Source organism: Rhea pennata, chromosome 16 (assembly GCF_028389875.1).
Source record: "Rhea pennata isolate bPtePen1 chromosome 16, bPtePen1.pri, whole genome shotgun sequence".
Lineage (NCBI taxonomy): Eukaryota > Metazoa > Chordata > Aves > Rheiformes > Rheidae > Rhea > Rhea pennata.
The window spans coordinates 12,952,005-13,012,952 of record NC_084678.1 but is presented as its reverse complement, the minus strand read 5'-3'; the positions used below and the strand labels follow the sequence as shown (position 1 = coordinate 13,012,952).

At 41.9% G+C, this 60,948-nt stretch overlaps 2 protein-coding genes across 8 annotated transcripts; both read right to left on the bottom strand.

Annotated features, from left to right (window-relative positions):
- Positions 1 to 310: 310 nt before the first annotated feature.
- NPEPL1 (aminopeptidase like 1) lies at positions 311 to 16,371 on the bottom strand. Of its 4 annotated transcripts, none has more exons than XM_062588973.1 (12): positions 16,166 to 16,371; positions 14,796 to 14,981; positions 13,398 to 13,568; positions 10,846 to 10,935; positions 10,022 to 10,103; positions 9,682 to 9,824; positions 9,051 to 9,128; positions 5,325 to 5,425; positions 4,522 to 4,645; positions 2,796 to 2,972; positions 2,040 to 2,150; positions 311 to 1,203 (listed from the first exon to the last, which is right to left on the bottom strand). In XM_062588973.1, exons 1-12 carry the CDS (start codon positions 16,313 to 16,315, stop codon positions 1,045 to 1,047), a joined length of 1,572 nt encoding a protein of 523 aa, XP_062444957.1. In that variant the 5' UTR covers positions 16,316 to 16,371; the 3' UTR covers positions 311 to 1,044. The 4 variants fall into 4 exon arrangements, with proteins under 4 accessions (XP_062444957.1, XP_062444959.1, XP_062444960.1 ...); XM_062588975.1 differs by having other exon boundaries at positions 16,178 to 16,371; XM_062588976.1 differs by having other exon boundaries at positions 13,398 to 13,494; positions 16,166 to 16,253.
- A 3,388-nt stretch (positions 16,372 to 19,759) lies between these two features.
- Positions 19,760 to 35,631, bottom strand: STX16 (syntaxin 16). 4 transcript variants are annotated; one of them, XM_062589400.1, is made up of 9 exons: positions 35,470 to 35,630; positions 32,550 to 32,561; positions 29,014 to 29,121; positions 27,855 to 27,995; positions 27,138 to 27,300; positions 26,017 to 26,108; positions 24,680 to 24,823; positions 24,058 to 24,138; positions 19,760 to 21,793 (listed from the first exon to the last, which is right to left on the bottom strand). In XM_062589400.1, the coding sequence occupies exons 1-9, from the start codon at positions 35,602 to 35,604 to the stop codon at positions 21,689 to 21,691; spliced, it is 981 nt and encodes a 326-aa protein (XP_062445384.1). In that variant the 5' UTR covers positions 35,605 to 35,630; the 3' UTR covers positions 19,760 to 21,688. The 4 variants fall into 4 exon arrangements, 3 of the variants coding, with proteins under 3 accessions (XP_062445384.1, XP_062445385.1, XP_062445386.1); XR_009960086.1 differs by lacking the exon at positions 32,550 to 32,561 and adding an exon at positions 22,352 to 22,549 and having other exon boundaries at positions 21,708 to 21,793; positions 35,470 to 35,631; XM_062589401.1 differs by lacking the exon at positions 32,550 to 32,561.
- Positions 35,632 to 60,948: the final 25,317 nt, after the last annotated feature.

Genomic DNA, 60,948 nt, shown 5'->3' with positions numbered 1-60,948 from the left:
AACCGAAGCAAGTCATTTCCCGTGGGTGTCTAAGCCAAGCTATTACTCGTAAGCGATTTGTGACTAGCTTGCATAGAAAATAATGATACATCCCATCCCTGATTCCTGCTGAATCAATCAAATGAAGTGAATCAGCCTAAGTTCCTCAGCCCTCCAACAAGTCATTCAGTATAAACCATTACTGTGTTAGGTCTATTTTCAGATGTTTGAATGCTTGGAAGACAAAACTGAACAGAGTAATGAAGTTGCATGCAAACTTCTGGAGCACTTGGTGTACTGAGAAATGTAAATAACACTACCAGACATCACATGGGATGCATAAGCTGCTTTAATAATAAATTTATTAAGTGGCAAGAAGCCACTCTGCTTTGTAAACTGATTTTACTCAATCACAGTCCCCCCTTTTTTTCTCTTTTCCTCAGTTAGCATGAATTATTCTGTAATTTGCATGTAAAAGATTTACAGAGAGATATGTTCTGGCCCACTCTCTTGTTGATTTTACTGGTCAGCAAAACATTAAACATGCAGAAACAGCACTTTATTAAAACTAAATGCGTTTCATCGTTACATCTCTCTTGCTGCTAAGCTAAATTGTCACTGTATAAGCCAAACCTACAGTGGTTTTTCCCTCATCCTATGTTCCAAGATGTAGTGGGGCCTGCAAAAATGTCTGATAAAACCTCACATAAAATAAGTAATTCAGAAGGCTGTGTAAGCAAGAGCTGCAGTTGCTTCTTCAGACTAGAGAGAAGCTTCTCATGCATTAAATGCACTTAGTTAAGTTTTGTGAGGTGCTCCAAAGAGGACCTGCCATCCCCCTGATAGTTAGTAGAGCCTGGAGTCTGCACCACTGGTATTGTTCAGCCACTGTGTGCACCAATAATTTAAAAAAAAATTAAATTGTTTTTATCAGAAACAAGTAATAAATCATATCATGATAGTAAAAAATGGCAATTTCTGATGTATGACTTTTTCATTGCTTGAGAATGAATCAGTGCAAAGTGAGGTAACACATGCACCCTGTCACTTTGGGATAGGGGTGCATTAAACCAAGCGACGCCTTTTGGAATCCCTCTCCATATCTTCAGTGGGAGAGTCTCCATTGCATCCTAGTGGGGATACCATGTTTAGCAGAGGGTCTTCAGATGCCCCTCCAAATAGGGACAGCAACAAAGCCACACCATAGCCTGTAGCTCGTTCACCCTAGGAAAAAAACAGAAACAAAAACACATTTTAGATTGTATAACCTGGGCTAGTTTTAATTTACCTACTCACTCAACAGGAGCAGTGAATGTGCAAGGCCACAGTGAATACTCAGGGTCCTTAGCAGGCCTCCTCAGCTAGTGGTTCTGCACTCATGTTGCTGGAATCTAGCCAGGAATTGGTCCTGGTTAGATTAAACCAGCACATCAGTGAGTCAATTCACACAAGAACAGAGCTCACAATTACTTCAGGTTGGATTTGTGCTGACAATATTCAGGGTAAAGAACGTTCCATCCAACACAAGCATGGATTTTGAATGTGAGTTGAAGAAACTGGATTTAAATAAATAAATAAATAATAATAATAAAAAATCCGAGACATATATAGGAGTTCCAGGCAAAGGACTAGGAGGAACACTTGAGCAAACATTTTTCTTCCCTGCTGACAGTCAGCAGAAGAAAAGTGAAGTCTTGGTCAATCACCTTAAAGATAATATGGGAAAAAACTTTGGAAGGCTATAATTACTTCCATGAAGAGCAAGCAACTGAGTTAAGAAACAGAAGAGTTTGAAGAGTTAAAGAAGCTGCTGCTTAAAGTGACTTTTTGAACATTTTAAAAAGAAAATAAAAAATACGTCCAGATGAAGCTACCAAAACAAAGGAATTCAGTTTCCCAAATACATATGAAAAGTCAATGCATTCCAAAAGACTCTCCTCTCTCTATTTCTCTCCTTATATTTAAAGGGACAGAATTCAGGGTCTCTGCAGGAACAGGCAGTTTTCTTCCCTACGGTAGTAAGCAAGGTAAAATGTCAGAAGTCAGACAAACACACTCACCGCATGAACAGGTGCGGCAATGTCTATATGGACCCAGACTCCAGGCCAGTCAAAGCCAATGTGAGAAGCAATGAACAGCCCAGCACAGGAGCTTGGAGTATTGTCTCGGTCCTGTAGAAGCAAAATACAGTTTTCTTGCATGAAAACAAAATATTAGCATTTTATTCTTGCCTACGAAGAAGATAGCATGCGAATCTATCAAAGCTCAATGCATGGCCCTAAAACCTAGACTTGCTAACAAAGTATACCGTAAATCCCTTGATTTAAATCCCTGGTAGCAGTCTGGTCTCACTCTTCCACGCAAACACCTTTCTGCCATGTTTTTGGAACCTACTGCATATTCTAACTCTCAAACATGGTGTCCGCAGCTTCAGCAGTCCCCAAGGTCTCTGTCCTCAACTTCCTGGTTGCTGCTCTCTCTCTGCAGGTTATAAATGATCTGAGGAATATTCATCTTTACTTCTTAGGAGGTTTCCACCCAGAAGTTTAGTACACATCTTAAAAGGCAAGGTGCAAAATTATCTTTGGACTGCAAGTTACAGTGTATGATACAAAATTGACCTTAAATATCAATGCAGAGACATTTGGTCTATAAAATACCCAAGTAAATAATGGTTTTCAAAGACCTTATGTGGCCCATTTCTTAAGAAAGAAAAAGCTTTCGTTATGCAGACCAGTGCATTATCCAGGATATGCAAAGGAAGATGGATCAGAATACGTCTTTATGCAGTATATGGAATTTAAAGAAAAACTTACTGCCACAGAGTTCTTCATATCAGCTACAGCAGAGGTAAATTCACTGAAGTGGAGCTCAGGGCAATACACAAGAGGATGGACCAAGTCTCCACAGTTCCTACCAGCTTTAACACAAGCCTTTTCCCACTCTTCGTTGTTGGTAAGGACAGCAGCATGATACTTTCCTGTTGCAATTCCCTAGTGAAATACAGGACATCATCAGGAAAGATGCGCCTTTATTGTGCTGGGTAGGACAATTCTCTACTCTCTCCTCTGCATTAACAGTTGTTTGTCATCCAATAAGACCACCAATAAAAAAAATCTCAAAGCTATTTGACAAGAGGGTGATGGTGTTACAAATGTAGACGTAGGCATAGTACCTACTATTGAAGCTTTTAAAATGTTTGGAAATCCATTCTGCAGTGAAACAGTCCACATTTATTTAGCCTATTCAAACCACACCCCCAGAAAAAAATTTCTTTGTATTTGCAGAGTAAGCAAACTATACGGTTGATAGTTACTTATTCTTAGGAATAAAATCAAATCAGCAATGAATTACAAATAAAATAGCTAGCACACATGATATTCCAGCAGTATGTGTCAACAAACATTTTGAATTCAACATCTTGAATGGTCAGAAAGATTACTTCCTTCTAGATCTACAAAATCCAGAAGCCATCCTTGCCTCAAGTTTCCAGCAGGATACTGTAAACAGGAAACTCTTTAAGGATTAATGTTTACACCAAAGCATACAACATACATGCTTTCAAACATTTGCCACCATTTCTCCTCCTGATATGAAGACCATTTTTTCTCTAGATTACACCAAAGGAATCACTGCAAACCAATATAACCTGCTATAAAAAGGTAATAGATTTCAAAAAAACGAGTATTAAAGTGGCATCCATGTATCATTCTGTGTATGACTTACAATGTAAGACATTTCATGGACAAGAAAATTCCTCAGATCCTCAGTTGGTGGAAATCAGCAAAGCCTCAAAGGAGCTAATCTGATTAACTCCAGTAGAAAACCTGATCCATAATTTCTGTCTAGTATCTTGCAACTGCTAAACAGCATTCAACTAACTGCAGTATCCATGGAATGCAGGAGCACAACCATGATGCTCTCTTATCTGACCTTATGGTAGGGAAAGCCTAATAGCATCTTACTCAGTCATATCATAATCTCTTGTGCCAAATAAAGAAGTCAAGCTGAAGTTGCCAACAATCACATTTAAATCACACCCTTATTTTCAGTGTTAAGAATGGCTACTACTTCCCTGTTTATTAACCCAACTCTGAGGATGTTATTAAATACAGAAACTAACTCATAACAAATTGAAAATAGCATATGAATATGAGTGGAAGTTCTGCAAATTATAAAGCTACTGAATTGCAAACACTGGATCACTTACATTATCTAACATCATCAGAAAAATACCATTTTTCCCCTAAACTTGCATGAAGCATAAGTCACGTAAAAAAACAGAAAACCTGCTAGTTTCTAGAAAGCATTGATGGCACATGTCATCTTCTCCAAATACGTAGCACACACAAAGAGTTACAGCTTACTGGTGTTACTGTTGATAGTTTTTTTTTTCTTATGCAAGTTTTCGAAGCCATCAACAGGTACCAGTTCATGATTCCCAGTTTCCCCCAACAACCAGCAGGACTGAGGCAAAGATGCAGGCAATGCGCAGACACTAACATGATGTCTCCCTGTCCGCTAGCAGCTTTATACTAGTACCTGAGCTCCAGTAAGAGTGGCCATATCAAGAATGATATCAGCTCCAAGATCTTTGCATGCATAAGCTACTCCATCAGCCAGTATCAGCCTGCCTTCTGCATCAGTGTTATTGATTTCCACAGTCCTGGAAAGAAGACAACACATTTAACATAATACTGGTTCAGGACAGAAGTTAAAACCACACCTATCTTGTCTAGAATACTGGGTAAGAAAGCAGGTTCAAATCTAATGTACTTTTTAACTTGACTCTGCAATACAGACAAACAAGTCTGTATTACTGCTTATTCCCTGCTTACAAGCATCCAGGCAGAGCAAGCCCCAATAAGTGTTTTGACAGAATGTGTTGTCTTCATGGTAAGGTCTACCTGCTGGATCCGTACAGTAACCAGCATGCCAGGCTAGGATCTCACAAACTGCTGCCATACAAAAAAGTATCATACTCTACTTAAAACTATATAAGATACTTGAGCAGTGCTAGTCCATTTCTGGGACTGAGACAATACAGACTACAGATGGACACAAAACAGTTGTACAGGAACAATGCACATGCGTGAGAGTTCTTTAAGGTAACTTCAGCTCAGAACATAACGTACACATTATATGTATTTTGATGTGCACTTAAATATCCAACAAGAAACTCAGAGCTAACAGGAAACTTACTCCTACGGCTGTCAAACACTTATCAATACTATGGGAGGTTGCTGAGGGGCAGGTTCACAATCTGTATGGTACTCAGATGAACAGAATGAAAGATCATGTTTTTTTCTCAAAGTATCTGTTAAAAGGGATAGATATAATCTTACTTTCCAGAGTAAAGAACATGAATATCATCAGGTCTTGTTGCGCGTGGCCCAACTGCATTCTCAGCCAAACAAAAAACAGCATGAAGATTGTCTTTAAAACCCTGTAGTAACAATAAGAGAGAAATGGGTTTCAATTCATACCATCAGGTTAATTTATTGAGGTGAAATCAATAAAGGATTACAACTTGACAGAAATGCTACTAATTATATGGGAAATCTATGATAAATGTCTTGTAGTTTGAACCTGATGCCAAGAGCTATAGAATGGGAATAAGATGACTATCTAATACTACCTTCAGAGTCCTCACTGGAGAGGAAATAGGAGCCTACAAGCAAGTGAGACAGACAAGCAGAGTAGGGATCTAGAAAGCCTTTGCCAACCGAGCAAGTGACCCATACAAACTTCCCTCAGTGGTAAGGTATGTGAATTAAAATGTCTATTACATGCAGTGTGCAGATGCAACAGGAGGGTGGTTATGTTTAGTTACTATGATTCTCTGGGAAGAACACTTTTTGTACTTTACAGCCAGCTTTAGTTCCATCACCACAAGCATAATTCCAAAGCCCACTAAACTCACCCGGAGATTGCTGGGCTTATTGAAAACAAACTCTAAGTCACTAAACTACAGTATCCCTATGTGAAAACCAGCAGAACACATCTCCAAAGATGTGCCACTTCATTCATCTAACTTAGTATCACCCTAACATAGGCTCACAACAGAGGTTACAAACACTAGGGACTATAGTCTTGTCTTTTTTTTTGTAGCCACAAAGGAAAGATCCAAGTAACAGACGCTTTCAAAATGACAATTACGACTTTTGACAGTACATTACACAGCCAGTCAGGATGCCTGGGATTATTTTCCAATCCCTGTATTTTCCATTGCTTTTATTTAGTCTCCAATAACAACAAAGATACAATTTGGGGCCATTTGAGAAACTGAGCTCCTCCCTATCATTTCTGCAATACTGGGGGAAAGCCTATAGTAATAACGGAAAAGGATAGAAATAAAAAAACACTAACATGCAGCCATTTGTGAACTGTGTGCTTTCTCTGTAAAATCAGCCCCTGATGAACTGATTCCACCTCTGAGAAATTTGTTGGAAAGCAACTGTGATCATGGTGATCCTGGAACATGGTACTCCCCCATGTCTCAGCGCATCTCCCAGCCACCAGCCTTCTGTGACACAGCTCGTGATCCCACAGAATCCAACACTCAAACCACAAGTCAGATAGAGGCTAGCAGTATCTTTCCATACGCAAAAAAAACCCCAAACTCTTCTTAAGTGTGGTTGTTTTGTTTTCCTATCACATACGCGTGTATTGGGAGGCACACATTTCAAAATCTTCTTCCTCTTAACCTCCTCTCTTTCTTCTGCCAGATTTCTTTCTGGTTTACTCTGGTTCAAAATTAAGTGTTTATCTGGTTATGAGTGGTATTTTAAAATACATGATGATTTTGTTTATATAATGACTGTATCGTGTGGAGGGATCCTATGAACAGAAAGGCAAACAGCAGCATTTAATAAAGAAAGGCATCATTTCTCTCCAACTGGGATAGCTAGCCTTAAAAACATCAAATTCCTAGGAAAACCAAGGTTAGTTTTACTAGGAATCTCTTGATGAAAGTCCATAGCTGAAGAAAAATGGACATGCTGAATAAGCTCATTTTATGAAATCCAACGTACAAACCTATCAACTGAAAGCTTTCAGAATAACGTGCAGCATCTGGAAGCAATAAAGTAATTTTGCAGTTTCTAGTCCAGTCAGTGGGCACACAGCATTGCAGATGAGATAACCTTCCATCTAGCACCCACTGCTCTGCCAAAATGGTCTGTGCAGCAAAATCCCAATCTATTCACAGTATCTCACCAAATTTCACCAAATTCTTCCTCTTCCAAATGGGACAGGTAGTTAATCTACTGCTGCCAAAAAAAAAAACCACAAAAAACAGAAACTTGCTACTAGTGTTGACTGCCTTTTCACTTTCACTGAATCTCATTCCCTTTGTAGCTGCCTAAAAGCAGCATTCCCTATGTTGACATGCAAGAGACAAGAATTGAAAAAAAATAAGTGAATGCTTTTCTCTTCACACTTTTGTTGGAAGGCTCAGAATGAATGTAATGCATCTTTCTAGGAAAAAAAAATCACTGCTTAGCTTGATTTTTCTCTCCAAATTCTCATTAAATCATGTTAAAAATTGTAGAATACCATGTAGGCAGAAGATTTTTTCTGAAGATGAATAATTGCCTCTTTCCCTTCCCACTGAGCTTCCTAATTCAATGCAAGTTTCAACTTCAGTCTTTGTGACAAAGCATAGCTAAGCTAAACTCCCACCAGCTTTATATTTTTAATGCTTTAAAAAAAGCATTAAAAAGGTAGTCTTGAAACAGTAACAAGGATAAATTCTTTCCACTACCCAACTGAATTAATTTTCTACAGAGTTCTTTAACAGTTCTTTTTACATGAGGTTTTAAAATGAAGTAGTGAGATCATTCTTTTGTTTCTGCATAAGAGGGCGCAGATTTCATGCAGATATGACAACTTTTGCAGGCTCAGTTTGTCCAAACATATTACTGAGTTTTGTCATGGCCCATTAATTGCATGGGAAATAACAAATCACTTACCATTCAACTCCTATTGTAACTGTGAATGCAATTTCAGCCAGCGGAGATAACTATATAGAAGCATACTTCTGAAGCAAGGAATGAATCACCAAGAGTGTACCACATATGTGCCTTTCCCTGACTCTCTCAAAGCACTGGAGAAGTTTTTACCTTTTGTCCTTGTTAAATGTGTGACTGAACTTCCTGAAGGACTGAGTTACAGAAAGCTAGCTGTTTTGTCCAAGATGCTCCTCACAAATCTGTTTTCAATTGTAAATCTCTGCAGATAACTATAAAGTTTGCAATCCTTTCACATCAAACATGCTGCTAGGGCCAAGGCACAGAGTTGAACTGTTAAGAAATGGGTATTCGGCAGTGATCCTCCCCTGGACAAAGCTTCCATCAGACCTATGCATTAATCTGCAGCAGTAAATGTTCTTTGAACTTTGGATACTCCTTGGAGGCAATAGCTGCTCTGTCAGCAAGACTTAGTGACTGGATTTGTGGAGAGGGCAGCTTTATTGGCAGTGGCCATGTATCTTCCCCAGTTAAAATGTTGTTAAAATGTTACTGGTATTTCTTTTTACATCTTCCTATTTCAATGCTTGGTTTCTTCTCCAGTCCCCTGCTAATTTCTGAGCACATGAGCCAACCAACAAACAGCTCCTGATCAGACTAGAACTGTAACTTCCCCACTAGATATTAGAATTGGCACAGCATTCAGGATATGGACAGACTTAGTACCTCCGAGTAACTCATGTCCCGCGCCTTTTCTTTTTGCTAAGGGAATAACAGCTGCCCCAAATCCCATACCTTAAATACAAACAGCACTGGATAACTCAGGTGTAACAAGGAACCTGAATTAACACTAATTCACGAAACTCTTAAAAAAAAAAAAAAAAAAAAAAAAAAAAAAAAAAAAAAAAAAAAAAATCTCACATTTCCCAAGATCCCAAAGATTTTAAATATTTTCCTAAAATAGCAGAAAGAGCTAAGTGACCCAAGATCACTAAAGGCAGTCACAGGAGACTGGCCCCAATATCTGGGAATACATCCAAAAGTCAGACTGCTCCTTTGCAATACTGGTCTACATGGTATCAATTAACATGTTTTACTTACTTGCTTTACAGTGGCTTTGAAGGCACCCAAAATAGCAGCTGCTCCACCACAGTCTCGTTTCATGCCAGGCATAGTAGTCTGTTTAAACAGCAACATAGAGAGATACATGTATTTTTTGCTTTAAAGAACAGTTTCACAGTTCTGCCTACTAAAATTAGTATTTCTGATGTATCTGTAACTCTACTCTTGACAGTGCTCCGCCATAATAGATACACAGAATACATGTACATCTACTTTTCTGTGATCTTGCCTTAGAGCTGGAAAATACTAAATCACTGCTGCTAATTTACTAGAAAAGAAAAAGGGAAAAGGTTGATAAGATTTGCACTGAGATCAACTCAAATGGGCTTTGGATCTGTCTCCAAAATCAGAAATTAAATACCTTTGTTTTAGCTTTCTACTAACAGTATGCAGTACCTAAAGAGCAAAATACCAGGTAGTTACTAACTGCTCTGTAAAACATTCCTTGAATTCTATTCGGTCTTTTCACCCTGGTAGTTTACATCCATATGGGTGAGGCCAGATCCACCTCTAACAAAAATGTTTTTATATCTACAGACATTAAATGAATTATTTCCATCTGGAAACATGACTGTAGGCAAAGACAACAGAATAACAAGTATTTACGTACCTTTCCCTTAATGCTGAGTCCTCCAGTATCATACACAATACCTTTGCCCACCCATGCAATGGTCTGTGTAGCACCATCTGGAGTGTGACTGAGAACTGCTAGGGCAGGAGGATGCAGAGCTGCCTTGCCAACTCCATAGATACCTGGAAAATAGAGAATTAAACCACTTGTGGGGAAGAAGCACTGGAGGGAGAAATCTCTGGTTATTATGTGTGAATCACCTTGAGATTCTGCAGGTAATAAAACTTTCAAAAATACATAAATAAAACATTATAATTTAGATGGCATAATAGTCCAAAGAACTGCTGGAAAAAAAGGTTGAATTTTGAACAAGATATACCTCCAAATCCTTTCTCTTTCAGCTCCTCATCCCGAATAATGGTTGGAGTAATCCCAAGATCCTTGCCAACTTTTTTGATTTCCTTCATCATTAAGAGAAAAAAGACAGCCAGTCAATGATCAGAAAGACACATTTGTGCCTTCCCACAGTAAAGAGAGATGTATCCACGTATGGGTTTTGTGCGATTTTGGTACATACACACACACAGACATTCATTATTTTAGGCTTGGCACTTGTTTACCAATGGCGTAATTCCACTGAAACATCCTTGATTTACAACTACATGAAGTGCAAATCTGATGTTTAAGCTCCACTAATAAAAGAAATCTTCAGAGGTAGAGGCCAGCTGTACTCTCTGTTGGACCATGATGAAACAGAACATTTTCACTCTCAGCAGCTTTCCAGATCTTTATAATAAACCCATTTGCAAACATGTCAGCTTCTCTCCCTTAATTTCAGAAACACTCGACACCATGCGGCTTCCCATTTCACAGATCCATGACAATCGCACATCCTTGAAATAGCCAGCATTTGGCTGCTTATCCAGAGTCACAGAGGAACCCGTATCACGACCAAATCAAGAACTCGTTTCTTGACTCCTGTTGGTTACCCCAGCTTTACACTCTGCATCCTTTCAACTTATCAAAGCTCTTTGAGCTGTTAAAGCCTAAGGAAATAACCCAAGCCTCCTTGGACTGCTTTTTGATATGCCTTCTACTGCCAACATAGAAGAAAGTTTTGCTATGAAATACCAACACTGGTTCTTGATCACTATAGTCAACACTTCCAATAAGCAATTCTTACTCATAAGGTGCATTACCAACCTCCAGGAAGTTATCTGTGTTCATTTCATTGCATGGGGTGTCCACAATTCGAGCAGCCAGCCTGACTCCTTCTGTAGCACTTGCCAGACACTGGGAAAAGAAGGGAGGACACTTGAGAGCTGGCTTTGGTTTGGATGTTTTTCCACATAACTTTGCACCTAGTGCTGCGTAGCCTACACTAGATGTGTGGCTTCTCTGGAGAATATTAATGCTTAAATGCAACAGACTCCAGACAGTTCTACAATACTAAACAATGAACACAACTATTATTTTTCGTATTTGTTAAACTTACTTTTTCCTGTGCTCCAATTCCTAGGGAACTTCATTCCTTCCCACAGTGAATTGATATTTCAAAATTAGCAGCCTTTTTCCACTCAAAATGTGACCAAGAATGTAATGGGAGGTTTAGGGAGAAACATAAGACTAAGCAAGTTCAAGATATTAGGACAAGCTTGCAGGCTGCCTGGGCTGGAAACCTGCAGAGACTATGCAATCTACAACATGGGAAGCAGTAGAGTTTAGAATGGTTCAGCACAATCATTTACTACCATAAGACATTATATATGGGGGGCAGGGAGAGCATGGAGAATGTGGAATATTTCATATTTGCGTGAAACATACGTAACTGTTTCTTCATTTCTGTGGTGGAATGAACTGACCTTCACCCGGACTGAGTAAAACTGACTGAATCAAGAGTGGATTAAACCAGAATGGTCTGCAGTGAGCAAGCTCAGACCATTTCTTTAAAAAAGGATCCTCTCAACAAGGAGAACAATGAAGGCACTAGAGAACAGACATTAAATTTTAACACTATGGAATCAACAACTTGAAGAAAAAAGATCAGGCGGAAGGAAACTTTGTTAAAGTTTTCCAGCAGCCACAGGACACGGAAGACCACACACAGCAGGAGGGTGAGTCAAGATGGGTTTCAAAGGAATCTGATGTGTTGGCTAGTTATTCGTGTTGATGTATCTCAAGTTTGGTTTGGCCAGGCTGCCCCAAGGACTCTACATTCTGTATCCCCTCAGACTCATAAACTTGGCTTGTTTTGGAATGGTGCCTGATTCCCTACAACTACTTCTGGTTGTTTTACTTCCCCTAAAGGGATAAGGACCTCCTCAAGAGCCAAACTAGGTTTGCAGTGATTCACTGTTAGGGTCACAGAGGTAAAAGGAGGTGTTCTAATCAAAGGCCAAGTCTGAGGGAAACAATATAACCTATCCACAGAAATAAGCTATGCCTGGGATTGGCTTCTGAGAAGCTGGATAATGGGAATCTTGAGCAAATCTTTAACCTTGTAAAACTGTGACAATCCCTCCTAGTCCTCACCATAAAATAGCTTGGACAATGCAGTAGGAGCAGAATGTGGCAGCATGCCTAGGGAGAGGTTTAGCCAAAAAACTGCTACCACATGCCTATTCCAAGCTCTGCATTAGCTGTCCAGTGCTGGATGAATTTAAGTGGTCAAAACTCAGCTTGGAAGAAGCCAGTAGTTCTTTTGGCATTCACACTGGGAGAAAAAACATAAGATTTCAGCTTTTTCAGTTGTAAATATCCAAGTGGCTTCAGATCTACCTATCTGAAGGATTTTGTTTTAAACACTATTTACTTGTTCTCTGTTTTGAGATATGCAGAAATATAACGATCTGCTGCTGTATTCTTAGCACATCTCTCCTTGCTACTTTCCTACAAACTGGACTAGTATCATTTGCTGTAGCCAATTCACCCAATCAAAACAGCAGGGCAAAAGTACGAAGGCAAAGATGCTAAAGGGGAAAAAAAAAGAAAACCTAAAGCTGCAATTATGAATTTGGAGCACTGAACAGTGTAATAGCTTAAGTGCAGGACTTAGAAAAGCTTTTAAATTATGAACTTGATGAGGAATATTAAAAGTTACCTGATGTGGGGTATGCACCCTGTAACAGTCAGGTATAAAGAAAACAATCTTTGATTTTCAGCTGTTGAAACATGACTTAGAAAAAATGCAAGTGTTGTGCTCAGCTCATTTCCAAGATAGACTTGGAGACTTCTTAAGGGTCTTGTTTCTGGCTACAGTTTTGCTAGAGGAATACAGCCAGAGAGTGCATCAGACAGAAATATCAGATGCCATACGTAACCCCAGAATACACAGCACTTAAGTGACTTCAGTGACATTCACCTGCATAACCATGGACAAAACTTGCCCCCAAGTAAAAGAAATAGGGAAGTCCACACACCAAAGGTAATGTAATATTAAAGGCTAAAAATCTACTATTTGCATCCATGGTTTTCTTTGTGCTAATTGTTTGGTATCTTCCACTCCTGAAATTTAAATTCTGAACAACAGCTTCAGCCTTCACTGCAATAATATCATGTTCAATATTTCTACAAAGGTACGCTGCAAACTCATCACTATCAAAGAACTTTGATATGGGATCATTTCTTACTTTAGATACAACACCTACTGCACACGTAGCCTGAAAGACATGCATTTGTGTATGTCACTATTTAAAAAATAAATGATTTTATGGAACAGTAGAAACAACTCACCACATAACAAATCAAAAGCTTACTTTAAGGGTTGCCACTTCTATTGGTCCATTGTTCTGTCCAACCAGGAAAAATTCTACTGTTACAGTTTTCTTCTCTGTGCGTCTCGATGCACTGGACCTATGTGTGAACAACGGGAAAGCCCTGGCTAACGCACAAGCAGAGGCGAAAACTTCAGATCGCTCACAGACCATCTGAAACACCAGCCAGAAGACAAACAAGTCAGACATCTTTCAGGGGTGTGGACAGCTACACTTAAAAGGATCTATCATCTGTGACAATATTGGTGGGGGGTGGAGGCACAAACGGGAAAAGAACTGATGTCTGAATCAGGACGTACTCATATATCATGCTTTGCATGGATGGAAAAGCACTACAAGCAGAGCACACAACTCAGCCAGTTCTGTTTACTTCCCAAATGGAAATGAATTATAGTGCTGCATCTGATGGCATGGGAACAAACACGTCCTTATAAGGGAGCTGAACCACTTTAATTAAGCTAGTGCAATTAACAGAATTTTGCATATAGACCAAGACAAAAAGACATGGGAACCACCCATGTGTGTTCAAAAAAAACGACATGTAGAGGGCAAAGATAAGAACGTGGTTAATGTTAACATTTTTTTTTAATGTGATGGATATTTTTCTGAAGTTCACTGCTGAAATTACCAATGAAAAGCAGTTTTAGTTAAATATTTCCAAAGTTAACTATAAGGGGAAAAAAGTATGTAGAGTTATTACTCCTGTAAATGACTTTTCCAAGTGAAAACTATAATTAGATTTTGTTACTGAAACAGACTGTATGAGTTTTCTCTAACAACCTGGAAATCTGAATTAACCTGGAGAAACATTAGAAAAAAAATTAATTATCAAATTGAACTTTCATCATTTAGTTACAAATTCATCAAGCTCACACAGCAGATGACCAGAGCTGTGCAAGACCTTGATCAGTATAAGATTCACAGCGGAACATTAGGTTGCATTAAGATTTTTAAAATTCATTGACTAACATACATAAGGCTTACTGCTTTCAATGCACCCTAAACAGGTTATGCAATGCAGACTGCATGCAGGGTGCTATGCCTAAGTTAATCATCTAAAGCATGATACGTAGCACATGCTAATATCATAAACCCTAGTCTGAAAAAAAGCCAGTACTCATTTCCTTTGCATGGACATTCCTGAATGAAAACATTCCACACACATCCATCTTGACCTCCCTCCAACTGCTTGAGCATGCATAAGCTGTTATACTTAGGTTTCGTTAATGCTTCAGTGCAAAACAGCTTACAAATACTAATATAGTTATACTGGTATAACTTGCCCACCTTCAGTCTCCTTGGATACAGCTAAAATCCTGAAAAGTCAAGAAAATACTTCACCAGACATTTCACCAAAAGCATTTTCAAACAGCCACTTACAACAATACATCTGTTGACACCTCCTGGAAGACAATTTCTAACCAGACGGGTGATGAACTGAGCTGCAGATGGACTATTGTGTCGGCTGACCCTGGAAGGCAAAGCGGCCACAGTGGCATAATTCAGGTAGAGAGGACAGCTGTCGGTCGGGTTTGGATTCAGGGTGCTTAAAGCAGATTGCCATATCTGAGGAAAAAAAGAAGAATTAAAAAAAAAAAAAAAGGCCTCATCAGTCTTCTCTTTCCTTCTCATCCTGACTATACTTAGTCACTCTTAAATACAGCATTTTAGGGGTTGAAAACAAAGAAAAAATGATGCAGCCATTTTTAAATGCAGTATGTGCTAGAATCTAAACGAACAAGAAGTATGATTAAGCTCTTTAGTAATCAGAGCACACGAACTTTCTTTCCATCACAAGTATAGCTCTCTTTTAAGCCGCATGAATTATGTTTTAAAACACAACGTTTGGTGCAAGGCTGCTTCAGAGCCCTTTTAAGTTGTTTTTACTAGTGACAAATAGATTAGTCTCAAATTATTGTTTCACGTAGCAATTTAACTAAAACCCCCCCAAAAAGGCTAAACCTTGTACTAAGAGGCTCAGAAGTCCGACACAAGGCTGCCAAACCTCCAGCAACCTAAAAACTGTAACGCGGAACACTTATCGTTCAGCAGAAGCCGTCACCACCGCGTAGACGGTGCAGACACCCCACAACGAGAGCTGGTGGTGGTGGAGGGGGGGAGATGTGGCCTCGCGCCCGCCGCCCGAGACCCCCCTCTCAGTGACTGCCCTCCTTGCAGCCGCCCCCCTCCCCCGAGGCGCTTCTCTCCCACGCACGGCACGGGCTGACAGGCAGCCGCGCTTTCAGCCGCGGTGGTTTATTCGCCGATGCGCGGACTCTCCGGGCAGAGCAACAGGCTGCTGCGGGCAGGGGCCCCGCGGGGGAAGCCCTGCCGGCCGCCCGCTCCCCTGCTGCGGGGAAGCGCCACTGCGACGCGGTTTCACGGCCCTGCTCGAGGCGGGTAACAAGCCTCTCCGCCCGGGGAAGAGGATCGAAAGCGGCTCTCCCCCGAGCAGGCCCGGCCCGGCCCGCTGCGCTCCGGGCGGCCCCGACCCCCTCGGGACGCCGCGAAAGGCGGGCGGGGGGAGGGGGAGGCGCGCCCGTCCCCGCGGCGGCGAGGCGAGGCGAGGCGAGGCGAGCTCCCGCCTTACCCGCGCCACGAGGCCGCTCGGGGCCGGGGCGGGGAGACGCGGCCTCAGGAGGGGCCGCGGGCGCCCGGCGGAGGCGGTGCCGCGCTCCCGCTCCGGCTCGCGGCGGCCGGGCGCGCCGCGCTCAGCCCGCGGGGGGTGTCGCGCCGCCGCCCGCCCTCACCTCCTCGCTGACCCGCGGCTGCAGCTTGCCCCGCAGCTGGGCCCAGGGCAGGCGGTGCAGGTTGTGCAGCTGGCCCAGCACGAGCAGCGGCCGGCTCTGCGGGTCCGCCTCCCCGGCGCTCGCCTGGAACTCCAGCTGCACGTTCGCCATCTTCCCTTCCCTTCCCGGCCCGGCTCGGCCCGGCCCGGCCCGGCCCGGCTCCGCCCCGCCCCGCGCCGGCTCGGCGGGGCGGGCAGCGCAGCGCAGCGCGGAGCGGCTCGGCGGGGCGGGCGGCCCCCGGCGGCCGCGCCGGGCACAGCAGGCGGCGGCCGGATGCGAGATGGCGGGCGGCGGCGTCGCCCCGCGGCCTCGCCGTCACATGGCGCCCGCTGCCCCCCGCCGCGGCCGTATCCCCCCGGCGGCGGCGGCCCGGAGGGACGCGGGCCCCAGCGTGCCCGGCCGCGGGGGAAGGAGGAGGAAGATGGGGAGGAGGAGGAGGAGGGCGGCGCGCGTGGAAAACTAGGCCTCGGCCTGGGAATCTGCAAAAACGGCTGGAGAAAAATACACGTTTTTAGCGTCGCACAGAAAGAAGCGCGGCGATCCAATTGTCTTGAGTTAGGGCACGGGTATATATAAAAACATACAGGAAAAATAGAGGCTACATATCTAAATTATACTAACGACAGCATCAACCTTTCAGAGGGAAAAACTTTGGCCTACAGGACAATCCAAGCGGCAGAGGCTTTGCAGGGAGAAAGCCTGGAGCAAACAGCTTCCCGAGCGGAGCCGCGCTAGCGCTCAGTCACGTTTTGCAGCTCCTTCACGTTTGGGTCCCCCTCGTTACTGGAAGCCACTGAACGACGCGTGTGTGTAACATCGGCGTCCGCCTCGCATCTGCTGTAAACGCTGGGCTAAAAAACCCCTGTGCTAGGTAATACTGGAATAGCTTTCCAAAAAACACACAGGTAGATCACTTCTACAGTTTACTCACAAACAGTTCAGAGAGGAAAATGGAAAAATATACTGTGCTGCTGCTGTGCAAAATGTGAGATGCGCTGTGTGCTACATGCATCAGTTGCTATAGCATATTTTCAAAAAATTAAAGCAGTAATTATAGCTACCTTCAGGTACAATTAAAAATGCATGCAGTTTTAACAATGGTCCAGGTTTCCCATTTGTCATACAGTTTAAGGATGTAAATCATTTTGAAAGTGTAAAATTATGTAGGGATAAATACAGAAAATGCTCTGCTTCAGAAAGTTAAGTATCACCCAAAATGTACTTCTAAAAGCATTCCAGAAATGGGAAATGGCCAAAATAGTGAACCCCATGCTATACCTTGGAGTCTAAGATAAAACATTGTTTCAAATATTACAATTAACTATGACAGTTGGAGTTTGCGAAACAAATATAATAGGGTATTTATCCTCATCTTTTTATATTTGCCAAGGATATCCTATTAATGCTAGGTCAGTAGAGAATGAATACACATTAATTTGCAGTTATGTGGAAAGACTAAACATGAAAAAGGGAGTGCATTTCCACTTAAATTGGAGAAATGAATGCTGGTGGAAATAATGGAAATACATCTAAAAAGAAAAAAAAAATAGGCTGTATTCCAGAAAAGGCTTCCTTAACATAAGCTCCTGAGTCCAGAGACTCAGTCTCTGAAAGGAAGCTGTGGAAACTTTACTGCCCAATAGATTTAAAATTAGCCTGGATAAAAGATTTAGCAAAATCTGTGGAGGTCAGCAAAGCATCATCACAGAATGGACAAGATAACCCAATAAACAAGTTCCAACTCCACCTTTTATGAGTCTCGTATTGAGCCAAAGAGCACAATCTGTTTAGTGGTTCAATATCATTCGAATACACACGGACAGTGTTGGAGATACGAAAAATAAGAACAGCAATTATTTCATGATTGAGACATAAAGACTCTACCAGATGGAAAACTTGTAGTCATTTAGCCCAAATCCTGCTATTGCAGAATTATTAATGTGGATTTTGGGACAGTACTGCTTTATCCAAAATGTGAACAAAGCAACAGGAAATACTCATCTAGCCCTTTGATCCTTATTTCATCAACTTTAATGACACCAGGGGAGGAGCCTAATCAAGGCAGTAAACTAAGTCATTTCTATCTACAGTATAAATGTTTTCTACATATTTTCCTCTAACAGTAGTTGCAAAGATTTCTACTAATGCAAGCCACAGTGAAAGTTGTGGCAATAGTTACTACAATTTTTAGTCCTCTACCTACTACAAGTATTTATGGAATTAAGCCCCCCCCCAGTACAATTAATACTTGAGAAACAAAACTAATCAAAAATAGGGAATCTATTATAACTAATTAAATCTGGGAACTTTTCTAGAGATAGCAAAAAAGATACATTTTCCTTGTCAAAATCAATTCCACAAGTCTATCACGCATGCAAAAACATGGCAAAAACATGGCTTTGCCAAAAACAAGGTTTCTAAGGATTTAGGCAAAGATGATTAAAATATTTCATAAAAGCATATCCGAAATTAATGCAATCTAGGAAGCCTCAGTGGCCATTGCATCATTTATATTCATTCACATTTTTATCACAATCCAAAACTTACCGGAAAAAAAAAATTCTTCCATTTTACTTCTCATAGTCTCTAACGTTGGAATGAATTCACCACAACAGTGTTTATAATCCTGTCAAATATCACTAGAATGTATTTTTTTTAAAAAAAATGCTAATCCTTGATTTTATTTTTGTATGTTTGTGTGCATTTTAGCAGACATTTTGTACAAGCCAATAGATTCAGCAGTTCACAAAAGGTGGAGAAAAACCTTAGATTCTTGGGAGATAGTCTAGCAATCAGTCTCAGGACAGGCCAAGAAGAATCCAGCAACCTCAGAGAGGCTAGAGGCCCCGGAGCTCAGCGTACTAGCTTCCTCTGCAGCGCACAGACACGGCTACCGCACTGGGCAAAAGTGCGGTCAGTAGGTTCAGGCAGCTGCTGTAGCACTGGAGCAGGCACCAGCTGCTGCTAAAACTCCTTGCTTGCTTGCTGTGGCTTTGGGGGGCTTTCACAGCTTAATGGCACTGATGGTATCCCTCTGTAACACTATGTAGAGATCCTTTTACAAAGCCTTGCATGAGGGTTTATGATTTAGCTGCCAAGTATTATTTACACTGAATTATAACAAACTCTGGACGTCTGAGATTATTTAGAAAACCTAGGAATTGTTTTTTTCTAGATACAGTCTGCTTCAATCACTTCCAGCTCAAGTTACACAGGACAACTCCCATCTCAGTTCAATCTCGTGTGCAGTGTATATTAAAAAGTGCACTTCCCTTTACAGTATTTGGATAGAAAATATGTAGCCAATTACCTTACTAGAGTTAAAATCCCATTGTGATTTCATACCACCTACACAGAAAAAAATCCATCCCTGTCCCACTTTTGACAATGCAAAATTACATTGTGCTAAAGAACAGATAAAAAAGAGTCTTTTAAAGATACGTCACTGCTACTTTCATTTAATTTTAGAGAATTATATATATATAGACACATTAACATCAATGCGAGTATTTGTGTCAGTTTATACTACTTAAAAAAAAAAGAGCAATTGACCAATTAGGTTGGAAATGTTTTATTACTTCTTTGAATTCATTAGGCATGATAAAATGTCAAAAGCACCAGTCAAGACAGAAATAAATAACACAATCTCATGTTAGAGAGAACGTTGCAAGTACAGTATATTAAATTATAGCAATATGCTGCTTCATACCAAATGATGTAGACAGCACACTAGGGATACAGTAGTTTTACTCACGATCATTGAAGAGATCTATACCAAAACAGGGGAGCTGCACACCCAACTAAAAGCATCATTCTTTCTTTTGCCAATTTACTCTGTAAATTCAACCAGGGTTTGAACTGGCAGTTTTGGAAGTTCAAAATCCCCTTTGTCCAGAGGTAACAAGAGAGGTACAAAGCTTTTCACAACAAGCCACAAAAAAAACCCAAGGCTTTCATGTCTCTGTAGTCTCTTTCATCAGGTCTGTTCCTGCATTAAGCTTAGAATCATACTTAAGGTCCTACTTAGTACATACACAGTAAAGACAAGCTCAGGGCAGGTAGAGAACTCCTGTTTCCCATAGGCAAGATCAGAATCATTAATATTATGAATTTGTACTTCAGGGGCCTTGAGCAGATCATCTCTGCAAGTTTATGGGGATCACTGTATCAGTCAGAAAAGGAGATAAACATTACAGTCCCGTAGCAAAAACAACCCACACAGAAAAGCTGTATTAAAAATATTAAGGCAAGGCCTCTAAAATTGCACATCACTTCAGGCCTGAATTTAATCATGAATAATCTATTACTAAATGTTTCCCTATTTTCTTTCATGGCCCACGGCAAAATTTTAAGCTGCAAAAAAAAAGTAGAAAATCCCCCAAATCCTATAATGAAGGCCTAATACCTGTCAGTCGCACATTTGTCATGATCAGCAGAAGACCAATAACCTGTCCTCTTCCAGGTAGGTGTTTGAAAAAATAATCTTATCACAGAGAATGGGTGCAATATATACTGTAGTGAATTCACATTTTTATATAAAAGCTTACCAACTTCTATGGACAGATGGACTGTAATATAAACAGCTTATGCAACAACAGTAGAATGAAATATCCCAGATCCGCGATAGCAGGCCAGATGATATAGAAGGCCAAAAGGATAATCTCTGTATTTTTTGGCTTTAACTTTATCACTGTTTCAATGTAATGGTTGTACTTTAAACTATATAAAAAAACTGTATATGGAAACACATATGCAATCTTTCTGAAGAGGAAAAAACATTCCCATGATTACTCAAGCTTATAAAGTTTTTTAATTAACTAAACAGGTTAAATTATGTCAGTGATTAAATCTTGTTATTTACAAGACTAAGTACTGCTCTGATTCTTAGCAATGGTGCAATATCTAAATTAAGATCACAGGGATGGATTAGGTTCTGGTTGTTAAAAGCTCTCCTTTTTAGCAGTCTATCCAGTTCTTTGTGGGGAGGATTGAATCTGGAGGAAAAGAGACGAAGTCAAACATTTTTGTGCTTCTTCTAATGCATCTTGAATCTAGATCTGTTTGTTATTGAGCCCCGTGACTCAGTAACATTGTTTAAATTTGAAGCCCATGATAACTATGACAAAAAGACAGAAAACATTTTTGTTTACAATAACACACTACTTACTGTAGTCATTAATATATACATATTTTTTAATGTACTGTGTTTCCAAATACCTCTGGATAAAGAGCCAGATAATTTGTTCCAGAGCATCATCAAATTTCCAACACTTTCCATATAATCTTTACGAACACCTCACAGATGACCAAACTTGTACTTCAAAGAGTTCTGAAACATTGCACAGACTTTGTACCACAAGGGTTTATACATTCAAAGGCAGCTTTCTGGAGTGCAGGTCCATCCATTCACACTGGGAAAAAAGTTCACAAACTCCCCCCCCCGCCAAAAAAAAAAAAAAAAAAAGAAAGAAAATTAAGTGAAACCTAGTGTGACTTTACACCAATGAGAACAACAATAAGGACAATTACTACAACAAACAAAATTAAAATAACAAGCATCTTCCGATTCTTCTTTTGATATTGCTCTGCCTATAGAAACAGAAAAGAGACAATTAATACTTACATTTCTGCAAAACTCTGAAGTATGAACTGTTACTTAGTATAGTCAAGTCCATGTATTTTAGTATTTTTTTCTTTGGTAAATTGACATTTAATACAATGTATATTGCAAGCAACTCTCACAAAATAACTCCAGTCTCACTATCAACTTCAGTGAAGATAAATGTACACTGAAGTCACATTTATCCATACTGAATAGGAGAGGCTCTTCACAGAAGAATGCACCTCATATTTGTTAAGCAACCTGGCTGTGACTTATTTTCAGCAGTCCTTGAGAAGGTCCTAAGCTCCCGTAAGATACTGCATGTAATATTAGTTATACAGAAGTGATACTTCATTTCTAAGAACACTTAGCTATGAAGACTGTGGAAACAAAACTGAGGCAACTGGGCATGTCAAAGTTTGAACAGTAAGATCTGGTAAAATGCTTTAACTCATTTTGTTGGTATAAGATTCCTGTATTATACTCAAAGGACATCAAAAATGCCTATTAAAACAATGAAGTTTTTGTTATGAATTTTATTGTACCTGATTCAGCTGTGCATTTTCATTTAAATTCAAATAGAACTGAAAGTTTTCATTTTGATTTGTTCTCAGTTTCCTGCTTCATTCCTTCTTTCTTCTAACCACATTTTCTCATCCCTTTTCTCTTTTTCCCAGGGGAATTAAAAGGAGGCAACGTGGAGAAAACTCTCCAAAAGCCAAATGAAAGTCTGCTAATAGAAGCTAAACAAAACAAAACTTGCATTTAATTCGTTTTAAATTAATAAACCTTGAAAATTTAAAAGGGAAAAAGAATTAATTCTGCTCCTTTACAGTCCCTGGAAAATAATTATTTGTTATCAGATCTACTAAAAAGGAGTTTTGACCTGCAACTATCTTACGTGCAACCACTGTGACTATTTAATTAGGCTTAAAGTATCACAAAGCAGTAACTTTGATTCCAATTTTCATGTGAAGGATGACTTGGTAACTAGTAATTCATATCAAGATTTCTGGAGTGAATGAATGAAATTTCTGTGAAAGTGCTTTCCAGGTAGTTTGTGATAATTATGCTAATTAAAACAGAAAAAAATATGACATTACACATATTAAATTAGAATAAAGTTACCAACACTTTAAAAAACAGACAGGATCTGTGTTTTATATTACTATTCAGATGTGTGCGTACATCTCACATCATAGGTGAGAAAATTTCTATGCTGAACTGCAAATATCTGATCTAAACTGCACATTGCATCAAAAATCCATACTCTAATCAGCAGGCAGAAAAGGGGTTTGCTGACAATTCATTAACTACTACTAGATTAGAAGTAGTCTTCATTACAATTGATTCATCTATTTCCAGTTCAGTTTGTGCAAATTGCTTGCAATTACTTTAAGACTTGTTTCCCAGTGGTTAATGCCTTAATGATCTCAGTTTACCACTATGCACAACAAAAACCTATAATGAAATTTATTTCACTCTTCTCAAATGGTGCTTTTTTGCTGACAGTATATTAGAAGTCTGCCATAGCATGAGCAAGTTGAGTGTGCATCAACAAGATGCAAACATTTGCAAAACTGAATGTTCTACTCATATAGATGTTTTGCATAAATCTCTAATTCCATTTTATTTCTAGCAATGAAAGAACTGAACTGACAAGTCAGAACTTTGCTTAAAATCAAAAGAAAACAAAATAAGTCAAGAAAACAAAACAATCACAAAATCTGTGTTCTGCTGCCAATTCACAACTGTCAAGTGTTCACAGTAAAAGCTCTGTATTAAAAGCTTAAAGTTAGATCTAACTTCTAACAAATGTACTGTAAAAGAAAATATTTAAAGCTATCCTTGCTACTCTCTGAGATAACACTTTCAAACTAGGCTATATTAACTGATTGACTGAAATCTGTAGTGATGTATCCAATAACCAGTCCTATTTCAGAAATGCATGGCTCTCAAAACAAACACTGAAGACAAAAGGAATTACAGAGAGGTCCCAACAGGTCTGCAACATAAGGATGAGAGCACACTGCTTGGATGCCCCAGATCATTCAGGAAATTAATGCTAGGCATTCAGCATGCTGTTAAACAAATTATCTGGGAAGATCCTACTACAGTTGGACATTTTATACTGTACAGCAACCATATCCAACACAGAAGATGTCCAAATGAAAAAGTGTAAGAACTTAATGGCTAATTAAATTATAAAAGATTAGGTATGTAAAGCATCTTAAGTATTCTTTGAGCTTACCTTATGCAACTGTTTTAGGCCCTCTTCAGTTTTGATACATGACTGTTCAACATTGTAGTCAATTCTATCTAGAACTGTTCCCTAAACAAAATGGAGAGAATGAATACCAACTGGAATCTAAATATGCTCCATGAAGCAATTGCCAGTATAACCAGCAGGGTAATAAATAAAGTTTACAGCAAAGAGCTAATGAACTGTGTAAGCTGTGAACTTTTACAGAAGAACTAGTTAAGACTTTTTTAAAAGGATATTCTTGTTCAGTGCCTTACTGGCAACCCTGTCACCACCTAACATCACATCCCTTAATAACCCCTTACTCTCAATTCAGGTGCTCTTGGCTGACATGTTCAATCCAAACAAAATCTTTGGGAGAAACAACCAACCAAGCTCTAGCATTCTATGTTTTGCTAGTCTAATCCTCATGAATAACTAATTATTTTTCCTGATTTTTTTTTAATTCATCTTCCAACAAATATCGAACATAGGAAAACTCAGACTGAACAAATGAAGTCTGAAAAAGTGATAAACGCATGAAAATGGGACATTAAAACAGGAAGCGTCCGGAAGCCTTGTTGCTACATGGAATCTCCTACTTCTTACTAACACTGTGGTGTCAATATACCTGTTCTACTATCATTGCTCCCAGGTCCCTAAATATTTCATTCAGATCAGAGATTGACTGTACAATCTGACGGATTTCTCTTTCTCGCTCTTCCACCATTAACGTGTTTTGCTCCACCAATGCTAGTTGGTCATCTGTAAAACCCTGTTGAAATAAAAGATTTAAATGTTGAATTAACATTAACAACATGTTAACACTAGAAATAATTATAGCAATTGTAAGATTTCATAACATAACAGTGTTCTTGGAACTTCCAGAGTATAAAATTATCTAAAAAATCTTGCTGTATTTTAAAAACAGAGTTTCAGAGTTGCTGAGATAATTTGAACAGGTATTTATAGTTTTAGTAGAGAAAATTTAAATCTTACATCCTGCTTAAACACACAAAGAACTTTTTAAATAAGGTCTGTCCTAAAATAATGTTTTTATTGATGTACAAAATCAATATGTGTGATTGATCAGCATTACAGAAAGTCTCATAATGTCAATGGTCATTAAAATGCGTAAAGACAAAACAACAATTCTGTTTTTTTTTTAATTATGGAGACTATTTACTATTTTTATCTTCCAATGTCATTTATAACAGAATACATTTTTTTTTTTCTCTCCCCCCAGCACTCCTATTTAGAGATCAAGCAAAACACCTCTTACATACTAGTTACGGAAAAAGCAAAGGCTGCTTTACAGCTAAATTTTCAATTCAACATTAAGCATTATAGAATATTCTGCTGCACCATTACCTAAGACATATTCAAACAAATTCTAGTATTGCTTAGATATGCAGTATCTCCAAACTACAATACTCCAAGTATTCTCTCCCTCCCAAAAAAGTAAAACCAGGAAATATGTCTGGTCTTATGGTACAACAAAGCCAACCTAACTACCCAGAAGCAAATCATTACATTGCTATTTATATCAAATTTTAACCTTGAAAATCTTGAGTTACAAAAAAGGGTCACCTTCCACACAAGCTCAACATCATACACACACAGCTTTCTAATTACTCTTGTATATGCCCAGGGAGGTGAGGTGACCAAGAATAGCACTGTATTTTCAGACCTCCTAGTCCCTGTCAGTCATGTAAGAAGAATTATTAGTCAAACCAAGTTCCCTCACACTGCAACACGGAAGCTGATGGCACAATCCTCTTAACATCTCAACAGCAATACAACCATAATCAGATAAATATATCATGCAAAGTTGCAAAAATATTTTTATATGTAATTTGGTGCTTAGCGCACATCAGATTTTCATCCTTTTTGATATTTTCATATTAAAACTACAGGTATACTAAAAAAATCTCTGCATTGAATTCATGTAATAATACCTTTACTTACCCTATCATAAAGTGTATTGTCCTCTCCATCATCCATAAGTGGGACTGACGTGTCAAAGAAGTGTTTGGATCTTTCTTCTCTGTTTTTCATGCCTGTAAAAGACAAACTACATTCAGCGTTATGTTTAGACATACTAAATAGAAAGTCACTCAGTTTCCTATCAACTTTCAAACGTGTGTACAAGTAGAAGAATATTTTCCAATAGCTTTTGCAGGAACAAGATATAAGAGTAAGAGCAAGATCTGAAGCACAAGGTAGAAAAGCACAAGAAAACCTGGCTAATAAGTGACATAACTAGCAGGTTCTGAACTGTAACTGTCATATAAGTTTGCTATTTAACAAAGCACAATGAATTTCACCAGACAGACAAGACTCTGATTAAACCAAAGAATCCAAGTCATTATGTTCCATGGAGTTAAAAAGTTAGATCCCAAGGGTAATAAGAGCCTTAACATGTCTGTGTAATGACTCTGGCCTATTTTCTAACAAATGCTCTCAGAAACATCCTTCTTCTGAATTGTGATCCTAAGTTCTATCTGTGCCATTTGCAGCATGAGAGGAAGAAATATTAGACCAGCATTAAGTTTAAAGATCAAACTTTTTACAAGATCAAAATAAGCTTGCATTACTATGCTAAAAATATGAGCTGTACTCAATTTTGGATTTTAAATAGAGGATACTCCATTTTCAATTCATTTATGGTACAGAATTTTAATTTATCACAAACCACCTTTTAAAATTTAATTAGACTACTAATCAACAGCAGGTATCACGTCTGAAGGCCAACGGCTGTTTCACCAGTGTTACAGAAGCAGTTTTGCAGACCCCAATTTGAGAAGCAATGTGACATTAAAAATTTGTAAGGATGAAATACATGTTCCATTTCACTGATGTTTAACCACGAAATTTCTGCTTTATCAATATGAGGGAGAGAGGCAGAATCAAGCAGGTTGAGCATGGGCTGTAAACCAGAATCTCCCAAATTCTAATCTCCATCCTTGGTAGTCTTAGGAGTATGACTTAACTTTTCCGTGCTTCATTCTCAATCAAGAAAACAGGCACCCCTTAGTTACCGTTTTCCACAGAAAGTGCCCATGCATTACTGTATCTCTTATGCTTACGTTTGAGATAGTCAGACTGTGCATGCCTAAAGTTGGTGGATAGGTCCTGAAGGGACTGTGCTAAGGAAGACACTACATTCCTGAGAACACGTTCTTCTTGTTCTGTACAAATCCGTGACCTGCTTTGCAAGACCTGGACTGCTCTCTGACACCTGTGAAATAACTGAGAAAATACTTCCGTTAGTAAGACGTACAGCAACACAAATTTTAAATGACATTGCTAAAGTTTCAAATGGAAGACTAAGATTTTAACTTATAGATTTTTAAAATCTTTGTTGCACAGTCCAATGTTTAGAAGAGTACACAGTGTTCACAGAATGAACACACAGAATATAGATAAATGAACAATTCAAAGCTAACATGGTAACACATGTAGTTTTGACCAAAGACATTTGCTTCATTATAATTGTTTAGACTGGAAGTCACAGGATACACTTTTGTATTTCTGTTAATAAATCACTCTTACAGGTATCTAAGCACCCTAATCCTACTCCAAGGTAGGAAAGCAAATAGGTATATAAACAGAGAGGTTAACTGACTTGTTGAGAAGTTCACTGAGATAATAGCAGTACCAAGGGCAGAAACCAGGAGTCTGGCTCACTGAAAATACTGATTATATAAGATACATTTTATTCCTAGGAAACTACTGCCTCACATCAGACAATATGCTTTATAGATATGCCATACTGTAGCTTCAGAATTGAAAGCAATCTGCACCTGTGTGATCTCTTGGGTGGTTATTTCTATTGCATGTTCTTCTTCACTGCTGTCATCCAATGTTGGTCTGTTTAGGTGTTTATCATGAAGACTAGCTAATTCTTTCATCTTCTGTTTAACCCTGGCGATATCATACTGAATCTAAAAAACAAAACCCAACAATGGAGAAAGGGAAGTGACTAATGTTTCAGAGGAAAATGTTCTGACAAATGATGTAAAAAACATTTAAAGAAATCTCTGTAACATAAAAGAGCAGACTAAAGATCAATAAAAAACACACACAAAAAGCCAATTTCTTAGGGACTGAAAACTTCCATAGGCTTTGTGAGCTTGCTGCTTTTTAAACCTGGTATAAACTCTTCTCTAATTGATCTTAGGCAAGACTGTGCTGTTTTCAAATATGCATCATTAAGCTGGAATAATATTTTTATTATTATATAAACAATGTCATAATAAGAAAGATTTATCCAAAAATATAAATGAAAATTCAAGTCACACCATCTCTGTCAAATGCACTATAGATAAAGTTCAACAGTGTGAGTTAGACATACTTTCAAACTACTTTTTACTAGAAATAGTTACTAGAAATTAATTAGTTACTAGAAAACTAGAAAATAATAGTTACTAGAAATAAATCCATAAGGAGTTGGGGTCTATTCAGCTGGATCCCTCAAAAGGCTCAAACAGCTAAGTGGAAGCACTAAATTTTTTATATTGTCGTTTCTAGGCTTTGGATCTTTAGACTTTACATCCTACTTTCTAAGCTAAAGACTTTGCTTTGTTGAGAGCTTTAGGACCTTCCTGCAGTCTCAAGTCTTTCCGTGCTTAGCTACAATGTGTCCTACTCTAACAGTCCAAATTAAATGTTACTCACATTGATCATGGAAATCCAACCCTATAGAATTTCTGGCCCTAGATGATTTCCCTTTGTTTCACTTGTGATACAGCCTTCAAGATAATAAAATACAACTGCCCAAAATCTTCCCCTAACAGCAGGTGATCCAGCAATATCAGAATGTAAGAAAAAAAATTGTTTTAATCTTTTTTCTAATACTACTTCTATAATAAAGCTTCAGAAACATACATGTTGTCACAGTTACTTTCCTAAGAAATTCTTTCATGAAATCCCACTCAGTGTTGGATTTAACACACAACTTACTTCATCTGCTCCATCAACCCATTTGGGAGGTAATCGTTTTGTTACACCAATTGCTGCTTCAGGATCTAAACTTATTCCTGATACCAGTGCCATACGATCATCAGCAAGCTGCAGAAGATAAGAAAAACATCCTTAAAACCAGAAAATTAACTTCACTCAAATTAGATGCATATCCTTAAGCATTAGGGAACCGTGCACGTAGGCCTTCCTTTTACATAAAAATAGCCTCAAAAATGCGTTTGCATGAAGCAGTTACAACCATGCTCCACATTTTCTCATTAGTCCGCCATATACTAATGATCTATGTTCTCCCACTTCCTATAGGATCTGAAAGATGGAACCTACTCTTCAAGTGGATTCTTAAAAGATTTTTAAGGGACACGTGGCATTGCAGTGAAAATTCAAGTAATTCTTACATAGGAGTAAGAGGTGCATTTCATTTTAGGCAATAATTCATGGCCAGTGCTTCCTTAATCTATAACATAATATGGCTTATACCAGGCCAGACGAGTTTAACAAACTCATTCGGGGAAAACTCCAAATAAACCACAATGTTTACTATTTCTTTATGAAATGAAAGTTATATATATATATGTCTCATCAAACAATATTGTATTTAGTCAGATGCTCATCTATATGCTGCACAGCAAGCATTCTTGCAAACTGACATGCAACTAAACTTCGTATTTTATTTATTTAGTGGAAATTAGAAGGTGCTAAACAAAAACTATCACTTCAGTCACTGAATGATCCACACTTCTCCGTTGCAATGATATGAGCTTGCTGCTTCAGCTATACGGTCTGAAGTAAATAAACTCTTGTTTGAAAATAGGTAGAATAATTCTTCAGAAACTTCCACACATTGTCAGAGAAAGTAAAACAAGACAACGTGCCAACCAGCCTTAAACACGGCTCTCCCCAGATCCAGAGTAGGGCTGGAGTTGTGGGGTGGGGGAAAAGGTGGGGCAGTACTCTTACCTGCAGAACTGCAGTAGGTCCCTTACCCTCCCCACTTTCATTACATGTTTTCCAAGTGGAAAAACAGCTTCAAGCATTAGACTTTGCCACTACAGGAGTTCTGAAAGACTCCTAATTGACAGCTTCTGGGCCTCTGAAGGCCACGACATTAGAGCATTTGTTTGTATCTGAACAGATGTTCTAAGCAGAAAAGGGTATGTTCTAAGCAGAAAAAGATCTGTTTTGTATGGGAACCTCATCATTTGTGTCCACTGGGAAATCACTTCTAGTTTAATAACAAAACCAAAGAAAACATCCAAGAATAGAAAGGGGCTAAAATGGAAAGATCAAAATGATATACAAGTAAGCCGAGGCACTTAACTGAGGATCGAGAAGTATTTTATGCATTCTGGACGGCTACATTTCATAGGCGTATTTAAATTATCAAAACTACCAAATGTGATTTTCTCTGTGCAACTAGCAGCTTATGAAAGACCACATTTATCTTCATCTCTTCTCTTCCCCAGTAGCCTTTTCTGCTTTATTAAATATTACTTTTCTCTGCTCAAATTGTGTAGAGCTCTGCAGCATCACATTCCTGAAATTAAGCAAAGCCCCACTGATTTCAGGAATAATGGACCAGAATGGAGATCACCAATACATCAGTGACTTGAATTCTGCACACACCTCTCTTTGTGCAATGCATAATACAAGGCCCTGATCCTAAGTAAGGCCTCTGGGAACAGTGATAACACAAGTAGATAACATCAGCAACCTGGAAAGAAAATAAAAGGCATGCATTCTTAGCAGCAATGCACCCGACATGGATTTATAGGAATTTAATACACAAATCATTTTGGAAATAGCATACTGCATTAGTCCTCCTTAGAGGAGATGACACATTATTGCATCTTGCTTTGCAGACCTGTAATAATACAGAAAGAAACCCTTTATCACAATTAATAGTAGTCACATAATTTGAATAACTGAAGTGTGACAAATCAGGGTTTTATACTATTAGAGACTGAGCCACACTGATCTACAGCAGCACTGCAGCAGTTATTGAAGGGTATGATACAGTTTTTAGGGACAGTGTATTTCTGGAAATAGACTCCTGATATGCAGGGTTGAAAAATCAGAAGATTTTGAGCAAAACACGTAACTCACTAAGTTCTTTTTACAAAGGCACAAAATGCTGGTGATAAATGTGCCAATCCTACTTTTCTAATCATACCTAGAAATGGATTTCTAAGTGGCGGTTCAGGTTTAGTAACTTTACTTCAAGGTACAAAAACTTAAATATAACAAATAAGAAGGGAAACAAACATAATGCCTTTTTTGATTAGTTTGGCAGAAACTAAAAGCCTTGGTCTGATTTTGGATATACTGGTAGAGATGTATTTATCTGCTTCGATATCATTACTAGTAAAACATGCTGTTCACCTTCAATGACGATTCTTTCATTAAGGTCAGCATCAATACTACAGATCTTTAAACAAATAAAAAGATTTTTCTCTGTAGGGTTTAGGAACATACATAAATAGAAACAGTACTATAGAGCAGGTACAAAGAAATCCATTTCTGAAGTGGTGCAATGTAAGAGCAGGCTGTCCAGAGAAGATGTGATATCTCCACTCTTGGACGTTTTTTACAACTTGGCTGGACAAAGTCACGGATGACACAATACAGGTTGGCAATACTCCTGTTTAGAGCAGGAGGCTGAACCAGATCTCCAGAAGTCCCTTCCAACCAGCATGTCTATGATTCTTTGACTTAAAATTGAGTAAGACATTCTCATAATTGACTGAGTGCAGGACCAGGAAGCAACATTTAGCACTGGGCTATGTATACTTCCCAGTAACCTTTCTGCTTTGAGGGGAAGGCGGGGGGGGGGGGGGGGGGGGGGTGGAACCAGTAGACAGTACAGTTTTTTTTTTTTTTTTTTTTTTATGTCTGCAAGACTGTGCAACTTAAAACATCTTCATTTAAAATATTTACTGTAGATAGAAAGCAGTGGTATCACCAATGATACCATTTTAAACATACATAGTTATTTCACTGTTCATTCTCAGGGAAAATATTTCATTAAAACAAAACAAACAAACAACCCTCACTTCCTATTTTCCTCACAGATTTTTAAATTTTCCCATATCGGGTCTGGAAATCTTTGTGGTTCCCTCCCCCACACCTTTCTAAAACCAATCCCTCTTCCTCCCTTGGCAATTCTTTTCTGAAAGCCTGTATTTCCTTCGGATCTTTGTATTTCCTGATCAGTGAAGTTTGTGGAGCCAGATGTGGCATAGCACAAAAAATAGTTAAGAGCTTCATTGTTTAAAGTTACTATATCCTTTGTGTGTACAATAAATTAAGCTAGTTTTACACACTTATATATGGTAACACTGTAACTTTATTTCATAAAATGCTTGTCTTCCTTAGGTAGTCTTGTCCTTTAACTGTAAAAGGAGACACCTCACTTTATATAATGAAATTTCATAAATTAGCAGAATAAAAAGTGAACTTTTTAACTCAATGATGCACATTTCATGCACCATTACAGAATAAATATGAAAAAACAATACCTCATCCAGCTCCTGAAGTGATTTGTGGATCCCATCAGTCCCATCCAGTTAGAGACAGCAAAAGATAAAAGGGAAAAAGAGAAACATAGGACAGAGACAGGGTATGATCAGTTGAGAAAATATTAGAATTTTGTTTCTAAACATGACAGTTTACCAAGAACAAAACAAACTAACTTTTAAAACAATACTAGCCAATAAAAAGTACAATATCATGAGGTATTTAAGACAGCATTTTGCTTGATCATGACATTTTAAAAAATATTTCAGTTGCTTGGTAAACAGAAAAAAATGTAAGAGATCAAGTTAAGATTTTTTTTAAGTAACTGCACAATACTGTTTCTAGTTACTAAAATTTCAGATGAAAAAGTGCAAGGCAGTATCAGAATATACTGAAATGTAACAGCAAGGGTAATTTGATTGCAGTATTCAACATCTAATGCAGTCAGAAGCCTTTGATTACGACTGGAGGATCCATATGCAAACTTGGGTAAAATATTTTTGGTAAGCACTGCAGTTATTACAGAATAAAACAGAGACAGTAAAAGACAGAGAGCAAAAGCAGACATACTATATGCTCACTAATGTATAAATTTCAATTATGTTTTAGTTTCAGAGAACATTAATTTTACATGCATCTCAAAAACACAAAAGGCTAGCATCCCCAACGCATCACTCCGTACTGTAGGGGGTATATATAAGGAATAGGAGGTTTCACTGAAAGATTAACAAAGCAAACATGACAGATCTAAAATGAGGACAAAATACTTGTGGTTTAACAAAGCAGCAGGCTTCACTTAATGATCTCTTTTATGCTATACCAAGCTTTTGACATAAAACTATTCAATTACCTGGGTTTAAGGAGTGGTTAACGATCAGCATGAGAATGCATATTCTAGGGCAGAATGCAATTTCTGACAGATAACTCTCACAATAAGGGAATTCTCCAGCAGAAGCCTAGAGAGTGAACTAAGATAACCCAAACTACTAAGGACTACAGTTTGCAGTACCACCCTGTTAGTATGCTGCAGCCTCACTCTGGGGATACTATGCAAAAGAAAAGAAGTTAGCTGTAACTGTTACAGTAATAGGTACCTTTTAAAGGAGAGGTGTACTGCTCCCACTATGCCACCTTTACACTTAGTGCTAAAACAGCATGTTTGCAGTAAATAATAACTATCAAGAGGATGAGGCCAGAGTCTTTTCAGTGGTGCCCAGTGACAGGACAAGAGGAAATGGGCACAAATTGAAACACAGGAAATTCTGCCTGCATATAAGGAAAAACTTCTTTCCTGTGAGAGTGAAAGAGCACTGGAACAGGTTGCCCAGAGAAGTTGTGGAGTCTCCTTCTCTGGAGATATTCAAAACCTGCCTGAACGCAATCCTGTGCAACGTGCTCTAGGTGACCCTGCTTGAGCAGGGGGGGGAGAGGGGGGTTGGACTAGCTGATCTCCAGAGGCCCCTTCCAACCTCAACCATTCTGTGATTCTGTGAACAGAAAACTGTCCACCAAGAGCAAAGTTCAGGCATTAACTAAACTTCATACACAGCACAGAAGGGTAACAATTTCCAATCCCTGTCAGCTTTGGTTGCATTTGAACCAGCATCCTAGAAAATAACTTTAATTAATGTTTACAAATACCGTAAACAAACATTTTATGCAACTACTAAGCTATTGCACTTCTTGTTGAATGGAAGTATAGTTTCACTGGTCAGTAGTCTGAAATCTGCATTTTAACTTTTACTAACTTTCCAAGTGATACTAAAAATTATGAACATCAAGGATCAAAAAAATGATATTATTCTTGGCAAAAAACATGTTAAGAAGAAAGTGGTACAATAAAATGTATATAATACAAATTAATTGTTGCTACTTCTATTCTGCAAGTGCAGTTCAATATGCAGCTAGTAGACAGGCAGTTTTAATAAAGTTAACAATTAACAAATATTATTCCATAGCGACTCATCAGTTTAAACAAAATTTGCAGCACAAAGCACTGCTTTTCCTGACAACAACAAAAATCATTAATGCAAAACAACTGAGAAAAATGAGTAGGCCAGCAGACATTTACTCGAGGTTGTTGTAAATAAATGAGAGGTCTTAACAGAAAGTGCAAATGGACTAGTAGCTCTGGACTGACGTGGACAATTATCAACCAGAAAAATCAGCTAAGCTTGGCTGCCAAGGGCAATGTTTCATTACTGAAATCAAACTCTTAGCATCCTTCAAATTGCCCCTTTTATAAAAGCCTCCTTGCACATACTTTTGGGAGAATGATTTTGAAAATGGTTTCAAAGTAATCTTCAATTCTTAAGTTTTCCATCACAGTCTGACCAGCTCAAAATTTAGAAAAAGCCACATATCATCAACTGCCACTGAACAAGCAGCTTTTTGAAATTTCTGCAATGAAGAACCATATTAGAATCTACGGAGCTCTCCCTCTCACAGATGACTTTCAATATTACTTTTATTGGGGGGGGGGGGAGGAGAAGAGAGGGAAGAAAGATGGGAATCAGAACAAACTAAGGAAAGCACCAGGATTAATCCACTCTATTGCATTTAACAGTGCCCACACCACTCCAACAGTGAATAGAAGAGTTCTGCCCTCCAAAATGACTCATTTTTTTCTTTCATTTGGGAAGAGAGATCTAACAGCAGAGGACAACAACCCGATGCCCAACACTAGAAGGAAGCTATAGGATTAATAACTGCTTTTCGCTTGCAAAGTGAATGGAGACGAGCGTGAAGGCAGATCTCTTCTATTCTCTTTATGGGGAGTAGTAGGAAAAAAGGTATCGTCAAGGTGGGTGGGGAAGGGGCGAAGACGGGACGGGAAGGGGAGGAAGGGAGGGGGGCAGGCGGGGGCGCGGGGCGCCGGCGGCCCCGAGCGGAGGCACGGTAGGATGAAGGGAGGAGACTCACCGCAGCAGCCATGCTACGTGAACTCAGAGGGCTGGAGGAGCCGTAACTACTCACTTGCTCGGCCAGCAGCTGCCGGCTCTGCACCGCGTTGTTCCGCAACAACAAGAACGCGTCCGTTAGACGCCGGGTGGCCATGGCCCCCCGCCGCCGCGGGCCCCCGCGCCGGGCGGCGGCGGCGGCAGCGGCAGGGGCGGCGGCAGCGGCAGGGGCGGCGGCAGCGGCGGCGGCCGCTCACAGCGCCGCGGGCCCCCGCGCCGGCCCCCGCCGCCCGCCGGCTCCTGCCATCGCCCCGCCGGATCTGGCGGCGGCGGCGCGGCTCACTTCCGCGTTGTGCACCGCTCGCTGCCTTCCGCCGCGCCTTCCGCCCGCGCCGCGCCTTCCGCCCGCGCCCGCGCCCGCGCCACCGCCGTTCCGCCTCCTCGCCGGCCCGGCAGCGCCGCCAGCGGCCCGCCCGCCGCCCCGGCGGCTCGGAGCTCTGGCCGGCGCCGGCCCGCAGCGGCTCCCTGCCTCGCCTGGCTCCCGCGGGGGACACCCGCGCCTCCAGGCGGCCGCCCGTAGTGAAAACCGAGCCCGGGCCTACACGAAATGGCCGCCTCGCCTCAGGGCGGCCGCGGCGGGAGCCTCGGCGAAAAGGCGCCGCGCGGAGGAGCCGCGACGCTGCCGCTAGGTTTGCACGGTTTCGGCTTCCCGCGGCTGCGCTTTCGCACAGCGCGGAGGTGCCTTAGGGCTCGGTTTTGCCACCCAGCGCGGTGCTGCGGTACGACCGCGCTGCCCCGCTTGGCCCGCCGTCCCCCCGCCTCGGCCTCCCCCCGGCCCGAGCCGCTCTGCCTTCGAGGCGCATTGGTCTTTTGCCAACTCTGACGGCTCAAAAATCCTGAAATTCCCTGAAAAAAGCCCCTGGAAATGACAAACGTTGGCCATTTGTAAGAGGTTTTTTAATAAAAATTGAAATGCTCATTGAAATGATTTTTTCCCCCTGAAAATGCTGGCTGTAATGATTTCTTGCGTCGTACTGGACCGCCTGGAAGCCGATGCGATGGGCAGCAGGACTGGGGCTGCTGCTGTCCGCTGGCTACCCGGGACTACGGTCTGCAGCTCGCCTCTTGCCCTCACGTGTCCAAAACGTCCTTTGTGCAAACAGCAACTGCAGTTCCGGAGCAGCTGCTGTACCCTTGTCACCAGGAGAACCTTAATTACCCCCCAAAAAAGAAAAAAAAAAGAGAAAAAAAATAGTATTTACACATATGGTAGGAACAGTTACTGTAATCGCAACCACATTTTCTGGAAATGTTACTTCATTTTATCTAACCACTTGGGCAGACTTGTGCAGTGAGAAATAGAAAGAAGTATTCTTTTGCTGTTATAAGACATTGTAGGAGTTTTCTTGAACAGCCCTTCTGCCTCAGTAGGAGAAACTAGAAACTTGGAATTTCGCAAGGAAATAAGCCCCAGTCTTATAATGACTAATGCATGCACTTCATTTTTCGTGGTCTGGTGAAATCTGTTTTCATTTTGGCTGCCTTACAGAGGCTTTAAAAAATATATATATAAACTTCATTTCTTCATGCTAATTTTTAATCTACTGTATCAATTTTTTATTCTATGAGAACGGTTGTAGCTAATGATCTTCCAGCCTTCCCCTGGCACGGCGTAGGCGGCTGTAAGTCGAGTGGAATTTCTCATGCGAGCAGCAGTCTCTGAGTGCTCTTTCAGTTCTGGATGTGTGCACAGAGAAAACCAGTTGCAATTGCTGTTTTGGTGGGACAGTGAACATGAACGCAGGGAAAAGCTTTATTCCCTCATGTGCCCAAAGCTGGTACGCACTGCCAGCTTGCATCTGACCATTCCTGGTCTTTGACAACTTCAAGGCCTTGAATGTTGGGCAGGCTTGGGATTTAAGCAAAGGGTATAAAAAGTGTCTGGATCTGGTATACAGAGGGATTAAACTCTGTAAGGAAGAGGTCCAGACCTAACTCAGTGAATAGCCACTTCAAAGTGGGTATTAGGAATAAGCAAAGGAACTAGGAGGAATGGAAAAAAAGGATTAATCAAAGAAAACTACATCTTAGAAGTTAGGAAGTGTAGGCATAAAGGGAAATTTGCCAGAAGCAAAGCTGAACTACACCTTGCAAAGGAAACTAAAACAAATAGCAAAATGTTCTTCAGGCACACATGCAAGGAGATGAAGAGAAGAAGTAGGAGTGATGAGAGGGGGAGAGATAGGACATAAATGAAAATATGGTATATAGTGGACATGTACATAAAGGAAATGAATGCGTGGAGATAGAAATTGTCCATTTACCCAAGTAGAACAAAACAAAAAGATTGAAAGGAGACAGGCCTATGAAATATGTGTTTGGCTGTATAAGTTTAAATAATAGAATCAATGCAGGAACAACACAACACAATTTCAGAACAGGAAAAATTGTTCTGAAATTTAAAAGGAGGAAAAGCGACTGAAGTAAGACAGATCCCACTACAGTACAAGACTTTTGGATAAAGTTAGCAGGAAAGACTCATAGAAGATACACTGGTAAATACAGATGAGCCAAAATACATCATGCATATGACATGATAGTGCTAGACTAACCTGATGACTTTGTGAAGTACCTAGTTTTCTAAACAGAGAAAAGCTAGTAGATCTAATCTATCTGGTAATGAATAAGTGCAGACTGGAAAATAGAAGAAAATGTTCTACCATCAAAGGAATGAGGTGCTGGTATATCTTTCCCACAGGCACAGCAAGGCCAAACAAATGCATTTTAAGACATCATTCCATCGGTTCATAAAAGGAATCATATTTTTGCCTCCTGTGCAGCACATATCCATCCCTAAATATCTTTCTAAGCATAAACTGCAAAAAAGTGGAGCACTGTTACTACTTGGTACTAGAGCTCACTGCCATATGTTTTGCTGCAGTTTGGAGTGCTGTGTCTTCCTTTGCCCTCTTATCTGCTTTTTAATGTCTGTTGCTTGCTGCTGTTCTTAATGAGCAATATGATAGCAATGCTGTACACGCTCGCACATTCCTACACCCACTGTCTCCCACAGCCAGGGCCTCGTCCAAAATGGTGGGAACTTTCCAGTTACTGCAGTGGCATTTGGCTGAAGCTTCTGAAGAAAGACAAAAATACTCTGTATTTCAGAGGAATATTCTATTTTGAGGCAAAAAAGCTAAGCGTATTTTTTTTAAATGGAAGATAATTAAAGCCACATTTCAAAAGCCAGTTTTTTAAGCTTTTTAAACTGTGCTCTTGAGTTCTGGCTCTAGTAGAGGGCTCTCTGCCTCATCGCAGTCTCTAGCTGTTGAGGCTAAATCAAGGGCAAACAGGCCTCATGCTTCAGTGATCAGATGAAGGTCAATCACCATGCTATTGGTATCTCGTGTAATTGGGTAGATACAGAGAAGAGGTGAAATATTGCAATCTTTTGAAGCCTGAAAAAATGGCTTATGCCAAAGGTATGATTCAGAGCTTAATGGACCATTATATGTATTTTGCCACAGCAAATTCCACTATCCTTTTGCAGCTGGGACACTTGGCTGCCAGAAAAGTTCTTCTGCAAGAAAGTTAAAAGAAGAAACTGGCAAAAGGAACTGGATTGACTCTGTCATTGCTAGAGAGGCACCTTCTGCATGTGAATCGAGGAGCTTTTGGTGAAACAGACTCTGTTCTTGCATTTATTCTGTAGTAGAGGATTTCGAGGCTTCAGGGCTGTCAGACTAGCAGTTCATAGATTTGTTTGGCCAGTGGACAGGGAGTTTCCCCGAGTTTTGGCAATGGATGTGATTTTGTCACTCTCTCTGTAGGTGGTGCTACGAGGCAGTGAGATGAGACCAAGACTAACGTGCAATTTTTAAACTTCAGTCCCTAGTTATCTTACTAGCTCTGGGTATTCAACTTTCTTAAAAGAGTATTAGACATAGTTACCATAATTCCTTTATGTTGCTGAGCTATGATCTAAATGCACGCACTGGAAATTACATGAACAGAGGAGAGCTCTTACTTCCACGAGGTTCAGACTGTGTTCATATTATGCACTGTTCCTGGAAATTTGCAACTGAGCAAACTATCTTTTCATATTGATCTAACTTTACTGGAATTTTAGCAGCAGACTGTAGAATCCAATGAACAAGAGAAGAACATCTGAAAAAGAGTGATAAGATGACCGTGCAGAGACCCTGAGTAATGAACATTTAAATTATAAAAAAGAAAGAAATTCCAGTCTCTAAGTGGGATCTGTCTTGTCTTGCTCTACACTCAAATATTCCCTTGAGTTCAGCAGCTCTTCTTCTCCTAGAAAAACAGTAACACGAAAAACAGTAACATGGATCCTTGAAGTGGATTAGTGCTCTTTCCCCTGCCACCGAACCACAGTCAAGCCCAGGTGGGATCAAATCTTACAGCTGGGCAGGCAGTGAAGAACACTGTCTGCTGGGAAGTGCGGGAGGAAATTTTCAGTCAACATTTATCTGCAAAAACTGGTATTTACAGCCAGCCCGGAGCTGCTTCATATACTTAAGTAAACAGGCAACCTTGTTCAAAGGCAGATGTGGGAGTTACAGGCTATGAGCTCCTGTCCCAGTCTTGTGACAATCTAACAATGCCGATGGTACTTGTACAATGGAACAACTTCATCATTTAATACTGTGCAAAATTCCTTTCCTCAGTTGGGCACTATATTAAATCTTCTGTGTCATATCAAACCATGGTGTCAGGTCACCTTTATAGCAAAGATGATAAAAGATTGCTCAGTATAGGCATTTACAGATTTGTGTATCCTAATTACCTCTCTAGTAGTCCTGTGAAGCTACTCTGAGTTTAAATTGATGTATGAAATGTCAAAATTTGTCACTGGTTACTTTATTACATATTAAAATACATACATACATATATATATATATATATATATATGTATGGAGATATAGAGATATAGAGAGATATATATATACCAAAGATTTCAGATCAAGATGGGATGTGTACCCATCCTGGAAGACAGGGTTTTGCTGAGTAAAAGTTTTGGGGCTGGATGAACAGCAGTGGTTAGACGTTAATCTGCAGAAATAGCTGTGTGAACTTAAAGTGTTTTTGTCTCCTGGCTGTTTGCTATTGTACATCATTTAAAGGATGTCACCCTGCAATTTAGCTAGTACAAAATGTATAGGGTAAGAAAAGAGGGAACTTTATTATCTGCATCCTTGTGACAGAGCCCCAAAATACTCTGAATAACACATACATGAAGATATTATAATCAGAATGAGTATACAAGGGTTGTATTATTATTCATATTTCAGAGGCAAGGAACCAAGCCACAAAGAGATTGAGTGAGCACTTCACATGCATAATGTAAGACTTGGCAACAGAACATGGGATTCATCATTACTGCCATTTTACAGATGGAAAAAACAAGTCACAGAACAATACAGACTTGCCCAAGGTCACACAGGGTATTTATAGTAAAGCCAGGACTTGAGTCTGGAGCTGCTGAGTGCTGGTCAGCTTTGTTCCCAAGGGAATCACTGATGAGGAGACTAAGGTCAATGATTTGCCCAAGGGCTGCAGAATTTCAGAAAGAGAAGGAAAACTGTTCTAGAATGAGATGCTTGTGCTTGTGTTAGAAAAAGAAATCTGGACTCCAGTATCCCCAGCAACTCAGACCTGTGTTCTTGTCATCTTAATTAGTGCCGATGTTCCACTTCCAGAAGATTTTACCTCTTTAAATTAGAAGTTTGCTTCAACTAATAATATTAGAGAAGGCAATTCAGAAGGACTTATTACAGTAGACCATGATCAGACATTTATTCCAGCAATAACAACTGTTATCAGAGAAGGATTTCTTTCATAACCATAGGAAACAAGTCAGGCTAATGAAGACATGAATATGAATAGTATTTGCACATTAAAATATAAAAATAACCTGTGAAGTAATGAACATTTTTTTTCTGGTCGGAAGGTCTGCCTAATGAGTATTATCTTGCACAGGAATAGTCCGACTCTGCTTTATCCTGAATACCGGTTAGCCATAAATTGTCCTGGAACAAGAAGGAAAGAAGCAATGACCCTGATAATTTCAGTGCTTTTTGGGAGCAGCAGAGGGCACAGAAGAGCAGTTTCCTATTTAACAAATCTTCCCCTTTTTGGCCTAGATCTTCCTGTAGAATCTTGATTTTCTTAATGAATGGGTGCCAAGTGTCTAGAAAATGGGTATGCTCGAATGAAGGAATCTTAGCTTTCCAAACGAGTTTTCTATGACTTAGGATTGCTGCCTGCAGTTGACATGTTATGCCAAGACACTGCCTTACATGGTGTTTATTGCTGTTCTCAGAGGTGCTTAGAAATGGGAAATGCTAGAATCTGAGATAAGTACAGAGGTGATGTAAGAGTGCAAGGAAGGAAACTAGACCAGGCAAAAGAAATGTTTATTAGACCAAGTGGAGCAAGGAGGATGCAGAAGTGCAGCTGAGAATGGTTGAGGAGAGATGATGAAATCCCCTTTCTGCCTTAAATAGCATCACAGTAAAAAGGGAGCAAACCACATTTCTGAAAACAAAACAAAGGGGTTGCAAGGAGCAGCAGAACAGCAGCTCCAAGGAACTGCTGTCTTACTTGTTTCTCCTTTCTTCCTCTTGCTCAGAACGGAGAATTCCAGTGTTTCTAAAACACTTGTACCCCACCATTTGTGAGCTTCCATTACATGGTGCAAGGCCCCTCTGGGAAGCATGTCTTATTGTCCCTAGTTTACACATAGGGAAACTGAGGCAAGGAACCTTGCTACTCTTATGACAGTATTTTTTCTCCAAGTTATCCTTGTCTGATCCTGTGAAGACACGGATGTCTGACCTTGTGTGGCTCATGCAGCCCAGATTCAACTAGTTTGCCAGCCACTGATGTCCTTCTGCACAGCAATTCCCAGCAGCTGGCTTTAGGCTAGGACCCTTCCGCTGTTGGCCGTGGGCTCCAGCTGGTCTGCAGCGGCAGGGACTATTTTCTTCAGATTGTCTGTGCCACAAACTCCCCCTTCGATGCGAAGGGGTCATCCCATGTACTGTGAAGGAGGACAGCAGTGGTTTCGCTCCTCGGAGCCACAGCGTATAGACTAAGCTAAGGGGCTTGGCGGTCTTTTCTTCTCAATCAGTCCAGGCTGACTGGTTAACCTGGTGCTGTCTATAAAGCTCTCCTCCTTTTCCTCACATGGGAATGTCCACCCTAACTTCTTTCCACTGAGTCATACCTCAAGTCAGTAGAAGAGACCACCAGAAGCACTCAACATGAAATCCTGGTGGGATTTAGGGTGCCTGAATGTGAGTTGATACATCTCTATGCTTCAGTTTCCAAGGTAGCAGCACTACCTTTCCTCACTCTTGTGAGTGAGCGTGTATTAGAGACTGGCTGACTGGCTTTCCCTGCAGTGTATCATTGGAAGATGCTGGGCTGCGAGAAGTTAACGGGACGTAATTTGGCTCCGCATGGTTTCTTGAGGCATTCTGTCTGCATACACTCAGCAGCTTTGCCTATCCCCGTCTAGGTTTCCTGACCGAAGATGAGGTGCTAGGAACCGAACCGCATTCCCTGGGAAAAGCTGATAGAGCCTCCCCTGCTTTTCCCCCTTCGCTGATGCTTCAAACCAAACCAGCTGCAGATGGCTTGTGGCTGGAGATGTGCTAAATGGCCTGGCACGAACTCTAGGAGAAGTGGAGAAATCCCACCTACCAGAAGCAAGGGCTCCACGCCACCACTACCCTTTGCATGCCTGAATCCCAGCCTCATTGTAATTGCTATCTCCATAACTTCCAGTCAGCTGGCCGGAGAAGAAACTTGCATCACTGGACTGGGTTTTAGTGTGTGAAATATGAGGTGACACACAACACACTGGCATTAGGTGAAGGAGTTGTCTGCTGATGTGGTGACACGCTTGAAGCCAAGCTGGAAAATTTGATCCCTTCCCATCCATGGTCTCCCAGGCTCTGTGGTAAAGCATGCTTGACTTGCTTCGCTCAAGGATGTCAAGAAAAATGGGAAAATGAAATATGTGGGTCAGAGCCATCTGTAGTTCATGAACTAGGATGTGTTGGATAGGCAAGTGACCACAGGGCTTTTCACTTTGCTGAGGTTGGGTCCCATCATGACTGGGCTAAGCAAAGCAAGGCCAGGTTCATCCCTGCTGAAGCTCAGGGGAGGTGAAGCACGCTGAGCTACTTTTGGCAGCAATATATCAGAGATGACTTTGGCCAACAGTTAGTCTGGCTCCAGATCCAGTTCAAAATGTCTCTGTACTGCACTGGCGGCTGGTTATCCCCTCCTCCTCCCTGTAGTACAAGCAACTTGTCTGGTTCCTTGTTGAATCCAAGAATGAGAGCTGCATTTGTTTTTGGCTCTGCCAGCCAAGCTGTCTGAGTGCCACAGAGACATGGAAACACCTTTATTTGCTTCCCTGCCTGCATCTGCTTCTCTACCTTTCTCTCCCTCATTTCTGTTTCCAGATCACTTTTTTCTTTCTAAGCAAGTTAGCAGCTCTGGCATGGAGATCTAGTGCTGAGAGCTCAAACCTCATGACTAGGAGAATCCTTCCTCTCTTGCAGCTCTGTTGATAGTTTCTTACTGTTTTCATCGCCCCAGCTCTGAAAAGATGCTGTCTATAGAAGAACTGCCAAACCATATTGCTGCAGAGAGCTGACAATTTTGGACCCATAATTACATATCTGATCTATGCACGGCAAGCAGGCAGTGGCTGTAGTGCACCCAAACACCTGCTTGGTTAGAAGGGGAAAGTCCCTTCTGCCTGGGACCGTATGGCAAACTACACTTCTGTCAGATGCCTAACGCAGCTCAAAGCAGTCATTGCAAATACCCCCCTGCCCAAGTGCAACTTGTGAGAGTGTCTCTATACTTAACCAAGAATCGGATAATTTTTTTTGGGTTCCCCTGTGGATTTTGTAAAACTAAGCTGAAAAGAGCCCCAACGAAGTAACACAATTAGTACTAATTTCTGTCTGTTCTTGCATAGCAGTTGAACAAGGAAAAGGGAATCTCTGCTGTGTGTATGACACTCCCTTGGGTACATGTGTACACACACACACTCGTCTAGAAGGATTTTTAGTTGTTTGTGTAGCAGAAGTGTCTTGAAACAGATCTGTTTGTACTGAAGAGGAAATGAATAATGCGCAATTAAAGCCTGCACATGAGGCAGCAAATAAGACTGGCTCCAGTTCTGCTCCCTTTCTGGAGCGTGTTTCACACGCGTTTTAAGGAGTGCTTGTTTAAACGAATAGATGTCTTTCTATTCTTCGGGATGGCCATTCAACAGGGCTTTAGAAAGACAATGGTAAAATAACGCTCCTCATACTGCACAAGTCAGCTGCTTGCAAGGTGGCTCAGTGGGCTCGCAGCCAGCAGCGGTGGCCACCAAAGGGCTGAGGTTGCCACTGCAGCCAGCTGCTCCTCCGGGGAAAAGGCCTATGCTGTGGCTGGAGCGCTGGCCAGGGCCCTTGGAGGTGCAGATTCATCACCCTCACGAAGATCTGGTCTGACACAGATTTCCTGTGTGACCTGAGTGTGCCGTTTAAGATGCTGGCAGATGAGCATTGCCCAATCTTCCCAGGCTGGTGAAGGTAGAAACTTCAGTTTTGCAGTATAAAAGCTGGGCCAACGAACGGAAGCTGGGGTTGAATGAACAGAAGAGCCCTGTGTTTCTCGTGCTGGCTCTGCACTTTGTTCTACGTGTGCGGGTGGTACCACCAGCCCCGCATGGGCTCTGGCATGCATATTACTGGAGAGCGCTGGGGCACGCGTGCTCCTCCATGCTTCCCTTGGCGTGTGCAGGCTGAGATGGATGCCTGGACAGGTAGATGAGGAGAAAGAGCTCCTTTGGTCAGGCAAAGGTGATCCTGGTTTTGGTCTCCTTTGAAAGTGATTCAAGCGTCTTGTGTCCAGGAGCTCAGGCTCACACTGGAATTATTGTGAGAGTGAAAGAAGAAGCAGGGATAATCCTATGGGAGAAAAATAAACCTAATGCTGCTGCTGACCACAGAGAGGGCCAAGCCCCGGGGAGCTGGGAGACAGCATTTCCAGCCCAGCTCATTGCCCAGGTGATGGCTGTAGTCTGGAGCCCAAGGAGATGGATTCTGTTCCCATTTTGCAGGTGGGAAAACCACAGCACAGGGAGACTGAATGATTTGGAAAGGTGCTGGAGCAAACCTGTGGCGGAGGCAGTGACACAAACAGCATCTTTGTCAGCACAGAGGCCAGACAGCCTTTGCCAGCAGATTAAAGCCTCTGAATTACCAGAATAATGTGCTACAGCATTCAGTGCACATACTGTTTTCCCTCAAAGGAGCAACAGTATGCACATCACTAAAAGGAAGTGTTTTATGCAGATTGTTCCCAAATGCCTGCTCTCTATCCGCACATAATCTCATGCATTTATATCTCATAAGGAAAATCAGACCTCCTCAGGCTAAGGAATTGTGCTCTGGGCCCCTGATAAAACCATTTTATGGAGATCAATACTTGTGTGGTTTTCTGTTTGCCTTCCCTGAAACACCATTAGAAATGCCATCAAGTGCCTTTGGATTTATTTGAGGGAATTTTCTATTGGGATCTGCAGGGAAAGAAAAAAAGAAAGATGGGAAGGGAGCTGGGACTGAATTATACCATGAAATGGCAGCCAAAGTGCATGGCTTGCTGCCTCATTTAAATCCATTGGTGGTGCAGGAAGATGCAATCTAGGACATGTTACCTAGTTTGAAGGGTTGAAATACCACATCAAAGCACCATGCGGATCAAAGGTGAAAGCAACCGGCATTCCCCGCTGGCTCATCTTTCAGACTTTCTTCCCTCTTCAGTTTTCACTTTGACTCTGATAATGCAGCCTGAACACAGCCTTTCATATGCTGTCATTCCTCAGGGCGCAGGTGGTATAGACCATGCATTTCCTTGTCAACAGACTACATAGGGCATAAGATTTCCAGGGTTTAGCTCGCAGGCATCAGAGTAATGGAAAAGATCTATCATTTTGAACAAGGCAGAGCAAGACTGAAGTCAATGCAACAGACTCTCTGCCCTGGTACAGGCTGGTGGCGCAAATTCACCAAGAGCTGCCCCACAGTTAAGTAACACTTTTACTCTACCATGTTGGGCTCCCAGAGAATCAGGCCTAAGATTCAAGACTTTGCACACAGACAGACTAAAGCTTGCATGAGCCTTGGAGAGAACACACTAAAACGTACAGGGTTAAACTGTGAGCAGGCCTCATCTTGCTGACACACCAATCCCAGTGGCTTTGGAAGCACATTGGAAGTATTTTTGCTAAAGGAAGCTAAACACCTGGGAATGACCTTTGAGACCCCAAAAGGAGACTTTCGCTGCAATTTCTACCACTCAGAAGATGCTAGGAAGGAAATAGAAGCTTTGTTGCTTAGTGCCTCTAAAAATCTGGACATTAATTTTTCCTATGGCACCCCTTGTCACAGAGGATCAGGGACATCACAGTATGAGGGAAAGGCCTTAGGACCTGAAAAATTTTGATTCTGGCACTTTCCATCCCTTATTCCCTTTCATTACATCAGCAAATTTCAGCTCAGTCCATAGTGGTTCTCCCCAGGTGGGTGGAAGTCTCCTCTGACAGATGTACTCAGCTGTGGGTCTCTTACTGGAGTTTGGTGTCAGAATCAGTCTATGTGCTTATGCGAGGCGTGTGCAGGTACTGTGTGCTGGATTCACAGCTCTGCGCTAGTAAGTAGGTCTCGAGTGAGTGGCTTTGAAATCCAGATGCTCCTAGATCAGTCGATTCATGTAGTATGGAGTGTCACCTAATGTTAAAGCTCAACTGGATTCTCTCATGTCAGGGTTAATCTCCAGGGTTAATAAAGCCATTCACACTGGCAGTGAGATGAACAAGGCAATTGCATAACTCCCTCCCATGCCCAAATCTCTAAAAGGAAAACATGGTGACCCATCAGCCAGAGAAGTTATGTCTTCTTCAGCAGGAAGCTTTGCAGATTCTCTGCTCCCAGATCTTGTTACACTCTTCCATCCCATCATTCTGGAAAAACTCCCACAGAAAGACAGGCAGATATTTTAATCAAGAAATGGTCTTTATTTCCATTAGCAACAGCTGTTTTCCTTTTAATTTAATTCTACATTCTGGAGTCTGTTTATGAAAGCTGCCATTAATTATGTTTTTCATCAGTCAATGTTCAGAGATGGCTAATGGCCCAGCACACCTAATTAGTCCTTCATGTATGATAATGTTTCAGCAAGTCTATAGTTAGTATGTAGGGCTGATATCTGCTGCATAGTGGAGTTGTGACTGGGGCTGCACAAACTCTCCCAGTGAGTGTCAGATAGTGTTACAGGAGCCTCCCACTGCTGCTTCCAACATGTGGCTAGCTGTGGGCTGCAATTATGGGGATGTGATGATAACAGCCAGTGCCAAAAATGGCTTCTAATGTCACTCAGAGCATGCTAGCAAAGGGGTGAAGAATTCAAGCTGCCCTTGGAAGCTCTTTGAAGACAGGGAGTGCAGAGAGAGGGATTACAGCTACCTTTATTTGTGTTTCAAATGATGCACTTGATAAGTACTACTAATGGCTAAAAGGACAGTCCTAGAGGTGCTTTGCTTCAGCTCCTTCTGTGCTGGAACCTTCTGGTCAGTCTTGCCTAGGTGACCCTCATGTGTCGAGTCAGGTCTCAGGTCACATGAGCTGCTGAGGCAAAGGTGGCCAGCTGTGATGCAGATGTCTTATGGCATGACCTGGCATGACCTAACCATGCTAAGCTGGTGAATCATCTTTATTTAGGACAGTCTTTGGCCAGGTACAGCAACAAACCTGACACAACTATCCAGAGAACTGTAGACCTGAAAAACAATTCATCCGGATCCAAATGTAAGAGACTGTCCTCTTTGTTTAAAAAGATGCACAACGAGGTTCATTGAATTCTTAGCATAGCTGAGAGCTGGCACTGGGGTTTGAACATAAGGCTCAGCTGGAACTTTGCCTTCATTTAGAAGGCATTTGCGGCGGCAAAGAATAGCAGTAGTTATCAGTAGGTAGCCTCAGGTGAGAAGCATTTCAAATGCTCCAGTACACAGCTCACCTTGAAAAATATCCACATCTGCCACAATTGTGTGTTAAAATCCAATCAGCATGTGCGTACCAAGCTGACTCTGTTCCCTTGCCCAGACTGTCACCTGCTGAGTTCATGGCATTGTGAAAAATTGCATGTGTAGAGTATGGGCATGTTTTGTTTATCTTGGTTGAAAAGTGGCAAATGATCTGCTCAGGATTTGTAGTCATGTCTTGCATAACACAGTCTGTTACCTTCAGCCTTTCCTGTGCCCGAATGAGTCTGGTGCCCATGATCATTCATTGCTCACTTCATTTGTTTTTGCTGTGAGCCCTGTGGGAGGCTGCAGGAAAACAAAACTCTTTTAGCAATGTCTGCTATATATCATCATTGCAATATACAGCAATGACACCATTTCACTATATTTGAATAATGAGAGATACCCAAGTATTCTACCTGATGCTGAACATACTTCTTTATCATGTAAAATCACATCCAGCTTATGCAGAGGTTTTTTGGTGAGTGTTCAGTTGGCCAATTTCTGTCTATGTGACCTCAATAAAACCTTTCGACCTCAGGAGGAATGAATCTGACATGCTGCTAAACAGACAGAGGACTGTCCACAAGGCATCTGCTTCCTCTAACGAAATTTTCTTTGATTTTCATGATCTGTTGAGGGATGAGAGCAGTGCTGCAAAGAATCATGCAGGATTGGCTCAAAAAGGGCCTAAGAGCACCAAAGGTGCAGTCACTTGAGAAGAAAATGAGAAAATACAAGTGACCTGTTAAAGAATTTATCCTATTCCTGCAGCTTGCATGCTGCGGAGGTATAATGTGCTGACAAAATAAGTGTAGACACAGAGTAATGCTGCGCTTAGTATTATTCCAGCTTAATACATTTTTTGATGAGGGGAAGCAAGGCAAGCGTCCTATTGTTATTCATTGTTTGGTTCGTCTCTTTGCTGCTTGTTTGGTTACCTCAACTCTGAGCTCTCATTTGAAATATCTCAGCTGGAAGATGACAGATTTACACGGTGGTGCCATGGTGATAGAAGAAGCGTACTAGCAGAATATTACAGTCCTGCTGTCAAGTCCTTCCCAGGAACCTTAGAGTAGCTCCAGCACAGCTGATGGGTTGCTGTCACCTAAGTGAAGGCAGTGCTCATCTCTTGGACATCACCTTTTCACCTCTTCTGTTGGCAAATGAACCTGATGTAAAATTGCAAAAACACGTCCTTTGAGTGAAAGTGATAAGAAAGACAAATGTTTGACTTTAGCCAAAGAATTTAAAGAGGCTGCAAACTCCGAGTTCTTTGAAGATTGCCGAGTTCTGCGCTGTGTTAGTTGTCTAAACCTATCTAAGAAAATACTCATTTCATCACAGCTGATGACATAAATTCAGACTGGTGAGCAATGGCTAGATTGAGTTAAATCACCTCTCTATCTGCTAATGGCATTTTTGCCTTTACTTGATGATGAAGGTTATCTTGCTGTTTGGAAATTATAACCTACGACAGTTAGACGGCATTATCTACAGACTCGGATGAGATAATTTGCATGAAAAATCCAGGGAATCTCACACCTACTGACCTACATTCACATGAAGCTGAAACACTTCAAGCCTCCAGCCGCCTTCACGTACTGTTTTACCAAGGTGCCTCCTGCTACACGGCGGGGAAAGAGCGGCTGGCAGATGATGGATCGCAACGCTGCAGCCCGCTCTAAGGTTAGCGGTGACATCACCGATAGAAAGGGGAGCAGCTTGAGCTGTTTATAAAAGTGCAGTTGGGAAGTTTGCCCCGGACTGCATTAGCCTGGAGTCACTGCCTACCCAGCTTCTCCCCACTCGAATTCCAAGCGCCTTCGTGGGAAACAAACATCTGCGGAGACACAATGTTAATTGTTGCACTTAGCGCTGCTGTTTACATTTTTGGTACATGCAAGACCAAGCATGTGAAGGCTATCCAAATGGCTAAAATAAGCCAGGAATCATGTTTGAACTGAAATAGCAAGGGGCTGTGTTCTGATCTCTTGTACCTAGTCATTCTGCATTGGTCCCAGAGGATGGAAATCAGAATTTGGACACCCAGATTGTGCAAAAGGTAGCAGAGAGGCTTGTAAGGGGGTAAATGTGGTGGAGTCACTGGGAAGCATTAGCAGGTTAATGCAGTTTCCCATTATCTGAAAACAGTTGGGGATTACCCTGCATTTGTAAGCTTAGGAAGGCAGGCGTCCCCAGGTTCTGCTCCCATCAAAATCCAGCCTAATGGTTCCTTATCAGGAATGATGAATTGCTCTTGTGCCTACTCTCTGGTCCCTAATTTCCATTTTGTGTGTGTGTGTGTGTGTGTGTGTGTGTGTGTGTGTGTGTGTGTGTGTCTGCTTAGAGTCCTTTTTAATTCTACCATGTACAGCAGTCTCTGAGCCAAGTGCGGCCCTGGTGTTCATAGTCAGTCCGGTAATTACTGCACTCACCAGGTCCCTTTAGGATGCAGTTTCAATGGCGTGTGACTTTCACAATATTGTTTTTCTTGTTGTTGCTTGAGCCTCTCCAGGAAGGAGTTGTTAAACACGAGTCTCAGCAGGATCCGTCATGACTGAGGACGGAACAGAATGCAATGAAACAGGGCGAATACGTGTCTCGCTGAGCAGGATATGTTCGCTTAGTTATATGGTTGATAAAGCTTTGGCTGAGGTTCAAAAAGGTGTTCAGCTTTCATCTCGCTGTCTTCCTTCCTCCACTCCCCTAGATATTAATGGCTGCACTCATACCTCCCATATTCAAGGCCTGCTATAATTGCTCACAGATTTTGTTAATAAAGGATTTGACCTTTTGCCTTTGCTGTTACACAAGCCAGCCTCTGTTTTCGTGGGGATGCCCCCCTTATCCCACTGGTTTGATGGTGGGTGTTTTTGGCACCCCGGCCTTGCTGCTTGAGATCACGCTTGCTTTGTTTTCCCCCTTTTGGTCCCCTTGCGTGGGACACTAAAGTCGCACAGGGGCAGAACTCAGCTCGCCCGAGCGCCCGTCTGGTCCCTTCGCCGCCGAGCCGCTCCCCCTCACTGGTTGAATACCAGGATCTTCCTCTCCTTACGCACGTGCTGGCACAGCGGAGGCAGCTCTGCTCAAAGGTAACGCAGCAAAAGCCAAGCAGAGTGGGGACGGTCCAGGTTACGCCAGGACGAAGGCTGTGCCTGCTTGACCCCAAGCAGCTCCATAAGTGCAGCTGAGCGGCATAGAAATGACCTGGCATCCAAGGAGTGCAATAACTGTGTGATCAAATGCATATCCTGCCAGGCAGGAAACGGGGAAGGTACACCCTGCCCCGTTCCTGCTCCTTCCCAGCATCGACTGCTCCCTTAATGGGATGCTGCTGTCTCCAGACAGATCTCACATGAATCAAAGCAGCTGGGAGTGAAGGGAGAGAAAAATCAATCATGCTGTTTTGCTTCGGTCATGTTACTGCGCTCTGCTTCTGTATCAGCCAACTTCTGATCATGAAATTCTCTTTTATCACATTTTTGGCTATGTCTGCCATACAGAATTACGATATTTGAATTAGGGCCTGTGTTTATGAAAAGAGACAAGAATGATTAATATTAATGTGAGCATGAATTAAACCAGTATTTTTAATACTATGGCAATTAATTAAATCAAGGCAGTGACAAATAAGACCACAGATGCCCGATTAGGCGCTGTTCCACAGGCAACTGGAGGAGAGAAAACAGCCCATCTGACGTAATGTAATTTGGATCAGGCCCTTAAGAAACAAGAGTTTTACTGCTCCACATGGGTATTAATTTGATTGCTATCAGAACAGGAACTTACTGCAGCCTCTCCGGCCGGCTTGGCCTACCTCTCTGATGAGACTTGGGTTCCTCTCCCCTCCAAACTGACTAGTGTGTGCATACGACGCAGCTGTAGAAAGTTTTGAATAGAAAAGTGTTAGTTAAGTATTACTTATCAGTAGTGGCTGGCAGCTGGGAAGGCCTGAGCTAGCGATGAGAGGCAATGTTCGCTTTCCCTTTGGCTTGAGCAGCTCTGGGGTAGTCCCAACGCGCAGGGAGATGAGCCGGCCGACGGCCCGCTGCGCTCCTGCCTCTGCAAGGGACTAGACAGCGGAGCAAGTTAATGCACAGGCTAGTTTGTGGGCTGCTCTGCTTCTGGCTCCAAATCCTGCTCTGCGCAGAAGCAAAGGGCACTGCGTTACAGCCCTTTCCTTAGTCTGTCTCGCAGCAGGTAGCTCAGCCCTCGGTGCCGATACGTTTCAAAAGCAATCGTAGAGGTGGGAGGGCAGGGTGCTTCGGAGCCGGCGCGGAAGGGCCCGAGCTGGAGCGCGAGGGACTGCGAGTCACGTCTGGCGGTGGCCAGCGCGGGGGTCCAGGACCGCGCGGCAGCAGCTGCAGTTTCGGCATCCACTGGCTGCGTGGGCAGGCACACCGCATGGCAGCGTCCGAGCTGGCCCCGTGCGGCCAGATTAGTCCTTGAGTGCTAACTCTGACCCCGGAATATTTAAGAAAATAAGAGGAAACCATGCTTATGTTTGGGCTTTCACAGCTGGCTTTTTGCATCTCACATTCTTATTCTTGTTCATGAAGCCAGCCAGTCTGCCCAGCAAGTCAGATCTGAAGTCTTGAACGTCTGGTGCTGTGTACCTTCTCCCAGCCTAAGACCAAGTCAAGGAGCAACGCTTCAGCAATCTTCATTTTCCGGGCTGGTAATTCTGGTTTGACTGAATGAAGAACAAAGGCAGCAAATGAGAAAAAGAAATAGGGGGAAAAAAGAAAAAAAATATAAAAGGAATGGACAGAGTGGTTGAAACATCCCATTTCTTGAAAACCTGATTTTGAGGTCTCTGTCAAAGCACTCCGTGTGTTCCTTATGATTATTATATCACATGGCCTTGGCGTGGTTTTCTGGTATTTTGCAAGGACCACCCAGAAGCGGGTCAGGTTTGGTTACTGGATTTACTAAACAGAACAAGAAACACAGAGCTCCTGCCTGCTATTCAAAAATAATATCGCCAGGGAAGCAAACCGCAGCGAGAGCACAGGGAGGTGAAGCCCATTTTCCAGTTGCTGCGGGAACTGCCCTCACTCGCTGCGCAAGGCAGCCTCCGTCAGCTGGGAAGGATTCCCAGCAGCGCTCCGTCCCTGCCGACTGCCTCTCCACTCCGCTGCCTTTCAGAAGCTGCATCCAGTGGGATGCGGGGTGAGGAAGTGGCTCTGAACAGGATACTCTGGGGTGTTTTTTCTGTGCAGTGAGGTGGAGAGAACAGCCTGTAAGAGAAAACACCAAATGGCGTTGGACTAGAACAGAGAAAGCTTGTTTCTGCCTTCCAGTTTCTTCCAGTTATGGATCCTGGACCACCCGATGACTGGAGAGAGCTTTCTGGGGCTCAGCACGCTGCCGAAAGTGCTGCTCCTGTACCTTCTGCGCTGTCGATCTGCGTTCTCTTCCCACCTGTCCCTACAGGACAAGGATGAGGAAGACCAGGGCTGATGGAGAGAGGGGAGAGAGCATTCCCCTCCCTAGAGAGCCACGGAAACAGCAGCTAGAAAACAGAGAAAGAAAAGGACAGATGACCTGTAATGATGGGAATTTAGGAGAGCTTGTCTATGTGATCTGCAGGAAAAAACATTATGAGAAAGACAGACAGCTGTGTAGCAAATAGAGCAGATTGTTTCAGGAACAGAGAGGACTCAGCATACGAAGGCCCTGAGGGTGTTTGGACCTGAAAGGAGAGAGGCATTGGCTACATGTGAAGCTTTTCCTTATAATCCAGCTGAAGAGGACATCAGGACTCTAACATCTAGCAATATTGTCCAGGTGGTGGCATAGCAGACTGCACAAGGGTAGATGAGCTGTGCTGGTGGAACAAATCCTCAGGGACTTGGAAGAAGCAGCAGCCAGGCCAGCCCAGCCCAGCTGGTCATGTAATGTATGTGATGGGCAGGCATCATCCTTTGCAACTTGTTTCCATAAGACTAGTAGACACTAGCTGAACAAAACCATGCAGATACTGCTAGACGTGTAACACTGCTCCACCTCTGCTGTATACAGCTACTCAATGGGAGAAGCTAAAGCTATAATCAATAGGCCAAAGTCTTTCAGACCTGAAAGATTTTGGTGATCTCAGCAATTCATGTTCATGTTAAGACATAAAACATTTTATAATATCAGAAATCTCTGCTTACACTGGTGTTAGATGCTGGCACGGATGGAAAGGAACAAGGCACTGGAGACCATTAGCTTTCCATACATTGACTCAGTGCCTGCTCCTTCCAACTTAGCAGCAGCTAAGGGGTTAACGTGAAACGCTTACTCTGGTGACCTCTCACTTCCCAAATGTGTTTGTTGATTTCTTGTTCTCCTAGGCATGATTTTTGTTTGGGAATGAAATGTGCTTACTCACTTATATGCATTTATTACATAGACACAATGTTTGGGTACATCATCCATCAGTGGAAATGTCACATTGTGTAAAAGCTCAGTATCCAGAGTGACAACTGAGTTAGTGCTTGTGTTGTGGAGCAGCCCCCTTGCCAAAGCTCTGCAGCTGGATGTATTTAAACAAAACTCATGTACAAACAGATCCACAAGCAAAAGAATCTGCAATCACACACATATATTTTCCATATATATGTACATATGTATAAAAATAAAATTCACATATTTATATATTTATATACACATATAGGTATAGTTATTATAGAAGTTGACAGCTTCTATGGCCGCTGGACATCTCACAGGAGCCCATGTAGAAGAGCCAGTGGATTTTAGCCAGTGAAAGCCCCTAGAAGGGACTGTGATCAACAGCTATTCTCAGCGGAGTGGACTCGGCTTCTCCTGCAAAACGACTCACCGCTCCTCATCTCTGTTAAAGAGATTCAAAAGGTGCTGCTGCTAATTCTGCAGCTGGACTCAAGACTGAGGATTATATGGCACAAGAATGTGTAATGGCCATTTATACTCCTGGAAGAAGCTCCAACTGGAGTAGCAATCTTTGATATATGGCAGTGATAGCGCACTTAAGCATCTTCATTTCTTGGTATGTTATTTGCAACTTCTGCCCTTATTCTACTGCACATCTATTTTTTCTTTTATAATGATTCGGAGTTTTCATGGCAACAGCCGTGAAAGCCAATGGCAGTCATACAAGTCAAACTTCAAGCAACACTCTGCAAAATACACAGCAATCTATTTTAGTGCACCACATCATTAATCAGAAGAGACAGACCAGCCAGGTTTGGAAAATATGATCTTCAGTGTTCAATTTGTAAAGGGATTCTGAAATGGCCATTGAAATTCTCTGCATTTTCTAACCAGAAAAGAAGTATGGCTAGAAAAATTAGGTCATATATTGATTAATCTCAGAATTGAAATAAATGTTTTATGTTAGTTGTCTGTAAGCTGACTCTGCTTATGGCACTTGTTTTGGGTATAAGCTTATTAACTTAATATGGCAAATATGGAAAAGGCATAAAGTGGGATTAATGCCACAGGGATATTGAAAATTTGAAAAATACTTTGTAAATGTTTTAATTTTGTACTATAGTAATAAGGGATTTTGATGTTCTATCTAATTTATAGGACACATGCATTGCTTATGATAGCAATCATTTGCTTAACTCAAGTGTTGACATAGTAACAATTCAGTCCACCAATATTTCACCAGTCAGCTTTAGCACTGATTCTAGTTACGGTCATACTCATGGCAGTATCTTGGGCCCACACTTCCATAGGCTGGGTTGATATCTAGTTATAACCTGTACTGTTATAGAGAAGAGCTGAACCTAATTTCATGAATTTTGACGCTTTACTTTCTCCAGCTGGACTTTTTTCTTCTACTGATGCTGCTGCTGATCTTTTTTTTTTGTAAAATTTTTCAGCTGAACATGTTCTGCTTAAAAAATTTCTTTGGTGGAAGATTCAGTGAGAGATTTCTAAAGAGAATAAAATGTCAGTGGTACATTTATTTCGATTTGAGAATAAAATTACAATTCCAAATTTTGTCTGGCATTTTCTAATATCTTTAAAATAATTTAAGAATATCATTTTCCTGAAACCATTTGTATTTGACCAGACTCCCATGTGTGCTTCGGAAATTTTTCCTGTGAAAAATTCTAACCCACTTGCTTTATGTTTAAAGAAGCAGCAATCATTGCAGTAGGGTATAACTACCGTTGTGTCCAAAATCTTTGATCACAGCATGTTCACGTCTAAATCTGAGCCGGGATCTAGATCTCATTTTTATGCCTTAGGCTATAATTTGTGGCTTTCTTTGACAAAAGAATTTCTTTTATAAGATACATATTGCACACCGGAGTGGTACCGTGCTTTCCCTCACTCTGTGGGAGGATGCAGCCTTTTAAAAAATGAATTATGATTCCCTTTAGTGAGCGGGGAGAAGACGTCAGGTATTCCAGGCCTGGAAGGCTGGGATTTCAATATGCCGGAAACAGTGTCACATGAGCATCACATATGCGAGATTAACGACCACAGAGCGAAATCCTGTGTGCTGTGGGAGCAATTTGTTTCTTGCAAAAAGAATAATGCAGATGTGAAGCTGAGAAGCATTTTCGATTTAGCGATGGGAGCGGCGTAAGAGCAGTGCCCCGGGGCCGGCTGCGGGTTAGTTCGCTGCTGCGCTGGGATAGACGTATACAATGTGTGCATGTTGTTTGAATTTGCCAAGCATCTGAGGCTGTGTGTGATAACCAGAAAGGATGCAGAAATAATGGCATAAATTATCCAGTTGTTCAGTCACTGTTTGCACAAGGAATTGCAGTGTCTGTGGGAGTATTTGCTCCTGTTTAGCTTTAACTTGGGTGCCTAAAATAGACAGCTCATTTTGCTAGACTCCCTCTGTGGGAGGGACTTGTCATGTCTAAAATCTTCTCAGGACATTACTGATGTGTTTAGTTTGTGCATATATGACATTGGCAATGAAAACCACCTATCTGAACACAACGGAGACTGGGATTCCCTGGCCTCAGTTAGGACTCCTGATTTCCCTAAACTATTAGGTCCATCTGTAATGCCACATTTCAATGAACAGATTGCAGACAAATGTGTTATTTATTGAGCTCTCAATCCTTTATTTTAGTATTACCATATTAAAACCTACTTTCTGGAGAAAATAACTTAAAAATGGCTCGTTTGTCTTTTCGTCATCATCATTGTCATGATAAAGGACGATGAAAGAAACTGTGTTCCTGAACTGTTTTATTTTGGAGAAAGAAAAAAAAAAGGAAGCAAGTTTTAAATGTATAGTATAATTTTCCTGTTATATCTACATACATAAAGTTGTGTGGCCTCAAAACCTAGCATCCTCTGCCAGGCAAAATGATTTCATTTCTGCTGCATACTTAAATCATCATCTGTTTATACAAAAATGTCAGATGACAGAAACAGCGAGGGGTAAATGGGAGTATGCTGGATGCTATCGGTTTTGACTGAGAAGACACAATAAGTCCATTTCTAGTAAGAAAAAATTGTACTGCCGGTGAAATGGTATTACCCTGCCTCTTCCAATATGTTTTCAGCTGACAGATCAGGGAAGAAGCATCAATACTACTGCACAACATATTTCCCCTCGGAGTGAAAGGGCTTTATATCACAAACACATGCTAAAAAGGACTTTTGCATTTGTGTTAATTTCTCGGAGCCAGCTCTGGGCATATGCCGCTTATCTAATCTTGATTGCTGTACTAAATTAATCCACCCTATTCTACTTTATCCTTTGCATAATTTCAGATGTGGTTTCTATTTTCTTTGCGCCTCACCAAAGTAGCGTATAACTGCTTGGAAAATGTCAACATCTGCGACGGAGGGGAAAAAAAAAAGGAAAGGAATTCATCAAAGCCCTGAGATTTATGGGCTAAATCCTTAGACTTTGGTCCAGGTGGTGGGTTTCTTGCTCTGCTGAGGCAGCGGAAAGCAGCCCAAGCGCTGCCCGCGCAGAGCAACCGGGGACCGTCGCGGCGGGCGCCGGGGCAGCGCCGCGCTCCTGCCCGGCTCTCCGCCGCCCGTTCCCCGCCGCCGCCGCCGCCGCCGCGCGGGCCGGAGCACGCAGGCCGGGGGCAGCCCCGCCGGCGGGCCGGCAGCTGGCCGCAGCTGGGCCGCGCCGCGCCGCGAAGCCGTGCGGCCGCGGGCCGGGCCGGGGGATGGAGGTGCCTCTGCAGCGCTGGGTTTCGGCGAACTGAGTCCCGCGGCCCCCGGCACGGCGAGGTTGCGTTGGTGCCTCCGGGTTGCTAGGAAAACCTTTCACTGCAGAAAAAGTGGGTGCGCCTGGACGGCCAGGACGGACTCACTGACGCTGCTGGGGCCAAGGAGCCCTGCAAAAGCCCCGGGGGAAAAGCGGCAGCGCCCGGAGGGGCGGCGCGGCAGGGCCAGGCACCCGCACAGCCCCACGGCCCCACACCCCGCTGCGATGCCCAGACGGCGTCGTGAGCCTTGCCCGAGAGGCTGTCACCAGCCCTGACTCTCTCAAAAAGATTTTAAAAAGCTCAAATAATCAGCGCCTGGGACAAATACGGCCCGGCCACATAGGGCGCGGGTCCCTCCTGCACGTTCCCCGCTGGCTTGCGGAGCTGGCAGCCGCAGCCGAGCGGTGGGACCGGCTGTGCTCCTCCCGGGCGGCAGCCGCAGCCGAGCGGTGGGACCGGCTGTGCTCCTCCCGGGCGGCAGCCGGAGCCGAGCGGTGGGACCGGCTGTGCTCCTCCCGGGCGGCAGCGGCAGCCGAGCGGTGGGACCGGCTGTGCTCCTCCCGGGCGGCAGCGGCAGCCGAGCGGTGGGACCGGCTGTGCTCCTCCCGGGCGGCAGCCGGAGCCGAGCGGTGGGACCGGCTGTGCTCCTCCCGGGCGGCAGCGGCAGCCGAGCGGTGGGACCGGCTGTGCTCCTCCCGGGCGGCTCGGAGGGCTTACTCCACTGCGAACAGCCAGGGCGAAGGGATAAAACCGCCTCGCGGAGGACGAGGCGTCGGGGAAAGCCTGGGCTTGAGCAGATCTAAACTTGCAGCTGAGGTGTGTGAGAAGGGGGGCATGGGGCTGTCTTCGTCTATCCTTTTTTTTTTTTTTTTTTCCCTGAACTTTAATGATTGCGTTTTCAAAAGCCGCCTCACATTTTTCTCTTCTTGAGTTTTCAGGTATTAGTACAGCTGCAGGCAGAGCAGCAACATCGTGTATGCAGATGTCTGAGCTATTTCTGGTGATGTAAAAAGAAGACACTGACAAGGCTGGTTGGAAAACCTTGAAGTGTGGACTTGATTTCCTCCAAGTATGCAATGGAGGAGCCCCTTGGTGGGAGCATAATAACAGTTGTGTAAGCAGTGTGGCACAGAGAGAAGTCAGAAACTCGTTGGGGTCTTGGAGACCTAAAATCAAAGTTTTTCATGGTTTAGTCATCAAATTCTTCGGTCTTTCTAAATGATAGTGTCAGGATGAATTGCTCTGCCATGGACAGAAAATTAGTTGTGCACTGATGTATTATGGGAAGATAATTCACAGTCTTCCACTGACTGTTATTATTATTATATCATTGTGATTATTGTTGCTATTACTCTATCTTTTTTTAGAGAATAATAAGATATTTAAGACTTGAAGTGGAAGAGTCAAAGTTCTTGGGAATGTTTTACCATTCGCAGAAGATTACCTGCATATTTGTGGTTTCACAAGCACTACCAGTGCTTTAATGGTCATACTGTTATAATCTGCTAGAAACATCCATTCAGACTGGATACGCATTACTGGAAATGATAGCGAGTGTCTGGAATGGAAACAGTATGTTCTCTTGAAAGTTTTAGTTGTCACTATATGTTACTTACAGCATTAATATTGCAAATTGGAATATAATGTAGATACATAAAGAGATTTACTACTACAGAACTGGATGTGTTACGTGATGTAGTGCTGTGATATTAGACAACACGGCATTTCATGAATAAAACAAGATCTTACAACACTCCTTAAAAAAAGGAAAATAGTGATGGGGCTTGAAGCTGGTCAGATTTAGAGGGTGACTCTCTGAGGACTATTTCAAATGCTGATAATTTAATGATGGCTTTTTAAAAACTAATTTTACACTACAATTAATAAAATCCACAGAGCAAAGGTAAGAGTTAATCAAATCAGATCAATTTAGATATACTAATGAACAGTAGGATTTACGTTAACATTTAAAAATTGTAATGCAACACCATCTAAAAGCACACAAAACCTCATTAGCGGAACTTGAGAGACAAAACCCACTAACTAAACACAGCTACTTCTCCTCTTTAGATTAAATATATGCTAAGAAAGCCAAACCTTTGCTCTGCACGCCAGAAAGAGGAGAGGAAGCAGGAGATCGTAACCCCAGCTGTTTTGTGATGGCTGTTTGACCCGCAGTGTGACTGAGCACAGGCTATTCCTG

What these genes read in the sequence shown, in the direction of transcription:
- NPEPL1 (XM_062588973.1), bottom strand. Translation starts at nt 16,315, where the DNA reads ATGGCGAACGTGCAGCTGGAGTTCCAGGCGAGCGCCGGGGAGGCGGAC. An exon ending in ACACAGATAACTTCCTGGAG is followed by an intron (nt 10,104 to 10,845) that starts GTTGGTAATGCA and finishes TTAATGATGAAG; the next exon opens with GAAATCAAAAAAGTTGGCAA. An exon ending in TCAAAGCCACTGTAAAGCAA is followed by an intron (nt 5,426 to 9,050) that starts GTAAGTAAAACA and finishes TTGTTACTACAG; the next exon opens with GGTTTTAAAGACAATCTTCA.
- STX16 (XM_062589400.1), bottom strand. Translation starts at nt 35,604, where the DNA reads ATGGCCACCCGGCGTCTAACGGACGCGTTCTTGTTGTTGCGGAACAAC. An exon ending in GGGTTGATGGAGCAGATGAA is followed by an intron (nt 27,996 to 29,013) that starts GTAAGTTGTGTG and finishes TTTGTTTTTTAG; the next exon opens with ATTCAGTATGATATCGCCAG. An exon ending in GAGCAATGATAGTAGAACAG is followed by an intron (nt 24,139 to 24,679) that starts GTATATTGACAC and finishes CATTTTGTTTAG; the next exon opens with GGAACAGTTCTAGATAGAAT.